We start from the raw sequence: 71,146 nt of genomic DNA, 5'->3' as shown, positions 1-71,146 counted from the left end.
TGGGTTCCATCTCTGGATGGGGTCTTCATCAATGATCTCCACGAGCCATCTGCCCGCATTCTGGAGGATCCAATCTAGACACACTCTGACACCAATCTGGCACTCGGGGGCTCCAACCTCTCGACGTGCCTCGACCCCAACCAAGTGCTCGGGGGCTCCAACCTTGGTGCCTCCATGACAACGTCGTTGTGGTGGCACTCGATCAGGCTGACTAGAGAGCACCACTACTCGCCTACCTCCTCGAGGAGGTTCTCCCATCAGAAAGGACTGAAGCATGATGAATCACTCGATGCATCAAGACATTCATCGCCATCAGTGACAAACTTTATAAGCGAAGTCCGTTGGGAGTACTCATGAAGTGCATCCCGATCGACCAAGGGAAATAGCTCCACTTCGAGGTCCATGCCAAAATCTGTGGTCATCACGTGGCCCCAAGGTCGCTGGTCAGGAAAGCTTTTCGCTAAGGTTTTTACTAGCCAACTGCGCTGTGAGATGCAGAGGAGGTTGTTCGTAGGTGTGAAGGATGCCAGTTCTATGCTCGGCAAACTCATCTACCGGCATAGGAGCTTCAGACCATCCCCATCACCGAGCCATTCGTGGTCTGGGGCCTCGACATAGTCGAACCCCCTCAAAAAGGCCCTGGGTGACTTCACTCACCTGCTCATAGCAGTGGATAAATTCACCAAGCGGATAGAGACGAAGCCCATCACCAATATCCACTCGAAAGAGGCGGTCAAGTTCTTCCTCGACATCATCTATTGATTTGATATTCCAAACTATATCATCACCGACCATGGAACAAACTTCACTGGGAAGAAATTTCTAGACTTCTGTGATAGATATGGTATCAGGATCGATTGGGCCTCGATTGGGCACCCACGTACCAACGGTCCAGTCGAGCAGGCCAATGCATGGTCCTCCAAGGACTCAAGCCCCGCATCTTCGACCGACTCAAGAAGTATGCCGGGTGATGGGTTGCAGAGGTTCCAGGGATCCTCTAGAGCCTAAGAATGATGCCAAACCGGTCGATAGGGTTCACCCCCTTCTTCCTCGCTTACGGAGCCGAAGTAGTGTTGCCCTCTGACCTCGATCATGGTGCCCCAAGAGTAAAGGCCTTTGACCAAGACCAAGTCGCGAAGTCTCAGTAGGATGCAATCGACCTACTCGAGGAGGCTCATGAGATGATCATCATCCACTTCGCTCGTTCCCAGCAAACTCTCCGTAGGTACCATGAAAGAAAAATAAGGGGCAGGATCCTCGAGGTCGGTGACCTTGTACTCCAAAGAACCTAGTCAACCAAAGAGAAACATAAACTCTCTCCACCATGGGAAGGACCCTACATGGTGACCGAGGTGATCTGGCCGAGCGCCTATCGGCTGAAGGACGACAAGGGCAATGTTCTCACCAACACATGGAACATCGAATAGTTACATCGTTTCATCTGTTAAAACTCGGTCTTATCGTTCTCTTTCCATTCAACGTTTGATCCTACAGCACCCTAGCCCAAGCACTCTTAGCCTAGGTCACTTGGGGGCTCCACGGGGATGCGATAGCACCCTCCTCTTTTACTATCATATAGTAATACTTTTCGCCCAAACGAAAGGGCGTCGCTCAAATGAAAGGGCATTCCGTTCCTTTGATTACCCTACATAACTTGCATTTTAACCTCCCAACCGATCACACCCCGCCATGACCTATGGTTACGAGAAGCTGAGGCTCACAGGCCATGCTTAGGTTCTTAAAGTTGTAGCCTATGGGTCAACGGGCAGGTACGAAAAAGAAAGGACAAAAAACAAAGCTATGCTAGGGTAAAAATAAGGGTAGATGGGACAAGCTTACCCTCATGAGTGATTTCATCACAAAATGAACTTAGAATATTCATGAATGTAAAGCTATTCACATGGGGGCTCCCCCATGAACTCGTCTCTTACATGAAGTGACTATTTCTACTCTAAACTCTATTATGGCCTCCCGGCGGCATCGGCTGACGGTACGGTTGACAAGGACGAAGGCAACTCACTTTCAGTTGGGACGATGTTCGGCTCTGTTGGGGTAGGACGACGCTTGCCTCTGACCTAGTCTCTACTCCCTCCATAGGCTGGACAACATCTTCTCAGCGCATGTCTTCAGACACGGATGAATGGCAAGCCACCATCACCCCCTATGAGGTGACCTGCTCAACAACCATCTGTGCATGTGGCACCAAACTCTCCCCCAGCGCATGGATTTCATTTGCGCTCCACCCATCGGCGTATCCTCTATAGATGGCCATGAAGTCTAGATCAGGGTGATGGGTCACCACTGAGGTCAGCACCCTCGTCATTATGTACAACATGCCATTGGAGATGAGCGCCCAAACTTCATTCGGGACCTCCGCTAGCTGGACGACGGACGTACTGGTGCTCGGTCCTGACCCAAACACCTCGGAGATGACCACCTGTGTGATGTTGTGAATCTAGTCGAGCTCCCCCTCTAGAGCGTGTTGCTCCTCAAGGGACTAGGCTAGCGCCTCCATGCCCTGACCGATCGTCACTTTGACCGTCTCTAGCTCTTCCTCCAGAGAGTCGATCTTTTCACCCAGTTCTAGAAAAAGACAACAAATTTAGAAGCAAATGAAAGGAAAAAACAAGGCATCAACCGAGGGCGGAACAGATACGTACCAAGGCGGGCGCTTTTGAGAATGGAGAGCCCTTCCTCTTGCTGGGTCACCCTCTCGAGCAGTCGAGCGTTTGACTCCTCTACCCTGAGCATCTACCCCCAGAGCACAACCACTTCTTGTTCGGCGTCCGACTAGGCCTTCCGCTTTGCCTCTAGAGCCTCCAAGGACTTTTGAAGCATTGTCTCAATCTCTGCCAAGTGGACCTTTGCCACATTAAGTTCCTGCTCGACAGCAGTCGCACGCTCGACCGCACGTAGCTCTACCGCCTTGCTCCCATCGCCTCAGCCATCTGGTCATGGGACTCATGGTGGGCGGACTCTAGCTGGTGCTTGAGATTGTCAACTCACCATGATGCCATTGCTTCCTGCTCCATCCGACTGTGCTCCTCCTGAAGAAATCAGGACTTACGGATGTACATCATCTCTAGATCCTATGAGATAAGAAGCATGCATGCTGAGACAACCATTAAAAAGCCAAGGAGTCAAGGATGACACCAAAAATGCAGAGAACTTACCTTTGTAACTCGTGGTAGGTCGACTATCATGGCCTGATAGATGAGCTCAACCCTCTCCAAGGCCTCCTTAAGCCTCGCCTTGGTAAGGGCAAGATCAGACTCCATCGATAGTCCTCTTTCCTCGAGCAGGTGCCAGAGCTTCACCTCCTCCTTGTCATGAAGGATGAATCGGGCATTTCTCGGCTCACCAGGGCAAGGCCACACCAGCTCATGGGTCACCCCCGACCCACTGGAAGATCCAGCCAACACAGTATCATGTGACGACCGGATCATCACTAGCTCTTAGGATAGCGGGATGGCTAGCGGCTCCACTCAGGTGTCTTCCTCACCGAAGAAGAGGATGTCCACTGCTAGGACTCCATGGCTCATCGGTAGATGCACTACCTCTAGCCTAGCCATGGTTCCTCCCGCCCCCTCTAGCTCTAACCAGGCGGGTGAACCATGTGCTCCTCCATCAAGCGAGGCAGGGAGCCTGGTTTCCCACCTCTCCTCCTCCACAACTATTAGGGGAGGGACCGCGAGAGTCACCTCTGACCTGACCTCCGCCATCACCACGGGGATCGCCGCCATCACAGCCACCGCCACTGCTGCCGTTCTCATGACCGGCTAGGAAGACGCAACCCCTAGTAGGGAAGGTCACGCTGCCACCAACCTACTTCCCCCACTGCTCGTTGCGACCCACTACATGTTGTGTCTCCACTCTTCTCGCATGGAAGGTGGGGAGATTCCCAGTCCTACCAACCACACTCAAAAACTCAACTATGAGAACAAAAAGGAGCATGAATGCATACCTAGATGAAAGAGGCAGAGCCCTGAAGCCCTGATCGGTTGACGATGAGCCAACCAGATGAGGATCACTCGCAGGTTGTGACCCATGCCCCCTCGCATCGGTCAAGCATGGGGCTGACCCGGCCGGTCCCCGATCGGCCCGCGAATAGCCACGACCGCCAGCTCGTGGCAAAACCACCAGAGCAACTGGCGAGGCAAAACCACCGGAGTCCTCAATCGGCCCACGAACGGCCACGCACCAACCCCGAAGATGCAGGGGAACGATCATGTCCCCCCGACCGATTGGCGTGCTCCACCACACTCAGGGCAGGGGGGCACGAAGCCGACGATGCCTTCGAAGGGTGCGGCGACCATGCCCGCTTTGCCTCTCATTTAAGGGCGGTGTCTTTGCTTGCAGCACGCTTCCTCAACTCAGGAACATCGCCGCACATCTCCACATCACGCCCACCACTGATGGATGTAGCTGTGGGCTCATGGTGCTCCACCGAGGTCACAACAGCGCCCCTAAATCCTTCATACTCCGAGGCACTTGTGTCGTCACCCATCTCTATGGGCTCATCCGACTCGAGCTCTGCCTCCATGTCACTCCAACTCTCCCCCCCCCCCCCCGGACCCACCGATTGATCTCCTTCTCCTTATCAAACCTTCTCCGATCCTTTTCGGCTTTCTTCTTCTTCTTGGCAAGCACCGCCTCCCTCTGGGTAGCTTGTTGAGCCATGCCTATCACCCCTCTCGGAAGATGCGGCCAGGATTTATAGCCCATGAGTCCCTTCAAAATGGGCAACTCGGAATCAATCAAAACAAGAAGGAAAAGGTCACAAAAAAGGGGGGCATACAAAATTAGACAGCTTCACGACATGAAGGGGACCAGGCATCCCTTTGAGGGAGTCTTTATCCCTCAACTACAGCACCCAATCAAGATGACTCCAGACTTCATCCTTTGGCAACTCCTCCGGTGACGCACGGTCAGGATCCATCAGGCCGGAGTATTCCCACATTGGCCATGTTCTTTCCGCCAATGGGGAAACCCAAAGGTGGAAGAAGGTATGGAAGACCCACAACCCATCAAGGCCATGCTGCATAAGCCTCTGAAGCTCAGTCTCGATAACCTCCAACTTGTTCTACCGACCGGCGGAACCCCACGACCAGCTTTCCCTCCTCTCCTACCTTTTTTCGGTGAACATCAGGAATGGCGCTTCCATCGGGTTCCTAATGTAGAACCACTCACCGTGCCACCCCCGGTTGGAGTCATAGGGGGAGTACGCAAGGGAGGGGACCGACGGCTTTGGCTTCTTCTGCAAGGCAAATCCCCTAACTGGCGTGATTCTGGGCGGCTTTCCCTCGGACAGAGCTCGCCCACTAAAGATCCACCAAAAGAGGTCCACGTGCGGCTCTATCCTAAGGAAGGCCTCATAGACGATGATGAAGCCGGCGATGTGCAGTACCCTAGTTGGGTTGAGGTGTTGTAGCTTCAGGCCCCACTCATTGAGGAGCCCGCACAGGAAACAATGCACGGGGTACCTAAGCCCGCGCTCATGGAAGGCGAGGAAGGAGACGACCTCGTCGGCCTAGGGTTGCAGAACAACTTCCCCTAGCGTAGGAGCCCTCCAATGCGCCACCTCCTTCGATGGGAGCAACCCCTTCTCGGCAAAGGCGGCCAGCACCTCCTCATCCACATTGGAAGGCCTCCAGTTCAACATCGCGCCTCAGATTTATGAATGAATCTATGAGTTCCCCTCTCCCTCGCTCTACCCACCTCTCTCCTAGAAATCGCCGCAGCACATGAACAAACTTGGCGAAAAGGAGGAAGGAGGAACGACAGCAATTGAAGGAAGGCAAAAGAATGGGAGGAAAATCCTCTCCCTTCCCCCTATTTAATGCGAAAAGGTGTGCGGCAGGACGTGGCCCTAGTTGATGGGATGCGCCCTACCCAACGAAACATCGCTCGGTTAGTGAGACGTGGCCTAGGTAGGGCCCACCACTAAAGCAACCCGAGCTCGGGAAATAAGGCGTGATGGCACGCAAACAATCCTCCGCCTTCCCAGGCAGGGTTTGAAAGGGCCCACCAACGGAATCTCCATCGAGGAGAGGCCAACGGGTCACCCGAGTCGATCGGATGGCTCGGGCAGCTGCCGAGAGATAGGTAAGGAGTAGCGGGATGCCTCATACGGGTTATGCCGACCCTATCATGAATGACGGACATGGATCCCATTCGGACATATCCGATAGGAGCTCCCCAGACCTGTCACTCAAGCCATCGAGGTAACCTTACCAAACCCCCTTTTTTGTTTTCTAGTGCATAATCATTCATTCATCCATTCTCATGCGTGCATTCATACATTCATCCATACATTCATCCCATACATCCAAGCATTACATATACAGTTGTTGTATCACAACGCTTCATGTTGCATCACGAAGCGGAAGTCGCCTCATTCAATATGAGTGACAACCGACCGAGGTTCGAAGGCCAACCCGCTAAGGGCTCGAGGCCGCCTCATGTCAAACAAAGCCAGAGGAGAAAACGCAGATGAGCCCTAGCGGCCCTTGCCTGATCCGCTCAGAAGCGGACAGGGTCATCTCGACCTTCTTGTTCAATCCTGACCTCGAGCCATGCCCACAGAATCTCTATCGAGGGGAGGCCAGTGGGACACCTGAGTTGGTCTTCGGAATAGCTCGGGCATCTATCGGGAGACGGGTTAAGGAGCAGTGGAATGCCACATGAGGGCTATGCCGACCCTGTTATGAACAACAGACCCGGATTCCACTTGGACATACCCGTTATTAAGCTCACCGAGCGTGTCACTCGAGCCATCGAGGCAAGCGACGTTAGGTCAACCCCTCCGGTTGCGGAAACTGCGAACGGGTGACTCACAAAATTAGACCGACCCCTTGGCCGTGCCCGACACTTAGGTTAGCGCTCCATCTCACCTGACCCCTCGGCCGCGCATGACACTTTGGGTTTGTGCTCCGTCTCGTTCGACGGCGACCCACGATCTTACACCCACCGGGTGCGCTTGTGAAACGAGTGTAAACAACCCCTTCACGACTTCACAGAAGTCCCAAAACGGCTTGGGGCTCCTGTTGGGTTTATAAACTCGGGGTCCCTAATGGACCCGCTTCCCTACAAAAGCTCAGTCTAGCAGACGGCGTAGCGACAACGTGCGCCTTCCGGGCCGGCCCAGATAAATAATGACAGGCCCGGAGAACGATCTGGTCCCCGACCGGAAGGCCTAGCCAAGGTGGGGACACAGTCGAACTCCATCCTCCTTTTCTGACCGAGGATACACCGGACCTCTGCTCATGGCTCTTCCCCGGCAGACACGGTCGGGGCCGACTAGGAACGACCGACCGGGGATGCCCGCTCGGTGAGGGCCTAGGGATCAGGTGGAGTAGATAAGGTAAGACGCTCAAGTCAAACCGCAATACCGAGGACCATACCCTTCCATACCCTACACACCCGCAGGACGGTGCCACCAGGCCATGCCAGACGGGTACTATGCAACCTTCTAGGCGTGTCAGAACATAAACAGTATTGTAGGCGCCGATGTTTGCCATACCAGGCGAACACGGTAGAGCCTGCCACATACATCTAGACATAAATAGTATTGTGGGCACCGACGACCGTCTCATACCCAACAGCGTGGGCAACAAGACTAGGTAGCACACGTATACATTCTCTCTCTTTCTCTGACTTGTAAGGCCATCCCCTTCAACTATAAAAGGGGATGAGCTCTCTCCTAAAAAGCTCTCTGACTCTCTAAAAAAAGAGAAGCTAGATGATTCGACTCAAGAATCTCAGAACTCGAATAGCTCAATAGCTCTAGAACTCTAAAGCTAGACAGAGCATATGCTCCAATACTTAGCGCACGTTAGAGTCCTCGTCACTCTCGGCCCTTCGGTTCAGAGTCCGACCGGGCCTTTAACACCCCCCTTATTATTCCTATTCGTTTGTAACCCCACAGCAAACTTCGAGCACCTGGGCTCAGGACTAAAGTTATCGACCGACTGAAACTAGACGTAGGGCACGTTGCCTGAACCAGTATAAATCCTGTGTCATTGAGTGCTAGGCCACATCCGATCACAACGCACGACAAAACTACAAATATTTACTTGTTGGTCACTTTTCGCACCGACAAATTATTATATATATCATATACATAAATATGATTCTATATTTTCAGCATGAATAATACAGCCAAAGTCACAACTCACAAACATGGATATGGGGAAGAAAATAACCATTACATATATTATCATATACAAAGATAGCAAATAGGGCATAGCTGAGACCAATTGCCTATCCAAGTAGAGGAATTGGTAAGATCAATTTTCATGTGGCTCCTGTAAATAAAGATGCTATAAATATGATGCAAGGCATTTCCTTCAAGCACATTTGTAGAAACATTTCCTTTTTTACCTTCGGTTCAAATCAATTGGAATTTGCCAGGATTATTACTGTAAAAACAACAAAAGAACACAAAATTAAGCATGGAATAGGGAGCAGAAGACAAACAATATGAGGATAAAATAATCTGCTAATACCATAAAATTAGATGTCAGATTAAAACTTTAAATGGAGATTCCCACACTAGCAAGAATGCATCAAACGCATGGTAAAATCTCTTCCCATGAATCTCATCACAAGTTCCTTTTACCCAAATCTAACTGAGAGTTAAACTGCTGCTAGTTTAAACAAAAATAAACCAAGAACACAGCAGCTAGTGTAGAGAATGTTTAAAAAACCTTAACAGCTCATAAGCATTAAACATATCACTATGGAGTAAACTAGTATTACCAAGCATGCTTCTGTAGCAACACAAAAACTAGGCACAAGCAAACTAAGCACATAAATTAAACTGAAGACACCACAAATCAGCTCAAAGCAGTAGCATGCAAATAATGATTAGCTTCACTATTGCATTCTAATATAGCCCATATATTGACAAGTCATCAGAAACCTTCAGTCCTTGAACTCCAAAGGCGAGGTCAAGTTATCATGCTGAGCTTATTCCTGCAATAACCTAGCTTACAATCGTTGGCAAAGTTTAGATGCAGCTGACTTCATAAGAAACAGAACATATAACTCAAAACATTTTACAAGGAGGGAGATAAACTCAGAACCCATAACTCAAAGAAACAGAACGAGCTGGGATCCTGGACATCAGGTTATAGGATTTCACACAACCCATATTAACTATTAAGTATTCGGAATTCCAGACACTGCAGAGGCAGGAGAAAACCTGAACTCGTTTAAGATAAACACATACCATACTACTAATCCAAAATCTCCTGGGGAAGTAGCAAGAAAGTTGGAAACTACTCACGCAATACATGTCTTTTCTACTACTGCTTCAGAGATACGAACGTTGAATACATATTTGGACTACAAATAATGTAAACTCGAAGTGAAATTTTACAGTGCTTAGGAAAAAACTAGAGCATCCATTTAGATAGATCAGATGGCTATAAAATAAGAAGAACCAATATAGAGGAACTTAAGTTGTGGGCCAGAACTTGAAATATGTCGGTCCGGAACAAAAAAAAATATATATATGGGTCAGGAATTATTTCTAAAATAAATTTGAAGGGTAGAATAGTACTTTTTGCCTCTTATCTCCCTGTGCTGACTTAGCGTGATGATGTTCACCAAGATGCGCATCCGGTCTAGTCTGCAGCAGATCAGATCGATCGAAGTGAGCTTCTTGCGATGCATTTATGGCGATGGCGTGGCGGCATGCATGCAAACGATATAGAGATGCTTACTTGGCAGTGAGGCGGGGATGAGGGTGGCCATCCAGAGCACCTTGGAGACGGAGGTCCTGGGGAGGAGGACGAGCGCGGTGCGGCTGACGGCGGCGGCGCCGGCGGCCATGTGGAGCGCCTCCTTGACCTTGGCGTCGATGTCGCGAAGGCAACGACCACGCAGGGGCTGTGCGTCCGGACGATGCCCCGCATGCTGCCGTAGACGGCCGTAGCACGGGCACCTCGGAGCGCGATGGCCTGGTGTCCAACGCCGATGCCGACGCCGAGTTGAGACGGTGGCGAGGCCCTCGCCGCGTCATTTCTTCCATGCGTAGGAAAAAGATGGGAGAAAGGCAGGTTGAGTATCCAATGGAATAACCATATTACCCTTAATTACTTTTAACTATCCTCAAGGTATTTTTTTCAGCCAAAAAAATATTCTACGGGAGGAATCGCGGGTTCCTCCTAAGCACCGTAACAAAGCTCAAACTCGAAATAGATGTATACGTTGCGCGTCAAGATCTTTCTATGGCTGTCATTCCGAGAAAGCAGTGGACTGCTGATCGTAGTGCACGCCATGGCCTCGACGCGAGAGAGCAATGCTATCTCTGCGATCAGGCATCTGAAACCATCGATCATATTGTAGCCTGCAGTCCATACACAAGGGAAGTTTGGCATCACATTTGCCAAGCCCTCGCTCGTTCAACACCTTCCATCCACTTCGCAAACAATTCGAGCTTTTTGGATAAGGTTACGATCGCTGTGGACCGGACAGAAGCAGAAAGGGATGACTCCCTCTTCGCGCTCGTCTCATGGACAATCTGGAAGGAACGGAACGCTCGATGCTTCCGAGATGCCTCCACCATAGTGAGCCAGTTGCTGCAGGTGATCAAGGCCGAAGCGGAAATTTGGATCCAGGCCGGGTTACGTGACCTGGAGTGCTTGGCGACGCAGGCGTAGAGCCACGGTTGATCGTCTTGGTTGTCCGATTCAAAATGTAGCCAATTCACGTCCAGTACCGGCTTAGCGCCGGAGGTTTCCTGTTTTGCAAAATTCTTTCTATTTAATACAATGATACACAATTCTCTTGCGTATTCGAGAAAAAAAATAGATGTATACATGTCTGTATAGACATGTGAATTTTTTATGCAATATAGAATCAACAAACATAGCATAAGTCTGTTAACTTTCTTTGGATCGACTAGAGTAGATCTAGGCGGATGAACTCATAGATCCATGAAACACATGCACATTTAGACCTATAACACTACACCGAGAGAGAGATAGGGGAGAGAGGGCTGGTGATGAACCTGAGCCTCCAGATGATGTCGCGGTTGTGCTAGCCATCGCTGGTTCGGTGATGGAGGCAGCACACGGGCAGCGACGGGTGGAGTAGAAGTTGCACGGACGTCGATGCAGTGCGGTCGGGCGTAGCAGTGACGACGGCGAGGATCAGCGGAGCTTCCCGTCGCTGGCTGCGCGCCCTCTCGAGATCGGTCTAGGGTTTGTCGGTGGGGTTTGCGGCTCACGGCGAACCTCGTGCTTTGAGCCGTCGGCCCCCACCTCTTTATATAGCGCAGTGCGACGGGGCCCACCAACCATGTAGGGTTGGGCGCCCCCGATCAGGGCGCGAGACCAAGGCCCAATAGGCCGTTGGGCTTATTAGTCAGGAGATCAATCTAACATTCTCCCCCTTGATCTCACTATTACTTTTATCTTTAAACTTTAAACTTCAATCATTTTATCCTTACTCATTTCTTCACAGATGATGCATAGAGCATGTCTCATCGTCACGGTCAATCGCCGATAGATTTAACAGCTACAATGCACGTTTCTGATCTGAAATAGTTACTTTAACTTTTGGGCCCTTTTTATAGTCCAGGAATCATAGGCTTTCCCTTAAACCCATGCCGGCTACATGTTCTCTGAACATGTTGGGTGGTAAGCCTTTTGTAAGCGGATCCGCGAGCATCTTTTCGGTACTTATATGCTCTAGACTTATCATTTGATCCCGGACTTTATCCTTCACAACATAATACTTTATGTCAATGTGTTTGGCAGCACCACTTGACCTATTGTTGTGAGCATACCGTACTGCTGGATTATTATCGCAGTATAACTTCAGTGGTCTATTGATGTCGTCAACCACCTTCAAACCGGGTATGAACTTCTTTAGCCAGTTCACCTGCCCCGTTGCCTCATAACACGCTACAAACTTGGCATACATTGTGGACGATGTAGTGACGGTTTGTTTTGAGCTTTTCCATGAAATAGCCCCCCCTGCGAGAGTAAACACATATCCAGACGTGGATTTTCTATTATCTCCCGCATAATCAGAATCTGAATATCCCACTATATGGAGTGAATCAGATCTTCTATACGTCATCATGAGGCCTTTCGTTCCTTGCAAATAACGCAAGACTTTCTTTACCAATTTCCAGTGTTCTATTCCAGGATTGCTCTGGAATCTGCCAAGTAACCCGGTAACAAATGCCAAGTCAGGGCGCGTACACACTTGAGCATATTGCAAGCTTCCGACAGCTGAAGCATATGGAACCACTTTCATTTGATCAATCTCATATTGGTTCCTGGGGCATTGAAAATCCCCATATCTGTCGCCCTTAACTATAGGAGCAGGTGAGGGACTACATTTGTGCATACTGAATTTCTTTAAGACTTTTTCTATGTATGCCTTTTGTGACAGTCCTAATACCCCTTTACTTCTATCTCGATGAATCTCGATCCCTAGAACGAACGAAGCTTCACCAAGATCTTTCATGTCAAATTTTGAGGACAAAAACTTCTTTGTTTCCAGTAGTAGACTGACATCACTACTAGCAAGTAAGATATCATCCACATACAGGACAAGGAAGATAAACTTCCCATTCTTAAACTTTACGTAGACACAATTGTCCTCAACATTATCTTTAAACCCAAAATTCTTTATTGTCTGATCAAACTTCAAGTACCACTGTCTTGAAGCTTGTTTTAATCCATAAATAGATTTCTTTAGGCGGCATCCCAAACGTTCTTTTCCTTCTATGACAAAACCTTTTGGTTGTGCCACGTAAACATTTTCCTCTAAGTCTCCGTTGAGAAATGCCGTCTTTACATCCATCTGATGTAATTCCAAATCGTAATGTGCCACTAATGCCATTATGATTTTGAAGGAATCCTTACATGAGACTGGAGAAAAGGTCTCATTGTAATCAATTCCTTCTCTTTGTGTAAAGCCTTTTGCCACAAGTCGGGCTTTATATCTCTCTATATTCCCTTGAGAGTCAAGTTTTGTTTTGTAGACCCATTTACAGCCTACTGTTTTGGCTCCTTTAGGAATTATCTCCAAATCCCAAACTTTATTTGCATTCATTGATCTCATCTCATCTTCCATGGCCTCAAGCCACTTTGATGAATGATCACTTTTCATGGCTTCTTCAAATGAGGTGAGATCATCCTCCATTTGAAATTCTTCAGTGTTGTACACTTCATAATCAGTAGGAATAGCTGATTTTCTAACTCTTTGAGACCTTCTAGGGGCCTCCTCAATTGGCACATTTTCTGTTTGAGGCTGTTGTTGCTCCCCCTCATGTGTGGCAATAGGTTCTATAGGATCCTGAGGCACAGGTTCCTCATCATCATTCATTGTTGCCACAGGTGGGATAACAACAGGTGCTGGCACCACAGTGTCTTGTACTGTTGGTGCAGCAACAGCAGGTAGTGAGAAAAATGGCTCATGAATGATCGGAGTGGGTGCATACACCCGCTTCTCTTCAAGGTCAATTTCTTGAGCTACCATGCTCCCCCTAATCATTTCATCCTCTAGGAAGACAGCGTGTCTCGTTTCCATAAACTTCGTATGTCTGTTAGGACAGTAGAAACGAAAACCTTTTGACTTTTCTAGGTAGCCAATGAAATGGCAACTCACTGTTTTGGGATCTAGCTTCCCAATGTTTGGGTTAAAAACTTTAGCCTCAGTAGGGCTCCCCCACACACGCAAGTGGTTAAGTGAGGGTACCCTTCCTGTCCACAACTCATACGGTGTTTTAAACACCGACTTACTTGGTACTCTATTGAGAATATGAATGGCAGTTTTTAACGCCTCCATCCACAGACTCGTGGGTAAAGTAGAGTAACTTATCATACTACGCACCATATCCATCAGGGTACGGTTATGCCTTTCAGCTACTCCATTCTGCTGAGGTTCGCCCGGTGTTGAATACGAGGCGACTATACCATTCTCCTGTAAGAACCTTGCAAAAGGTCCAGGAACTTGTCCATATGGAGTATGCCGACCGTAGTACTCTCCTCCACGGTCAGACCTGACTATCTTAATCTTTAAATCATGCTGATTTTCAACTTCTGCTTTAAATATTTTAAATTTATCCAACGCTTCTGTTCTTTCTTTAATTGGATAAATGTAGCCAAACCGAGAGTAATCGTCTGTGAATGTTATGAATGAATCATAACCATCCACGCTTTTCACAGGAAAAGGGCCACATATGTCTGTGTGAATAATCTGTAGAATTCCTGCGCTTCGTTTGGCCTCTTTCTTAATTTTCTTTACATACTTTCCTTTTATGCAATCTCTACATTGTTCTAACTCTGAGAGCTCTAATGGAGGAAGAATATCATTCTTAACTAGTCTTTCTATTCTCCCCCTCGAAATATGGCCTAAACGACAGTGCCATAATTTCGACAACGCATCTTGAGCTCTCTTTCGTTTTCTGTTTCCATTGTTCGATGAGGATACATTTTCATTCACATCACATACGGAATTAACATTTTCACGAAGTGATAACAAATAAAGCTCGTCTTGTCGGAAGGCAAGACCAATACATTTATTATTAAACAATATCTGACATTTGCCATTTCCAAAATGGCAATCATAACCATCATGGTCCAACTTTGATACACTAATCAAATTTCTTTGCAAAGAAGGTACATAAAGAACATCTCTAAGAATAATTATGAAGCCATCAGCAAGCTCTAACGGAAGATCACCAACGGCCTCAACATCTGCTTGTTCTCCATTTGCGACTTTAATGAAACTTTCGCTTCTTTGCAAAGTTCTCATCGAACAGAATCCCTGTAATGAATTAGCAACATGAATAGTTGCACCTGAATCAATCCACCAAGTAGATTTTGAAAACTTTATATACAAGGATTCATTTACGAACGTAATAATGTTCTCACCTTTATTCTTCATAATCATCTTTAAGAAATCAGGACAATTCTTTTTATAATGTCCTGTCTTCTTGCAGTGGAGACACTGGTCTTTAGCCACTGGGAATTGCTGGTTCTGAGACTGTTGCATGGGACCTTTTCCAGATGATTTGGAGGAAGAACTGTTATTATAGTTCTTTTTCTTATCTTTTAGGTAGTTGACAGAACCACCTTGTGAAACTTTTATTCTTTCCTCCTCCTGCACACACATGGCAATGAGCTTTTCTAAATCCTATTTTTCAGGCTGTATGTTGTAATTAACAACAAATGTGTCAAATTCTTTGGGCAAAGAAGCTAAAATCAAATGAATAAGGAACTCATCCTTGAGTGCCAAATCCATTGGTTTGAGCTTAGATGCCAGATTGCTCATTCTCAGTATGTGCTCCCTAATGCCACTGCCGCCACCAGAGTACCTTTCTGTAACCAGCTGCTTGATCAGCTGGGTTGCATGTCTTTGAAGAGCCAGTGAACTGACTCTTTATTCTGTCTAGGTACTCTATGACCGTGTCACAGTCTGGAATTGAGCCCACAATAGCAGGCTCAATTGTGTTCTTTATCACTGCCAGACACTTCTTGTTGGCAGTGACCCATTTCCTATGCTCAAGGTCATAGGACATCTTTACGGGAGCAAAATCCCGCTCTCTGTTCTGCCATGCAGTATCAGTCTCATCTGTTTCCCTCACCGGTGCCTCAGGTTCTTTAGGGCACGGTGTGGTGACAACCTAGTCCACCTCAGCGAGGATAAAGGCCAGGTCTATCTTTTTCTTCCATTCAATATAGTTATCACCTTTTAGAGTGGGGATTTCTTTGATACAACTCATCAAGTTGTATCCTCCTGAAAACATAATTCAAATAGGGTGAGAACAGAAATAACAACAATAATTGCACGCCTTAGTTTAACGTTGGTCAAAATTAAAACATACAATTATTTTCTACACTAATTCTACATCACCGTTGGGCAGAAATAGAATTAATGTATAACAAAAAACATTATAATATTGTCATTAATCAACGTTGGTCAGAATAACAACAACATTATAATCAATTTAAAATATATCCATTTTCAAAATTAAATTCTCCCGTTGGTTCGAATTTAATAATGAAAATTACATCTTTAAATACGCAGCGGAAACTTTAACATTTAATAATCTTTTTCCTATTTTCCAGAAGCAAATTTACTATTTACTGAACAAAAAATATCGTTGGATAAATTTTGTACAGAAAATTATCATAAAATAATCAATTCAAATTGATCAAACTGTTTTCTGGAAAATAAGAAAAAACAAAACTGTGACAATATCTGTTCATTTGACCATTTCGGCCCAGCCAGCACACGCGCGGCCCACGGCCTGCCCACGCGCGCGCGCGCGCCAGCGAAAACGGCCCAGCAGCCGCGGCCCATCCGCGCGCTCAGCGCACTCCCGCGCGGCGCTTTCTCCCCCGCGCCCAGGCCGCAACCTGGGCCTGGGCCGGGATTTCGTTTGCCCGCCTGGGCCTAAAGCTGGTCCAGCAAATCCTGTTCGCTGGATCGGATCGGACGGCTGTCCGGCCGTTTCGCCCGAACAAAACCCCCCGGCCAGCCCCTCTCCCTGAACCCTAGGTTCATTTCACTTCCTCTCCTTCTCTCTCACCCCGCAGCGCAGCTCTGAGAGACCCGCAGCAGCAGCCGTCCTCAGTGGCCGAGGGAGAAGAAGGGCGGCACCGTCCAGCGCCCTCTCGCCGGCGTGCGTGCTCGCCCAAGGCTGAGCATGCCGCCGTCGAGGGGCCGCAGGGTGGTGCCCTGTTGCCGTGACCGCTTAGCGAGGTGCAGTGCGGATCTCGGCCCTGTCCCGCGCGCCGTTCGGGAGCGACGCCGCGGTCTCCTATCCGCGCGGTGGCGATGCTGCCAGCGGTGGGTAGAAGCCCAGGTAGGCTTCCTTTTTAGGGTTAGGGTTTGGTTTTCCGATTTGAAATCGGTTCCTATCCTTTCCTTTTCCCCCGCGCGCCGGCGTGCTCGACGGCGAGGTGACCGAGCCACCCTCTTCCCCTTTCTTTGATTCATTTGTTTGGATTTTAGCCCGATTTCACGATTAGGGTTAGGGTTAGGGTTGAGACGGCCACTGTTTTCTTTTCCCCGAATCACCTTCGGGTTTTAGGGTTCGTTCTTTGCATGAAAACCGAGCCCTTCTTCTTTTCTCAGATCCGACGGATCGAGTTAGGGTTCAACCGAACGTCGGGTGACCCCTTTTCTGCTTAGATCCACACTGGATCTAATCAACTTTTCCTTTCTAATCGGTACCCGTTCTAGATCTACGTGCTAGTAGGCTCCGGTACCATTGTTAACTTTCTTTGGATCGACTAGAGTAGATCTAGGCGGATGAACTCATAGATCCATGAAACACATGCACATTTAGACCTATAACACTACACCGAGAGGGAGATAGGGGAGAGAGGGCTGGTGATGAACTTGAGCCTCCAGATGATGTCGCGGTTGTGCTAGCCATCGCTGGTTTGGTGATGGAGGCAGCACACGGGCAGCGACGGGTGGAGTAGAGGTTGCACGGACGTCGATGCAGTGCGGTCGGGCATAGCAGTGACGACGGCGAGGATCAGCGGAGCTTCCCGTCGCTGGCTGCGCGCCCTCTCGAGATCGGTCTAGGGTTTGTCGGTGGGGTTTGCGGCTCACGGCGAACCTCGTGCTTTGAGCCACCGGCCCCCACCTCTTTATATAGCGCAGTGCGACGGGGGCCCACCAACCATGTAGGGTTGGGCGCCCCTGATCAGGGCGCGAGACCAAGGCCCAATAGGCCGTTGGGCTTATTAGTCAGGAGATCAATCTAACAAAGTCTACCTTAGACGAGTGAAAGTAAATAGAAACTGATATTAAAACATGTCAATTACAGAACTATACCTTCAATGATTCAGTGCCTTTAAGATAGTTTAGTCTCCCATAAAACAATAGATGCTCCCTTCCTGTTAGTTTTTCTCCAAGTAAGCTACATCAAATTCAAAGTGCATGAAAACTGATCACACATAATGCAACAGTAATATGCAGAAATGGGTTTCAGATAGAAAATATCATTCTTTAGACCGTCTCCAACGGCTTACATGTATGGGTACCCAAACCCAAAATAGGTATTGGATTGTACTGTTTTGGTTTCCAACAGATTACCTATATGCGAGACGCATTTTGGGTTGCAGCAGACTCACAACCCAAATATGAGTATTCTCTCTCCTGAAGACTCATTTGCAGAAAGGGTTCTCCTTTGACTCCAATCGATCGCCATGCCGCCGGAGGAAACACCGGGCCTCGTGGCCGCGAGCGACAAAGCCGTCCACCATGTCCACCACTCGCCGCCGTTGTCGGTGACAATAGACCACCGCGGCCACAAGAGGAAGAGGAAGCATAGCGTGGCAAACGATGCCCTTCCTCAAGAACTCGTCGTGGCGCGGTCGACGATCGACGCCGACCGCGGCGCCACAGAGCCTGCCACGCCCATGGGTGGAGTGCACCACAGTCAGAGGCGCGCGCCCACCGCGGCGGAGAGGGTGGTTGCTGGTGGCTCGTCGAGCAGGGACGACAAGGCATTACCATCCGTGGCTCCACCACCAGCTTCGAGCAAGGCAATCCGCGTCAAGCACTCATCATCGTCGTTCGTCATCGGCAGCGGCGGCGGCAAACAACATCCGGCCGCTGGCAGCGGCAGCTCGCCGGGAGGCGCCAGCCACTCCTATTACGCCAACAGTCACGCAGCTGCCACGCTGAGTTCTTCTAAGAGGCTTATCATCCGAGTACCGTTTGCCGCCCCGCCGCCACCGCCACTGTACCTTCCGCCCAAGGCGGCGAGACGGCCGCCCTCGGCGTCCGCCGCCACTTCTGCCGTCGAGCCGCTGGAACCGGACGACGACGGCGAGCGCTTCCGCCGGGGCGTGGAGGTGTTCGCGGAGTGGGACGTTGCCACCCAACAGGCGGCGGTGAACCGCTTCGTGAGGCAGCAGTCGCCGCCGAAGGGAGACGGCTTCTCGTTCTGGCTCACCCCAGCCGAGGCAGATGATGACCTGGAGTACGTTCACAAGATGGTGGAAGTGTTAGGTATATAGGATCATTAGGAGCATAGATCTAGCCGGTAGTATGGTTCTATTCGGGATAAAAGACGCAGCGCATCTTAATACATGTAGAACTAGAGAGACAGAGAGGGAAGGGAGAAGAACGTGTCAAACCTAACACCGCAGAGGGAGATGGTCCAGAAGCCGCCATCTCGTTCGTCGGTGAAGTCTGCGCATGGGTAGCGACGTTCGGGGAAGAGGTCAATGAAGTCGTCAACGTCGGTGAAGCGGGGCGGCGTGGCTGGTGGCTTCCCGTCACTGGCTGCGCCCCTCTCTGATCGGGATTAGGGTTTAGGTTTCGGTAGGGAGCTCGGCTCACGGTCAACCTCGTACTCAGAGCCGTCGGTCCCCATATCTATATATAGCGCAGTGTGATAGGGGCCCTCCAGCCATAGTGGGCTGGGCGTCCCCGATCAAGGCGCGGATCAAAGATCTAACTGAGCCGTTGGGCCAAGTTTAGAATTAGAGATCAATCTCACGGAAAGAAGGCTGGAGGACGAGCAAGGCGGCTTCCGGATCCGGCAGCGGGAAACCTCGCCGGCACTGACACGTCACGAGTTCTTGCGTTAAATCTTCTTGTCCATGAGGGCACCTCCACTGTCTCAACGATCTTGCTCTGACAAATTGTCAGTTGTGAGACATGGGCCCTGTTTAGTTCTAAAAAATTTTCACCCCAAAATGTCGTATCGAATCTTGCGGCACATGTATGGAGTATTAAATGTAGACGAAAAAAACTAATTGCACAGTTGGGGGTGAGAAATCGTGAGATGAAACTTTCGAACCTAATTAGTCCATAATTAAACACTAATTGTTAAATACAAATGAAATGCTACCGTAGCTAAAAACAAAAAAAAATCGCCATCTAAACGCGCCCATGGTTCGCTAGCTGTAGTGTTCAGTTCGGTTGGTGGGCCTCTGTTTTAGATTAGAAAAATAAAGGCGTCAGCTTTCTCTTATTGCCGGAGCAAACTACCGGTCTCAGGTCTCCATGCGTGGATTCCACTTGCTTTTCCCATTTTTTATTCAGACTCTGTTTAGTTTCTAAAAATTTTCATCCTAAAGTGTCATATTAAATTTTACGGTACATGCATAGAGTATTAAATATAGACGAAAAAAACTAATTGCACAGTTTGATTGAAAATCGCGAGACGAATGTTTTAAGACTGATTAGTCCATAATTAGCCATAAGTGCTACAGTAATTACCATGCTCTAATGATGGATTAATTACGCTTAATAAATTCGTCTCGTTGTTTCCAGGCGAGCTATGTAATTAGTTTTTTTATTAGTATCCAAAAACCCCTTCCAACGTCTCTGAAACATCCGACATGACATCTAAAACTTTTTATTTCGCAAACTAAACACTATGGTTCGAACCATCCGTAGCATGCAAACCGAGCAAAGATTCTGTATGTCGAGTGCTCCGGTGTACGAATCGAACCATACTGCCTCCACGGTTCGGTTTTGACACACGCTGGAGCTGCTCCGAGTTTCTTCCATGTCGATTTCGATATATTTTGGCTCGACAGAACCGTGGAATAATTTTACACGTCTGTCATATTTTAGGTCCCGTCTGGATCCCAGACGGATTTTAGGAATCAGGATTTTCTACATGGATTTTACGATCCAGATTTTAGATAATAAAAAACTATGCTGTTTGGATCTCAAGATTTTAGTCAGGGATTATAGAAGTTAGAATGGGTATATTGTCCATAGTGCCCTGAATATTATCTTGCAAGAGCCATGGCTCCGTTCGTTTGTATGGAATTTGACCGAAACTGTTTCGACTGAATTGGTGTGATGTTCTAACTAGAAAAAAAAAACGAAAAAAGCCAACCAAGCGGAATATAGGGTAAGCCGAACACGGCCATCGTCACTTTGCTCGCGACTCGTGCGGTGGGTCGGAGGCGGTGGAGCAGCAACGGCCCGGCTCCGGCGGCTGGCCGGCAGCGGCGACGTTCAGTCGAAGTGCTCGCGTCGCGTGAGAGGAGCGGAGCAGCGGGCGTAGCTAGCGGCCCTGCCGCCGTTCACGCAAGAGGGGCGGAGCAGCAGCGGCCGGCGCGGGCGGCCGGTCACCGTTCAGTCCGGATGCTCGCGCGGGAGGAGCGAAACAGCGGCGGCGTGGGGGCCGTGCTGTAGCCGTGACGATGGCTGGATCCGCCTGGGCACTGGGTAGATAGGGCCTACGGGTGGTGGCGCCGCATACGCTGCAATCGCTCTGCCTCTTGGGACGGATCGAGGATTCGAGGTTGCGTTGCGTGATGACTGATGAGGAAGAGGTTATGGTGGGGGTAAGATCGTCTTTTCACGTCCTGGAAGGGAGAAGTATCCCGTGCAATCTACCTTCCGACCGAATATGAGATTGCTAGTATTTTGTGCTCGGGTATTTTTTATCCTGCTCATTATCCTACCCGTTTGGAAGCTCTACTGGATTTTTTTTTATCCGGATCGCAGAATCCTGGGGTATCCAGACGGGCCCTTAGTGTGTGTTTGTTTATTTTTTTTAAGATAAATGTAATTTTATTATTTTTATACTTAAAAATATGAATTGTCTTTTATGAGTTATCCTTTTAATTGTAGTTGTTGGTTAGAATTCATAAAATGGGCCTGCCCTGCGGTCCATTTTCCGCGCCCACACAAGGCTCACGTCGCTCTGGATGCCCAGCCAGTGCTAGGAGGAGGAGGAGATACTAAGGCGAGGCAGCAGAAGGCAAATTGTGAGCACTCAATTTACTTTTGAAACATCCAGATGTAACACTTGTAACATACATCTGAAGATAGATAAAACACGTGGAACATGCATCGAAAACACTTGCAAAAACACCTAAAAAACACTTGAAGCCATTGTAAAACATACGCAACATTCAGATAAAACATATGCAACATATGTGTGAAACATAAGTAACATCCAAATAAGCACACTTACAACATACGTCTAAAAAAACATATGAAACATTGGAACAGAAGCTTGCAACATACGTGTACAACCATTGCAACATATGTAACATCCCGATCTACCTTACAACATCCATATAAAACATTTACAGCATAGCTATAAAACATCGACACTTAAAACATAAGGCTTGCAACATATGTTTTTCACCATTCTTTCCTATGACACAGCGCAGAGCGAGGGAACGATCAAGAATGGTGGCGTGACCTGACAGCGGCCAGCTACGCCAGTGCTTGGCCTAGGCCCGGCCAGGGACGACCCCCTCTCCTGGCCCCCGCGCGGCGAAGGACATGGCGCGGCGGGACGGGCGGAAAGCCGCACGACGGACGAGCACTGGGCGTGGACATTTTTTTGTACGGACGGACGAATGGATGCCCGAGCCTTGAGCATTAGCGTAAAATTTATCCTTTTCCCATCAAAATACAACTTACATCTCGGCACAGGGAGTATTTAGGTTCAAAAAAAATAGAGGCAAACTCCTTTCGACCTGATAGATAGCACATGACGTACTCCATCCAGTAAAAACTACTTATCATATTTGACAAAATCTTGTCTTAAACGATGTGTTTTTATAACTAAAGGGAAGAGAAGAGTTATTGAGGCTACTAAACATCACAAACAGTTGATGAATCTGTTTTAGCAGAGCATAGAACCGTACGTCCACCTGTATTTGCGTGAAAACATACAAATGAATTGGCCATGGGCCATGGCAACGAGCTTTACAAAGAAAAAAACGAGAAAAAAATATGTATTCGCAAAAAAAGGATGTTTTAAGAGTCAGATCCACAAGCTGGCCTGCAATCACCTAGTTAATCCGTCATACATTTCTACTCCAAGATGACTTTATCGTGCACGAAGTCGCTTTCCATAGTCCACAGTAAACCACTGGTGCCACAGAACGAAAAAAAATGCAATTTCCAAACGTTTACGTCAGCCACAGCTAGCCTTGGGTGACGACAACGGCTACAAAGTAAACGCCTCGGGTCAAGAAGAAGCAAGAGAGCTCAGCGACATTTCCTCTGCAGCTCCACTTGCCCAGTGTCGACCGTGACATCAATGACCGTGACATGTCCGCAACCATGACAGGTGCAGTTATGTTCGATGATCTATTCCAGCAAGGAAGTCAGGCTTATCAATAGACTGTAGCGGTGGCCCAGATGAAGCGTCATGTTGTGAACCGAGAAAATACTGTCACTGTAGCAGCAAACCCTCGACCCAGATTTTCTTTTCGTGACTGCCTTGTCCTGAAAGACAACAGCTTGTCCTCATGCTCTATCTTGATCAAACTCCTTTGGCCCTATAGCCTCTCAGGACACAGTTTATGCCCCTGCCCCTGCTTTTCTTCTGCTCCACATCTCACCATGAAGTGTTGCAACACTTTTCCCACATCTTTCCTTGGCTTTGCCCTTGTTCTGCTCCTCTTTTTGGCCTCTCAGACAAGTTCTTGCAGTGAGCAAGAGAGCAACTCCCTCCTACAGTTCCTTGGTGGGCTTTCACTGGACAACAACCTCACTCTGTCATGGAAGAATGGCACAGACTGCTGCACATGGGAAGGGATCACCTGCAGTCCAGACAGGACGGTCACTGATGTCTTCTTGGCTTCTAGGAGCCTTCAGGGATCCATCTCACCTTTCCTTGGTAATCTCAGTAGCTTGTTGCGCCTCAACTTATCGTACAATTGGCTGTCCGGTAGCCTACCAGTGGAATTGGTGTTCTCCAGGAGCATCATCATCCTTGATGTCAGCTTCAATCAACTCAGCGGAAGCCTCCAGGAACTGCCATCGTCATCCCCTGTCCGGCCTATCCAGGTACTGAACATCTCAAGCAACTTATTTACAGGGCTGTTTCCATCCACCACTTGGGAGTCGATGAATAGTCTGGTTGCACTCAACGCCAGCAACAATAGTTTAATTGGGAAAATACCAGCAACATTATGTGTCAATGCTCCGTCCTTTGCAGTGCTTGAACTCAGCTACAACCAATTCAGTGGAAATATCCCTCCATGGCTTGGTAATTGCTCTGTGATGACATCTCTCAGTGCTGGGCACAACAACCTCAGAGGGACTCTTCCAAATGAGCTCTTCAGTATTACATCGTTGGAGCACCTATCTCTTCCTAATAATCAGTTGGAAGGATCACTCAGAGGCATCACCAGGCTCACAAATCTGATAACCATTGATCTTGGAGGGAATGAATTCAGTGGAAATATACCAGATTCTATTGGTGAACTTAAGAGGTTGGAGGGGATTCATTTGGACCACAACAGCATGTCTGGGAAGCTCCCTTCAACTTTAAGCAACTGCACAAAACTTGTAACCATAGACCTCAAGAATAACACGTTCAGTGGAGAGATCACCAGGGTCAATTTCTCCACACTGACCAATTTAAAAAATTTAGATCTTGCATGGAACAAGTTCACTGGAACAATTCCAGAAAGCATATACTCATGCAGTAATCTAATAGCATTGCGGCTATCTTGGAACAAGTTCCCCGGCCAATTGTCAGAAAGAATTGGCGAGTTGAAGTTTCTCTCATTCCTATCACTTGTTAGCATCTCCCTTACAAATATCAGCAGTGCATTTCAAATCCTTAGGAATTGCAGGAACCTGACCACTTTGCTAATTGGGTACAACTTCATGCATGAGACCATGCCAGAGGATGACAGAATTAGTGGTCTTGAGAATCTTCAGGTTCTTTCCATAGAAGGTTGTTCATTGTCAGGCAAAATACCTCCTTGGTTATCAAAACTCACAAATTTGGAGATGTTAATCTTATATAACAATAAGCTTACAGGGATAATACCTGACTGGATGAGTAACCTAAACTCCCTCTTCTATATAGACATATCAAACAACAGTCTTACAGGGGAAATTTCAACAGCTTTAACGGAGATACCTATGCTGCAAACAGACAAGGTTGCACCAAAGACGTTTGAGCTCCCAGTTTATGAGACCCAATCACTTCAATACCGCATGACCAGTGCTTTTCCTAAAGTACTGAATCTAGGAAACAATTATTTCACTGGTGTCATCCCCGAACAGATTGGTCAATTGAAAGCACTCCTTGTACTCAATTTGAGCTTCAACAAGTTATCTGGACAGATCCCACAGCCAATCTGCAAGCTCACAAACCTGCAAATACTTGATTTGTCAAGTAATAATCTCAAAGGCACGCTTCCAGATGCACTGAATGATCTGCACTTCCTTACCCAATTCAATATTTCCAATAATGACCTAGACGGATCTGTTCCAACTGTAGGCCAGCTTAGCACGTTTCCAAACTCTAGCTTTGATGGCAACCCAAAGTTGTGTGGTCCCATGCTTGTGCATCATTGCAGTTCAGCAAAAACACCATTGATCTATAAGAAACGACATAACAAAAAGGCCATGTTTGTGCTTGCATTTGCTGTAACTTTTGCAGCGATTGTTGTCCTATTCTTGCTGGTGTGTTTCCTTTTTTTCTTAAGGAGAAGTTTCATAACCAGAAACAAGAGCAATAACAAGGATGCTATGGAAGGAATGGCATCCAACTTCAATTCACAGCAATCCTTGGTGATGGTTCCACAAGGCAAGGGAGAAGAAGATAAGCTCACGTTCACTGATCTTGTGAAGGCTACAAATAACTTTGACAAGGAGAATATCATAGGTTGTGGAAGTTATGGTCTTGTTTACAAGGCACAGCTACCCAATGGCTCCAAGGCCGCCATCAAGAAGCTCAGTGATGAAATAGTCTTAATGGATAGAGAATTCAGTGCAGAAGTCAGCACACTCTCAATGGCGCAACATGACAATGTAGTGCCACTCTGGGGTTACTGCATCCAGGGAAACTCAAGGTTCCTCATATATTCCTACATGGAGAATGGCAGCCTGGATGATTGGCTTCACAACAGGGATGATGATGCAAGCTCATTCCTTGACTGGCCAAGGAGGCTAAAGATTGCACAAGGAGCAAGCCAGGGTCTGTCCTATATCCACAATGTCTGCAAGCCTCACATTGTTCACCGTGACATCAAGTCTAGCAACATCCTACTTGACAAAGAATTCAAAGCCTATGTTGCAGATTTTGGTCTATCCAGATTGATCCTTCCCAACAAAACTCATGTCACGACCGAGTTGGTTGGCACTCTCGGTTACATTCCCCCTGAGTATGTACAAGGATGGGTGGCCACTCTAAGAGGCGATATGTACAGTTTTGGGGTAGTCCTGCTTGAACTACTCACAGGTCAGCGGCCCATTCCAATCTCATTTGCATCGAAGGAACTCGTCCAGTGGGTATGGGATATGAGATCTGAAGGAAAGCAGATTGAGGTTCTGGATCCATCACTCCGGGGCACAGGGTATGAGGAGCAAATGCTGATGGTGCTTGAAGCTACCTGCCAGTGTGTCAATCGTAATCCATCCATGAGGCCAACAATAGAGGAAGTAGTCTCTTGCCTGGACAGCATAGTCGCCAACCTGAACATGCAAGATATTTCAGTAAACACAGAGTAATGTGCATGACAAGTGTACTTGAGTGCATAAGATGTGTAGGTTCACAAGAACTAGTTCTGTTGACTTATCACACTACCTTTTGTACAGCTTAATAGACTGACAGACTTTTGTAAATTCACCTCTCTGGCCCCCTCTCGTGAACAACCGTCCACCCTAAACCCTAAACCCTAAAACCTAAAACCTATATCTCTACTCGGAACATCTCTCTCAACGCATCGAAATCACCTAATGAAGTGGCGAATCGAGTAGAGAGTAGTCCCACCCAATAACATCGCCCCACACTACAACAAGCGAAGAGAAGGCAAGAACGGCGATCAACTGACCCTAGTAGGCGCGCAGCTGGCTCTCCGTGCGGCCGCGCGGACCTCCGGAGACGGCAGCGCCGCCGTTCGTCGCTGCGGCGCGGGGAAAGGAAGCGGAAACGCGAAACGTGGTGAAGGGAGAAAAGGCCATTTCTCATACGTATGGGCCGGCAAGCGGGCCCATGAAAGGAAGAACGACCTCTTTGGTGAGGTCGTGAGTGAAGGATAACATTTTGAATTTTCTTTCGCAAACTGCTACCGATCGCGCGCGGCGCCGATCGTGCGACTAGCGCGCAAGCAGGATCCAGGCCTGGCCCAGCTCGATAGGCACGTGCAGGAGAGGCAAGGCAAGCAGCCTGAAATCCCACGTCCCTCAAGACCACATGCGAACGAGCCGCAACCAGCACATGCTGATGTAAGATGTTAATGGGAGTTTTAAACTAAACCATCCAACTATTTAAAATAGAATAACGTTCTTACAAAATGTTATTTTTTAATTTCGTTTGCACCATTGCGTTTCTTATGATGAGATCTACAAAAGTAGACCCATGATGCATATATTTTGTAATAATTTTTATATAGTGGCAACTTATATATTATATAGTAGCTACTTAGAGCAAGGGCAATGATACCGCCCGCTCGCCGGCGAAATAGACTCCAGCGTGGCTTCCAATTAATGCGGCAGCGGCAGCCGTAGCTCTGCAGCAGCGCATGCAGCCAATGCGGAGCGAGCGCAGCAGCAGAGCATCGAATGGGAGCACGGGCGCGCGTATACCGCCCACTTCAAGCCGGCGTTTCGCGAGACGCCCGCTCCGCACTCTCTCTCTCCTTTACTCTCTCCGCCAGCGGGGATTCAGCCGGCTTGCAGCCAGCCATAACACTTGCTCTTATGTATTAAGTGGTAACAATTTATATTGATATTTGGAAAAAGTCTACATAACCCCCAAAACTATCCAGTGTCGACTACTTCATCCCCAAACTATAAAACTAGATATTCTGCCCCCTAAACTTTTCAAAACCGGTCAAATAACTCCCCAAACGGTTTTCGATGGTGGTTTTGCCACCGTGGCTGCTGACATGGACGATGACATGGCGATGGCCCACATGTCAGCCACCCCTCTCTCTTCTCTCCTCTCCTCTGTCCTATGTGCCCACGGCATGTTCGAACTTGGCCAACGGCCGCCGAGGCTTCTTGGCGCTGCGCCCCTCTCCCCTTTGCCTCGCGCCTTCGTCACCGCGACATCGCGCACCTCGTGCCCACGCCGCGCTCACCCAGCGCGCGAACACCGCCGCGCCGGCGTCTCCTCTACTTTCGGCCAACGGCGCCGCCGCCTCAAATTTGCATGCGTTCCGGCAAGGCCGGCAGCGAACACGAAGCTGTAGCGCACGCACGGGCTCCAAGGATCGACGGTGAACCGATTTGGGGGCTCAAACAGGGGCGGCGATGACCGGGTGGGAGTGCTCACCGTGGGAGAACGCTCCAGCACTCGACGGCCGAGGATGAGGCGTCGGAGAGGTTGACGGGGCGGAGGAGGTGCTTGTGGCCCAAGGAATCGGCCCGGGACAGCTCAGAGGCAGCGGATTTGGGGCGGCGGCGTTGTCGGCCGGAAGCAGAGGAGACGTCGGCTCATCGCTTTACCGTCCGTCGCCTCCGCCAGACTTCTACATCAATCTGCTAGGGCGAGCAAGCCGATCCTCTGGTCCGTGCCCTGGCAGGCGGCGGGTCGTCCCAGCCGCCGGCGCCGCCCGCCTAGGGTCGTCGATGCCCTGCTACAACGATGGGGGTGTATCTACGCGCGTGAAAGCTCTAGTTTGGTTTTGGTGAATTGATGAAACACTAAGTGCTAATCTAGTTTATCAAAAGTGATCATGAGATAGGTAGCACTATTCCAAGTGGTGGAGCAATGGTGAAGTTCATGATGATGGTGTGGTGACCATGGTGATCAAGTGCTTGGCTTGGAAAAGAAGAAAGAGAAAAACAAAAAGCTCAAGGCAAAGGTATAACTTGATAGGAGCTTTTTAGTTTGGTGATCGAGACACTTAGTGAGTGTGATCACATTTAGGATTGATAGGCGTACTATTAAGAGGGGTGTCGGGTATCGATATTAGGGATACCCAAAGCAAGGAAGTTAGCGTCCATGCCGACTTCCCTGGATGGGGCAAGACGTATTAAAAAGTCTCGCCCGACCCTAAGGCCGTGGGCTCCGCCTTGCCCGACCCCAAGGCCGTGGGCTCCGTCTCACCTGACCTAGAGACCGCGGGCTCCATCTCACCCGACCCCTTGGGTTCGTGCTCCGTCTCGTCCGACCCCTTGGGTACGGGCTCCGTCTCACCCGACCCCAAGGACGTGGGTTCTGTCTCGTCCGACGGAGACCCATACCGTCGCCAACCACTCTAGGTCCAAGCGTATGGGCCTGTGTAAAAACTCTGACACCAGGGAAGAGACTGGCACGCCTCGATGTAACCCGTGGCCATGATAGGCCATAACTGAGGATTCACATCAAGAACAACATCGGGCGTGCCAGTGTTGTTCTGCCTAACCCTCATACGAAAGCTGATAGGCGCGTCAGTTCACCACGATGTCCGCTAGGACGGAATGGAACACCATGACCGGCAGATGATGCCTGCGCATGGCACCAGTGATGAATAGGGCCACGACGTGCAGCCATCCCTGTTGACATCTACAGGATCAGCGGGACCTGCATGAAGGACAAGAAGGATTCGGTGATCCTAGAAGCCTTCTTCTCTCTCTCGTTCTTCTCCTTTTTCTCCGCTGTAACCCGCGCTTTCCATTCGCCTATAAAAGGGGAAGCAGGGCGCCCTATGAAAGGGGAATCTAGATCGACACGAGACCGAACCATGAGATAAAAACGCAAGAGCATGACATGAGCATACGGCTGAGCAGCGATTGCGCTCTCAGCACCCATTCACTCCTTCCATCAGAGACTTGTGATCCTTTCTCTCTCTCGCCTGTTTGTAACCCCTACTACAAACCAAGTGTCAATAACACGAGCAGCAGCAAACTAGACGTAGAGACATTCTACCTAAACTAGTATAAACCCTTGTGTCCTCCGAGCACACTATCCAAGCTAGACGCGCAAATACAAATTTACTCGTCGGTGGTCTGAAAACACCGATAGTTGGCGCGCCAGGTAGGGGCTTTTTGCGCATCTCGATGTCCACATCAGGCCTCATATGGCTAGTCACGGCGTCAGCTAGGTCCTAGGCACGCACGTGTGCTTCGGGAACCTGGACTTCATCGTCACGACGGAGGGAAAGTTGGTGCAGGCTCCCATCGCCGTCCAACCTTTCCACTCCGTCGGCCTCGACATGATCGCTAAGGTGCTTGAAGAGCTGCAGCTGCACGCACTGAAGGCTCGCGCCCCTAGGAGCGACCAGCTCCTCAGCTTTGATTATGGGAGGCTAGAGCGCCAGCTCGGCGCCTTCCTGGGATCCTGACCATCCTGGGAGGACATGTGCTGCCTCACCTTCTCATTCGCCAACGTCATGATGCAACTTGCCGGAGGAGAGCCGCTCTCCCTAGAATACCTCATCCGAAGCACCCCGACAGCGCTCCTGTTCAGTCTGTGCAACGTCATAGAGACTGTTGGCCACCTTGTGGCGCAACGCACGCCCTCATCCCCCACGAATAACGAGTTCATGGGGATGGCCAAATATGTCATGGAATCTTTCCACGACCTCCATGTGGGAGAATCGGAGTCACCCTCTAACTCTGACTCCAGCAGCGGGAGCCATCACCCCCCTTGTGTGTATGTTTCATGGCATGTACCCCCGAGGGATACATTGAAAGCATCCATGAGGGAGGGGCTACCCCAGCAGACGACCTCAAAGACGAGGTTAAGGGGGACGTAGGGGCCTCACCTTGCCTACGGGTGGAGCAGCTGAGGGCGCGGCACCAAGAGCTCAAAGAAGCATGACTCTAGCTCAAGTAGGAACGCACGAAGCTCAAGCGAGAAATTGAGCACCATAGAGACGGTGGGCATGCACACGCCGTGGCCCGCAACATGAACCAGAGGATCATCGAGGACGACGAAGCCCTCCCACACTTCACCCAGGAAAGCCAGAACGTCGCTGCAATAGTGGCCTTACTCTGAGGACTTCCAGAGCCCACGACACCCGAGGATCATTGGGCCTATCGTGAGATTCATAGGCTACTCGAGCGTGCGGCGGCGCAGCAGGCTGATAGCTCGTTGTCCCGACGACGCGAGCTCGACGCCAGCCAGTGCACGCCCTTAGAGCGACCCGACAAGGACATGTCAGTCCACCAGGTGCGGTAAGGTGGTAGGCCACATGTCGTGGTCCTGGTGCATGAATGTCTTGGCCTCTATCGTGACGCACGCGACACCCTCGATGCTCGCAGGCGTGCCCGCGGTGAAGCGAGGGAGAAGGCTAGCCATGGCTACCACCCTCATCATGGCGGATGCTACAACAGCGGCGAGGACCGAAGCCCGAGCCCCAACTTACTAGGACCTCAGGCCTTTGGCCGACACATCCTCAACGTCGTTTTCCACCATGGTACCGACCGCCGACCAATATCTCGAAAATACTCTAGGGAAACAAACCCTGGACTGTGGCTCAAGGATTATCAGCTTGCTTGCCAAGCCAGTGGAGTGGATAGTGATGATTTTATTACCCACAACCTTCCATTGTTCCTGGCTGATTCGGCACGAATGTGGTTGGAACACCTTCCGCCCAACCGAATCCAAAGTTGGGCGGACCTAAAAGAGATCTTCGTGGGAAACTTCTAGGGCACATACGCACGTCATGGGAACCCATGGGATCTCAAAAACTGCTGACAAAAGACCAGGGAAACTCTTCGTGGGTACATTCGGTGCTTCTCTCGGCAGTACAACGAGCTGCCCAATGTCGCCAACGCCGGTGTCATAGGAGCTTTCCTATTTGGGACCACCTATGAGTCCCTGGTTCACAAGCTGGGATGTAAGGACCCGCAAATCACTAAGGAGCTCCTCGACATCGCCACCAGCCATGCCTCAGGCAAGGAGGCGGTCAGGGTGATTTTCGACCGCCTCAAAGGCCAGGAAAAAGCAGGACAAGGATGCCGACGAAGGCGCCTCTAACCGTCCTAATAAAAAGAAGAACAAGCAGCGGCGTGAGAGCTCGCTCATGGCCATCGCCAACCACAAGGGGGTCGGAAGCCCGCCGAGGGTACCCCGGACCACTTTGAGCAGCTGCTCGAAGGGTCATGCCCGAACCATGCTTTCCTTATCAAGCACCTATACAAGGACTATGTCCTCATGAAGTGGTTCTTGTTCGGAGGCTCCAACAAGGGGGAGCATAGGAAGGAGCCCAAGCCGACCGTAGATGATGCTGAGGGGAAGGACGGTGGCTTTTCGATGCTGGATGGCTGTCTCATGATCTTCGGAGGGTCGGCGGCCTACGACTCCAAGCACCGCCAGAAGCTTGTGCGCTGCGAGGTCTATACGACTGAGCCGACCACGCCTACCTTCCTCCGATGGTCGAAGTCCACCATAACCTTTGATCGGACCGACCACCCAGAAAGCGTCTCACAGCCAAGAAGATATCCGCTCGTGGTTGACCCGATCATCGGCACGAAGCGGCTCACCAAGGTGCTGATGGATGGAGGCAGCGGCCTCAACATCATGTACGCTGAAATGCTCGATGCCATGGACATCGACTGAGCACACATCCGGCCGACTAGGGTGCCTTTCCACGGCGTCGTGCCAAGAAAGCAAGTCGTGCCACTTGGGTAGATCAATCTACCCATCACCTTCAGGGATCCAACCAATTATAGGAGGGAGACCCTTACCTTCGAGGTGGCTGGGTTCCACGGAACCTACCACGCCATCCTAGGACATCCATGCTATGCGAAGTTCATGGCTGTCCCCAACTACACCTATCTGAAGTTGAAGATGCCAGGTCCACGCGGGTCATCACCATCGGCACCTCCTTCCAACGCGCCTATGAGTGTGAGGTCGAGTGCTACGAACACGCCGTGGCAATTGTCGCCTCCAAAGAGCTTGCGGCCATCAAGGAGGAGGTCATCGAAGAAGCGCCCGACCCCAAGCGGTCGGCCAGGTCTTCCGAGCCTATAGAGGGCTCCAAGGAGGTCCTCATAGACCCTAGTGGCTCTGAGGGCAAAGGGGTGCGCATCGGCACCACGCTTTCCTCCGAATAGGAAAGTGTGCTCGCTGACTTCCTCTACGCCAACAGAGACATCTTTGCGTGGAGATCCTCGGACATGCTAGGTATTCTGAGAGAAGTCATCGAGCATGCCTTGAAGATCAGGCTAGGCTCCAAGCTGGTGAAGCCGCGCCTGCGTAGCTTCGACGAGGAAAAACGCAGGGCCAATCGGCGAGGAGATTATGAAGCTTTTGGCGGCCGGGTTCATCAAGGAGGTACACCACCCCGAGTGGTTAGCCATTCCTGTTCTTATACAAAAAAAGAGTGGGAAATGGAGAATGTGTGTTGTCTACATGGGTCTCAACAAAGCGTGTCCAAAGGATCCATTTCCTTTGCCATGCATAGACCAAGTAGTCGACTCGACCTCAGGGTGCAAAACCCTTTGCTTCCTTGATGCGTACTCTGGGTACCATCAAATCATGATAAAAGAGTCCTACCAGCTTGTGACATCTTTCATCACCCCCATTCGGATCGTTCTACTATGTCACAATGTTGTTCGGCCTAAAGAACGCAGGGGCTATGTACCAACATTGCATGCTCAACTGTTTTAGGGATCTCATTGGGTAGACTGTTGAGGCCTACGTGGATGACATTGTGGTCAAATCCAAACGGGTAGACTAGGTCATAGCCAACCTAGAGCAGACCTTCATGAAACTCCGAGCAAATGGCATCAAGCTCAACCCCAAGAAGTGCGTTTTCGAGGTCCCAAGGGGTATGCTGCTGGGTTTTATTGTCTCCAAGCATGGCATCGAAGCTAACCCAAATAAAATCTTGGCCATCACGAGGATGGGCCCAATTTATAACATAAAGGGGGTACAACAAGTTACCAGGTGCCTCACCGTGCTCAACTGTTTTATCTCATGCCTCGACGAACGAGGTCTCCCCTCTACCAGCTTCTGAAGAAGACCGACCACTTTGAATGGACGCCTGAGGCCTAGGAGGCACTTGACAAGGTCAAGCAGCTCCTAACGAAGGCCCCAATCCTGGCCCCCCCAAATGATAGGGAACCACTTCTACTCTACATTGCGGCCACCACACAAGTGGTCAGCGCCGCCCTGGTGGTGGAGCGAGAAGAAGAAGGACACGCCCTCAAACTATAGCATCCCATATACTTCATTAGTGAGGTCTTGTCCGATTCCAAGACCTGCTACCCCCAAATCTAGAATCTCCTGTACGCTGTCCTTATCGCCAAGAGGAAGTTGCGTCACTACTTTGAGTCGCATCCGGTGACGGTCGTGATGTCCTTCCCTCTCGGTGAGGTCATCCAAAACTGGGATGCCATGGGAAGAATCACGAAGTGGGTACTCGAGCTTATGGGTCAAGGCATTTCATATGCCCCCTCGGACAGCCATCAAGTCCCAAGTGCTGGCTGATTTCATTGCAGAGTGGACCGAGATCCAAATGCCGCCAGCAGCCATCGACCAAGAGTACTGGATGATGTACTTCGATGGATCGCTGATGGAGAAAGGCACCGGCGTGGGGCTAGTCTTTGTTTCGCCCCTCGGGGTATGCATGAGGTACATGGTTCGCATCAATTTCCCCTCCTCCAACAATGTGGTTGAGTTACCTCATCAACGGCCTATGCATCACCATCAAGTTGGGTATCCGACGGCTTGATGTCCGGGGCAACTCCTAGCTGGTCATCAACCAAGTCATGAAGGAATCAAGCAGCCATAATGCCAAGATGACTGCATATTGCCGAGCAGTCCACCAGTTGGGGGACAAGTTCAATGGTCTCGAGCTCAATCACATCCCAAGGCATCTCAACGAGGTGGCCGACGCACTGGCGAAAACAGTGTCCGGCCGAGAGCCGGTGCCGATGGTCGTCTTTGCCAGCAATCAGTACAAGCCCTCAGTCCGCTACGAGGAGCCGAAATAGACCAGTGACAGGCTGCCTACCCTAGGCCCAAGGGCTAACCAGCCAGCGGCTCCATCTGACCCCAAAGTCATGGAGCTCGATGATGATCCAGAGATAGAGCCCAACCCTCTAGCCGACTGGAGGATGCCTTACCTTGACTACCTCCTCTGTGAGGCACTGTTGATGGACAAAACAGAGGCTCGGTGGCTCGCACATCGCGCCAAGTCCTTTGTCCTTATTGAGGGCGAGCTCTATAGGCAAAGCCACACTAGGATCCTACAACGCTGCATCCCCATCGAACAAGGGAAGAGGTTGCTGAGTGATATCCATGGTAGGGTCTATGGGCACCTTGCCGCTGCTAGGACCCTGGTCAGAAACGCGTTTCGATAAGGCTTCTACTGCCCGACCGCAGTAGCCGACGTTGAACCGATTGTGCGCATCGGTGAAGGGTGTTAATACTACGCTCGGCAGACCCACCTGCTGGCCTAAGCACACCAAACAATCCCCATCACATGGCCATTCGTGGTCTAGGGGCTCGATCTAGTCGGACCCTCAAGAGGGCACCCAGGGGCTATACGCACTTGCTTGTCGCCATAGATAAGTTTACAAAGTGGATAGAGGCTCGACCGATCTCCGTGATCAAGTCCGAGCAAGCCATGCTGTTCTTCCTTGACATCGTCCATCGCTTTGGAGTCCCAAACTCCATTATCACGGACAACGGCACGCAGTTCACTAAGAAGAAGTTCCTCTGATTCTACGATGAATACCATATCCGCATCGATTGGGTCGCTGTGGTGCACCCCCCACATGAATGGACAGGTCGAGTACGCGAATGGCATGGTCCTACAAGGCCTCAAGCCTAGGATCTTCAACCGGTTGAACAAGTTTGGCAGATGATGGGTCACGGAGCTTCCTGCGGTGCTCTGGAGCCTGAGGACGACCCCAAGCTGGGCCACTAGCTACATGCCATTCTTCATGGTCTATGGTTCTAAGGCTATCCTCCCGACCGATCTCGACTATGGAGCACCGAGGACCTATGAAGAAGATAAGACTTAGAGGCGCGGAAAGAGAACATGGGTCAGAAGCACGGTCATATCATACCTAGCCAATCGGTGCGACAATGTCGCGCGTCGAGCCCAGCATGGTGGTCAGGGCGCGAACTGCATCCCTAAGCTCCGTGCGGATGCTCCCCCATTCCCTCTCCTCTACCGCTTCATCAAGGGCAGCCACCTAGACCAGAGACCAGGATGTCCCCGTGTCGACCTCAAGTGGCGCTGACCTGTCTGGCAGCGGCAGCTCCTCCAGAGCGGCTCCTCTAGCGATAGAGGGGGCAGGTGACGCAGACACGGAGGCCTACTCTATTGCCACATCCACAAAGGATGCCTTGGGTGCGCCCCCTTTCGTCTGCCCCACCGTAGACATGGCCACCTACACGGATGGCGGCTTTAGCCGTGCCTCCTTTGCCTGTTCTCCCATGGACACAACCATCGGCTGTGCCTCCCCGGTCGACGCCGTGGCCACCCTGACACCACTCACGCCATCCACCAATGCGGCTCCTGGCATGTTTGCCGAGGAGGATCTTTTTTAGAGCAAGCCATAGGAGAGTCCCACATCCTCCGACGCTACAAGGGACATGGCGGTCACTTCATGGCAAAAATTTGTTAGGACAAAAGGATGACAAAAACTCTTGACTCACCTTGATGCCATCATACGAGGATGTTTTGGGGTCGGCTTGCCCGACCCCTGCTACGCCTCGTCGGCACATTGCCACTTCGAGCCCTCCCTCAGCTTGGAGGGCTCAGACAAATCAAAACGGCCTCCTCCCACCGACTCTGGAGGCACCGCCGAGGGCTCAGACGGAGTAGGGCAACCTGTTTCCGCTGGCTCTAGGGTAGCCATCGAAGGTCCAGACCCGGCGGGGTGGTTCATTTCCACCGGCTCCCGGGGCACATCAAATAATGATTAAATTGATAGAACGGAATAAAGAAACAACTTGGGTTTGTATAACTAAAACATTTGTTGGAAATAACGTCTTATTCAACAACATGGATATGTAGACCAGCGTTAGAGCTATCTCGTTAGCTTGTGAGGCGTGATCAAGTTTCTAAGTATTTCGGCTGTCGTTGATTATTTACATCTATGCATTTGTATCAATGCATATCATATAGGTACGATGATGGGTCAACTGATCAATTGAATGATGATTGGGAATCCGAAGATGGTGTAATGGTATTCTCTCTAGGAGATGATGCAATAGGCTTTCTATTCAGATGATGTGGATGATCTGAAGATGCGGATACTAACTTTTTAATATATCTTACCCAGGCAAGCCCCGGTGCATAACCCCTACTTTTCAGCAGTTTAAATTATATTTCTGCATTAAGTTTTAAGGAGTTCAATGAAACTCTCTTGCATATATATCTTTATCCTATGAGTCTTACTAGTATGACAGGATCGTGTAGAATGCTATGCTACAGGACTTCGATAGAAGTCGAGTGATTGCCTGTCACTCGTGAGAGATAGGAAATATTTTATTTGACTATTATCACTTGGAAAATATAAATGGTGGAAAGGAAAATGGTGACCGGGTAGAGATATGGTTTGGGTATTGGTGGGTGTAAGAGGTTGTGTCGCCGTGGATGCGGAGCATGACTTGGTTACACTGCTTTCCCTGTCTGGTCGGTTAAGGACCGATCATTGCATAAGGCTCTAGGTAGGTCATAGACTTATTATCTCGAGCACATACTTGTATATGGGCGCTTGAAAGACTTGTTGCCCTCTTGTCATGGATCCGGCTCTTTCTGGACCGACTGTTAGGGTTTTATTTTGGTGGAGGAGGTCCTTGCACCGCACTGAGTCCGGGACTCGGGGGTAGGGGCTTGGAGTCCCAGTTTGGATGGGGACCTAGACACCCAGGACAGGAGAGTGATAGGTTGGTCCTGCTTGTGCCTGGGGTACAAGCGGGGCTTGTGTTTTCGGGGTACCCAGCTGGGGGCATTGATTCGCGAATCGTCAAGAAATCCAGTACGGCTTGTCTATGGTTTAGCATCGTAGTAAGAACTGAAAGATAAAAGATGGAAGATGGAAAAAGGAAATTTGATTGCTTACCACCTGCTTGAAAGTAGCACAGGTGCTTACATAGAATGGTTAGTTAATGAACCAATGCGGCTATTAATAAAAATCGCATATAAGGACGCACGCTTAGTAATGCTTTCTGCAAATGCAATAAACCCACAAGCCAAATAGCCTTGCATATCCTTGGAGTCTTTTCTTTTCTCCTGTCGAGTAAGTCTTGCTGAGTATAATTGAGTACTCAGGGTTTTATTCCCCCTGTTGCAGGTGACAGGTGGATGCGAGAACTGACTCTTGTGTGTGGATTCCTCCTGGTGGGCTCAGATAGGGTTTCCTTTACGCTGCGATCGTAGTTTTTACTTACAACTCTCACCAAATGTTTTTATAAATGAAAGCTTACAATATGTTGTCATAGTTCAATTATGAATGTTTCATCATGCTATGAATAGATGTTTATTTCCGCTATAATTTTGATCACGTGTTTTATATTCCGCTGTCAATTTTAAATTGTTCATAACTCTAATAACATGATTACATTCCGCTATTACAATAATAAATATTATACTCTGATGTTGTATTAAAAGTGATGTAAGAAATGGTTAAATGATGTAAGCTTTATTCTCTCATTTGTGATCCTGATGGCAAAAATGTGGATTTTCGAGTTCTCCCCTGGGGTGTGCCCGACGGAACTGCGTAATTTGGTGTTCTCCCTTGAGTGCTTAGTGTCTAATGGAAGACAAGCGCTCCTGTGAGGTATTAGATTAGGCTGTTCTACCATAGGTGGTATTAGAGCGCAAATGAGGAAATAAGGCTTCGAAAACCTTTTCTAAACTAAAATTTGACAACCTATTTTTGTAAAAAGTTAGGACGTTTGCATGCGCAGTTATATAAGTAGCCCTATTACTATGGTTATATATCCAGGATAGATGGCACTCTGTTGACTTAGGTAGGCTTAATCAATTTCCTGTAGGTACACTGACTCGAGCATAGTTCGATAGTATCGACTAGTTACAGGGAGAGAACGATATGCCAAAAATCTGAGAACGGTTGTCTTATATGTTGGCAACAGTGGAAGGACATATAGGATGTGCATTCATGCATATCTGTTTGTGTATTGTAGAGCTCGTATTGCTTGCAGATACGCTTACATAGGTGTCACATGTGTCATATTCATGCACAAACGACTCATCCCTGTTCAGAGTTAGGTCTACATGGTGGCTTTGTGTTTTGTGTTCGCCCGAGGTTCACGCCTATCGTGACCCACATTTCTTCCCATACCCCTTTTATGTGCTCTTGTCGGACCCTTGCCCTATAGTCGTACTAGTCAGTGATGGCATCGCACGTCGCTCGCCTCGAACGCACGGAAATTTGGTTGATTTGTTGTAGTGATCCCACGCGGGAACCCTGGTGAACCGCGCCAGGGCCACTGAGCGCTCTGCCTTTATAAGTAGAGCCTGGCTTAGCCATTGGTACCACCACTCGGCGCACTTTAGCTAGCTTAGCTTTTCCTTGAGCCAGCTTTTCGCTCAGCCTTCCTCACCACCATCGCTAGAAATGGCAGGCGCCTGGGTTAGTAGTTACTACCTGAACGTTGAGGGGTTTCCCAAAATCCTGCATGCCACCCTGCAAAAGCTCAGAGTCAAAGATCGTCCCGAGTATGAGGGCTATGAGTATGAGGAGCAGGGCACCGAGCGGTGTGAGGTTACCGTCTACATCAGGAAGAGTGAGGAGTTCCCCAACCTTACTGAAGCCTAGAGTATGATCGCAACTGGGTTTAGCTTCACTGACACCTACCAGGTTGTGGCCCGCAAAGCCTTGTGGTACCTCTGCCAGATCTATGAGGAGCCCATTGCCTGTACCCCCATGTGGTTCTTTCTGTAACACCTCAGTGTTATGGTTGCACTAAAACACTTGCATCACATGAGCATGTGCATCATCATCTCATTCATAAGCATCATTCATTCATGCATAAGCATTTCTATATGAAACATCGCTATGAAACATATGAAACATGCTATTGTTCTTTTAAGTTTCATTGTATGTATGCTTCATGATCATGGGTGATTGAGTGCAAGTGATGAATGTGGGTAACTAAAATACCTTAGTTATACTTAGAATGTCATTAGGAACAATGTTCATGTTGGTCATTTTGCCTAATTAAGTTTCCAAGTGGTAGTTTGACTTGTGTTGACCCTAGAGCTCTTATGTTTGACTATTTAAAAAGTACAACTTAGAGTGTTTGCATGTCTAAGCACCCTAAAGTAAAGTTGTAGCAAATTATCTAAGGAACAAAAGTTATTTTATGACCATCTCATGAAAATATGCAGAACATGCTCAAAAAGGGCCCACAAGTTAGTTTTGGGATCTTTTTAGAAACTATGCAAAATTCTAAGTCCTGGAACTGATTTTCAGTTTCATGTATCATTGTTTGGAGCTTTGTATCTCCCTAACCAGGCCGAACCATCTCAAGTTCCAATTGGAAAAGTTGTAGTCCTCACTTCAATCTCCAACTTTGTCAACTTCACCTAGAGCTAGATCATCACGGTTTAGGAGTTAATGATCGACGAAAACTCGTTGTCAGGCTCCATCGGTTTCACTGAATCGAGTCTACAGTGCACCGGTAGTTGTACTATTTGATTCTGGTGCTTCGCATTCATTTATGAGTCTAGCTTTTGCATCAAAATACAATCAGAAGGTAATTACAGTATCCTCGGGTAGTTATTGCATTAGTGCAGCTGGAAGTAATATTTCGACTAATCAAATAGTGCTGGGTGTGAGTATCGAAATTGAGGGACGAGTGTTTACAGCCGATATGGTAGTTTTGCCGGGATTAGGGATAGATGTAATCTTGGGAATGAAGTGGATGAGCGGTCATGGAGTGCTCATTGATACTTCCACTAGGGTCGTTATGTTAAGGGATCCTATCAGTAAGGAGGCTTTTCTAGTGCCACTTCCCAGAGAGCTATAACTCCACAACACTGCTAATGTTATCCAGACCCCAAGGATTGAGGACGTTCCAGTAGTGTGTGAATTTCCAGATGTATTTCCTAATGATTTACCTGGTTTACCGCCTGATCGAGATATCGAGTTCAAGATCGAGTTAGTGCTGGGTACTACACCTATTTCTAGGAGGCCTTATAGGATGCCGCCTAATGAGTTAGCAGAGCTTAAAGTCCAGTTACAAGATCTGTTAGAGAAAGGTCTTATCCGACCTAGTGCTTCTTCCTAGAGTTGTTCTGCTATATTTGTGAAGAAGAAGGACAAGTCATTGCGCATGTGTGTGGATTATCGTCCACTCAATGCTGTCACAATCAAGAACAAGTACCCACTGCCCCGTATTGATATTTGTTTAATCAATTGTCTAAGGCAAAGGTATTTTCCAAAATTAATTTGAGATCTGGTTATCATCAGATAAAGATTAGACCGTAGGATGTGCCTAAGACCGCTTTCTCCACCAGATATGGGTTGTATGAGTATCTTGTTATGTCTTTCGGCCTGACCAATGCTCCTGCATACTTCGTATATCTGATGAATTCAATATTCATGGAGGAACTAGACAAATTTGTAGTTGTCTTCATTGATGACATCTTGATCTTTTCCGCAAATGCTGAAGAACATGCCGAGCATCTGAGAGTTGTTTTATCTAGGCTACGAGAACATAAGCTTTATGCCAAGTTCAGTAAATGTGAGTTTTGGCTTAAGAAAGTACCTTTCTTGGGTCATGTGTTATCCAATGAAGGGATTTCGGTTGATCCGTCTAAGGTGCAAGAAGTCATGGATTGGAAAGCACCAACTTCAGTGCATGAGGTTAGAAGTTTCCTTGGTTTGGCTGGATATTATCGTCGATTCATGTCGGATTTCTCTAAGGTAGCCAAGCCCATGACCAGGTTGCTTCAAAAAGATGTGAAGTTTGTTTGGACTTCGGAGTGTGAGACTGCTTTTTGCACTTTAAGGACCTTGTTGACATCAGCTCATGTTTTGGCACAACCTGATATCGAGAAACCTTTTGATGTGTTTTGTGATGCATCAGGTACTGGTTTAGGATATGTCCTTATGCAGGAAGGCTGAGTTATCGCCTATGCCTCACGTCAGCTAAGGAAGCATGAAGCCAATTATCCAACTCATGATCTTGAGTTAGCTGTTGTTGTTCATGCTTTAAAGATTTGGAGGCATTACCTGCTCGGTAACATGTGTCATATTTATACCAATCATAAAAGTCTCAAGTATATCTTCACTCAACCAGAATTGAACATGAGACAGAGAAGATGGCTAGAGTTGATTAAAGATTATAACTTAGAAGTTCATTATCATCCGGGTAAAGCAAATGTTGTTGCCGATGCTTTGAGTAGAAAATCTCATTGCAATTCTCTCTTGGAAGCAGATTATCATTTGGTACATCTGTTACATCCTACTGTGTTGCACAGTATTACCCTTAGTTGCTCTCTGGAAAGTAAAATCATCGAGCTTCAGAAAACCGATGTGGGTGTGTTCCATATCAAAAGGAAGATGAAGGAACAAGAGACAAAACACTTTCGTGTTGATGAGAAGGGTGTTCTATGGTTTAAGGATATACTTGTTGTACTAAAGGACAAAGAGCTTAGAAACCAAATCTTAGAAGAAGCTCACTCATCCAAGTTATCTATCCACCCGGGAAGTAGCAAAATATATCAAGATTTGAAATCTCGATTTTGGTGGACCAAGATGAAGAAAGAAATCGCAGCCTATGTTGCAAGGTGCGATAATTGTTGTAGAGTCAAAGCAATTCACATGAAGTCTGCTGGACTTCTACAACCATTGTCTATACTAGGATGGAAATAGGAAGAGATTAGTATGGATTTCATTGTTGGGCTTCCCCCTACCCAAAAGAATTTTAATTCCATATGGGTAATAGTGGATCGCTTAACAAAGTCTGCTCATTTCATACCAGTCAGAATTGACTATCGCCCAAGTGACTATGCTGAGTTATATTTTAACCAGATAGTACGTCTCCATGGTGTTCCTAGAACCATTGTATCTGATAGAGGACCTCAGTTCACCGCTCGTTTTTGGGAACATTTGCACAAGATGTTAGGCACCAACTTAGTGAGAAGTTCTGCTTATCATCCACAAACCTCCGGACAGACGGAGCGAGTGAATCAAATATTGGAAGACATGTTAAGGGCTTGTGTCATATCATCCAAAGGTTCATGGGATAAGTGGTTACCCTTGGCTGAATTTTCCTATAATAATAGTTATCAAGAAAGCATCAAGATGGCCCCGTTTGAAGCATTGTATGGCCGTAAGTGTAGAACTCCTTTGAACTGGGTTGAACCTAGAGAAAGGAGATACTACGGCATTGATTTCATCGAAGAGGCTGAACAACAAGTTTGTACTATCCAAAAACATATGAAAGCCACTCAAGCTAGGCAGAAAAGCTATGCGGATAAAAGAAGAAAGTCCATTGAGTTTGAAGTAGGTGATCATGTTTATCTGAAGGTATCACTGATGAAAGGTGTGCAGCGATTCGGAGTAAAAAGGAAGCTTGCACCTAGGTATGTAGGCCCATATCCGATCATAGAAAAGAGTGGGAATGTAGCTTACAAGATAGAGTTACCTTACGAGATGAGAGCTATCTTTATGTTTTTCATGTATCTCAATTGAAGAAATGTCTTCGTGTTCCCGAAGAAAGAGTTTCACTTAGAAATATCAAGTTGAAATCAGACCTATCCTATGAAGAAAGGCCAGTGCAGGTTATTGATACCAGAGAGAGAGTAACCCAGAACCATGTGGTCAAGTTTTACAAGGTTATGTGGAGTAACCAAGGTAGTGAGAGCGATGCAACGTGGGAGCGAGAAGATTATTTAAAGGATGTATACCCAACCTTTTATTCAAAATGGTACGCTTTTCAAATCTCAGGGCGAGATTTTTATAAGGGGGAGGGTTGTAACACCTTAGTGTTATGGTTGCACTAAAACACTTGCATCACATGAGCATGTGCATCATCATCTCATTCATAAGCATCATTCATTCATGCATAAGCATTTCTATATGAAACATCGCTATGAAATATGTGAAACATGCTATTGTTCTTTTAAGTTTCATTGTATGTATGCTTCATGATCATGGGTGATTGAGTGCAAGTGAAGAATGTGGGTAACTAAAATACCTTAGTTATACTTAGAATGTCATTAGGAACAATGTTCATGTTGGTCATTTTGCCTAATTAAGTTTCCAAGTGGTAGTTTGACTTGTGTTGACCCTAGAGCTCTTATGTTTGACTGTTTAAAAAGTACAACTTAGATTGTTTGTATGTTTGAGCACCCTAAAGTAAAGTTGTAGCAAATTATCTAAGGAACAAAAGTTATTTTATGACCATCTCATGAAAATGTGCAGAACATGCTCAAAAAGGGCCCACAAGTCAGTTTTGGGATCTTTTTAGAAACTCTGAAAAATTCTAAGTCCTGGAACTGATTTTCAGATTCATGTATCATTGTTTGGAGCTTTGTATCTCCCTAACCAGGCTAAACCAGCTCAAGTTCCAATTGGAAAAGTTGTAGTCCTCACTTCAATCTCCAACTTTGTCAACTTCACCTAGAGCTAGATCATCACGGTTTAGGAGTTAATGATCGACGAAAACTCACTGTCAGGCTCCATCGGTTTCACTGAATCGAGTCTACAGTGCACTGGCAGTTTCAGAACATCCGTGCCGCGTGTACGCCGTGCGTTGCCGGCGTCCTGAGTAGCTAGGCCACGTTGGGCCTTGGCATGGCACTTCATCCCGCAGCGCTCGCCCGTGGCTCCTCCTTGCTCGCACTTCACTCTGGCGTTCTCCTTTGCCTTCGCCTTCGCAGCAGCAAAGCCGTCGCCGTTGCCATTGCCGCGCCAAGTCCGTGCACCCTCGCCATCGTGTCATTGCTCGCTCTAGCTAGCCCGCGACAGCACCGTAGTCCCCTTTAGCGCGTCCACCTCACCGTTGAGCCGGTGAGTCATGGTTGAGGTCACATTTCTTCTTCCCCGTGGCGAAGCACCATTGCTTCCGTCGAGCTCCCGCGTGCTCACCACCGCGTCTCGTCTCGCTCCATCTCACCCACAGCTTCCCCACCATCTCCTCTACCTCATCCACCCTATAGTAGAGCCTATCGAGCTGAGTAGATGGCACATTCGCTGAATCCGCCGCCGCCGTGACTCGACCTCATCGGAGATCGAGCTCACCGTGGTCGGAGCACTGGAGGCTCCCCATTTCCCCTTTCTCTTCTTGGATAGCTTCACTGTGAACCCGTGTAGCTCATATTGAGCTTGGGTGGAGCAATGGGGGCTTGCCATCGCCGGAGTTCCGCCAAGGCCTCACCGCCATCCGCCGTGCACGTCGTCGCTGTAGGTAGACGCCGGTAGAGACCGAACCCTAGGCACCCACGGGTGCGGCTCGTCGTGGTGAGCACGACGGTGGCCCTGGTTTCACCGGAGACATCACCGCTGGCGAGCTACGCCGTTTCCGCGCCATCGCAGCGTGGTTCCCCTGTTTTAGTGCCGCTGGCATGCGGGGTCCACTGACGTGTGGGTCCCGAGCGTCAGTGACTTGGCTTCTGAAATCTAGTGCATTTGTTCAATTTTGAATCCAGTTTTGTAAATTTGATAACTGAAGTTTGGTAGATCCAAATTATGTGGTTAAAATTTTGTTAGGATCATGGTGAAGTGTAGTATTTATGAAAAATATAACATTAACACTTGTAGTGGAAGTTTTGGATGAATTAATTTGAAACTTGAAATGTGTTTTTAAATGCATGCAAATTTGTTTAAATTATATCTTGAGTTCCTGTGCTCCAAAAATTATGAAATTTTGTGGGTGAGCTCTTCTTGATTAGTAGAAGCTCTAGTAAAAATTTGAGAGTCAGTGCATGTATGGTTTTTGATTTATAGATTTTCCTTTTATCATCGGATGATCCTTGTGTCAATTTTAGTAATTTATTTATGAATCCAATGACCATAAAATTTGTTTTAGGGTGTCTTAGTACCTTATGGATGCTAGAAAAAATATAAAATCTATTGCTTGACACTTTTCACTATGGTTTCCTATTTATGCCATTTTAAAGCCTTTATGCCTTGTTATTTTGGTGTAGGATGTGATACTTGTTCAAATGATGTGAAATTTATGTAGTAGTCCATTGGAGACATGTATAAGCTACCGTAATTGTTGTGGAATTTTCGATACACTTTGGACATATGTTTATTATTTAACCTAAGTCTCTAAATAAATTATTAAAGGCATGAAAATAATTTATTTAGGAATGGACACTATGTTTTCTGGTGTTCTTTCAACATGTATGATGAGTTAGTAAAGTTGGTTTTACCCGTTTGTATGTTTACAACGTAAGTTAATAATTATTTGTTGTGTTGTGTCTTCTGCACAGTTCTGGGAACTTTATAAAGTTCACCATGATAAATTGGGTTGCTGGGAAAGTGGTCAATAACAAAGTTGTAGGAAACTTGTTTATCTAGCTTGTGTTAAAATTTCAAGACATTTGGCCTAGTAGTTTGAGAGTTATGTCAGTTGGAAGACAGCACTCCCAACTGCCTGCTCTCTGAAATCCGTGGACAGTTTTGCAAGATCAGTCTGGGTGACCTAGTTTGAGTTTGAATTAGACTTTGGTGATTAAATGAAAGTTGTAGACAATTTTATAAGCTTTCCATAAAGTCTTAAATCATAGTATTGGGACCTGTAGAACTCCAGTTATGGATCAAACTTGTAGCTGCTATTTGCAGCCTAAAAACTGTTGAGTACAGTGAATGACTTATTTGCTTTATATGAGTTGATGTGATGATTTAGATGCTAGGCTAATTAAGATAAATTATTAGTTGCAGGTGCTAGAACTCTTACTGAAGATGAACAACTTTATCTTATGTTATTAGAACTTGGTGAGTGTGCCGTTCTTATTTTCTAAAAGAGATATGCACCTACTCGGTAAAATCGATGTTAATCTTGTATCATTATGTTTTTCATGCGTCCATTCATACATGGCTGTACATTTCATCATCACCTTCCATCTCTTGTGCATGCATGATTCTTATACTATGCATATGCATGCAATAGGTGTTCCAGAGGGAGTCACGCTTCTGGAATTCGAGAAAGTACTTCCGGAGGAGCAGCAGCAAGCTCAGGAGCAGGAGGTGCAGACACCCGAAGAAGGAGCCGACGAAGAAGTTCTTGAGTGTCCCGATCACCAACCTTCGTCTTTTCTGAAAGGCAAGCCTCGGAGCATTCTAAGTCTCCTATGTTTTGAAAATGGTTACTTTGAGTATCTTTATTTGTTGATGCATTAAGTGATAGGAATTGAATGCAAACACTTGTTGCATATATATCTATTCCTTGGCCAGTATACGTATCCTGAATCCTATTTAGGTCCAGGAGCGAATCAAAGCTTAGCCATGCTTAGACCAGTAAAAGTCAGGTGATTTCCTATCACCTGCAAGTTAGAATGATGTCCGGTCACGGTTGGCTATATTTGCTATCGTGGAAGATAACCATGTGTTAATAATGAATTGTGACCGGGCGGGATGTCGATAGAGAAGCAACAAGGCAAGGAGGTCTTGGGTGTGGATCTATCCCCGTCTGTGTCGGTTAAGGACCGATTCGCTGTACATCCTCATGTCATGTTGAACGCATGCCTATCACTTAGTTGGTCGGATAACTTGTTCCGACCGCGAAGCCGAGTAGCTCAACTCTGGCCGGAAGACCGAGAAGTGAAAGTGCACACCCTGGCGGTAGTAAGGACGTGCGGGGAGCTATTGGCGTAAGTCCGAGGTGAGATTGACCACCTGGCAGAGTGGACTCCCTGAGGGTGCGGCGCTGCTCGGAGCCGTGATTCCTGAGATGTACCAAAGGTGACCTATGGCTGCCTTCACGCGGTATGCCTGGGTTTGTGTTAGGAATACCCCTCCAGCTAGATAGGAATCGATTCGAATCGCCGTCTCTCCTGGATAGTGAGAACTTGACTGAGCAGCGGCAACGTAGATGCACTTAATGGAACTTGATGGTTAAATCGATGATGATGATGATACAACATTATACCAGATATGGTTACTAATGTTTGGAGTTAATCAATTGCTTGCTCTAGTATAGGTGCTAATCTAGTTGATATGTTAATTTGGATAATTTGCTGCTTACTAATAATGTAAATTATGTTCTCATATCACTAAAGCTTTTATGCAAAATGGTTGTCAAGCAAGATCCACCGATAAAGCTTTGCATACTCCTTGGTGTCATTTATTTCTGGTTTACGACGGGTAAGTCTAGCTGAGTACATTCTCACACTCAGGGTTTATTTCCCCCTTGTTGCAGATGATGTGCTCTATAACGGCTACTGCAAGTATTGTCTTCACCCTGCGGGGGATGAAGACTAGATCATGGGCATGATCATCTACGTTATCTTATCTTACTGCTTTTGCTGGATATGACTATGGAGCTAGCTTGTATTTGAACTAAGTGTGTGTGATGGTCTCAAACTACTTTGCTTCCGCTATTTGTGAACTCGTTTTGTAATAACTATGTGTACTCTGGTGTATGAATTACTTGTGAACTACTTATGAAATGGATGTAACATGTGGCTTGTTATGTTGAATTACTGTGATCTTGGTTGTATGCAAGTTGGTTTGAAATCCTTCGTGGTTTCAGTTGACTACCGGGTTTATATGGGTTCAAGTATGACGGGTTGATCACTTTGGTGATTGCTTTCGTACTTGTGCTCTTATAAATTGGTCGGTTCTGTTACACTTTCCACCTTTGGATAAGAATCGACGAGCATGGAAGGCTCTCATGGAGGCCTTGCAAGGGCGAGATGCGCAAGAGGACAGTCCTACCGTGGTGCACTTGACCACGTACCTGCTTGCTCTGAATGAGTAGTATGACTGGCAAGCCTTGGAACTGAGAAGCTGCCTCCATTGAGCCGAGGAAGCCGAGATCTTCAACCGGATGCTCCAGGTGCAGCTCAATGAAGCGCATGCTAGTGCTGCAGTTGCTGAGAGCCGAGAGACTGCCATGTCGGAAGCTCTGAAGGAGGCTGAAGATCGGCATGTCCATCAGCTATAGCTTGCCAAAGCCAATTTAAGCTTCTGTTTTGTGTGGTGAACTACTGCCGAGTGACGACGCCGCTGCTGCAGGAGCTTGGCGGGATTGCCACCCTGATATTCTACGGCACTGAGGAAGCAAAGGAAGGGAAGAATGCGTACATGGAGAGACGATGCTCGGATTTCTCCAAATTCCCACGGAAACCTTGAGTTTCAGTTTGATTCTGTAATGACCCATTCAATTGCTTTACTGAATGTTTTTCCCCAACTTGGAAATCAGAAAAGGTGTGGTCCCAAAAATAATAATGCCAGCAGGTTGGTAGTGTGTATATCATTATCGTTTACTACATGTGAGGCGATGGATGATGGGACCATTTTTTTTTTGTCAATCTATTTGCATATATGCGAAAATATAATTTGTATGAATATTCAAATTGATGGAAAATAAAGCTAGATGCATTTGATTCGTCTTTCTTTGGCTTTGTCCGGTTCTTGGTTTCGTGGAACTCTTCTAAAGTAAATTCTAATTGGTTTAATGCTTGTGCTCAGATTGCTGTTTGGGTTTGCGCTTTGTGTTCCAGACTTATGTTGCTTTTTGCTAGCATTTCTTTAATCAACCCTAGGATTATAATTTTTTTGCTAGCACAACAAACAGAATCCATGCACACCGACAACTTTTTTGCCTAGCAATCTGCAACCTCCGAAATTTGGGATGCGAAAAATATCCATCACAGATAAATTGGTAACAATTTCAAAAGCAGAGGTTTTAACATAATTTTAAGGTTTAGCAGCTCCTGAGGATGTTGGATTTTATTTACAGTGTACAGCATGTGTTTTACTCGTCCTCACTATTAAGGATTTAATTTACACCTAAAAGGTTACATGCTCACTAAACAATAAGTACAAAAGGAATTGTACTTTTGTGTGTGTAGAAATCACACACAAAAGATGTTTTCCAAAAAAAATATTATCCTTGACAATATTTTATATTTAGGTGCAAAATGGAGGGAGACAAAACCCTTTCAGACCAGGTACAGCATGCATTAAGAAGAAGAATATAAGAGATTGACATGAGTAGGAGTAGTAAACACCACCAACCGCTATGTGCAGACTTCTCACCCCATTCAAGCAGAGAAACCAAAGTGAAGATTTGCAATGAAAACGTATCATATAGGTATGCAGAAAGTTACAGATCAATTGCAGATCAGTTATGCAGAGAAACCAAAGTAAAGACTGCTCACCACCTTTATTTGTGCAGAAGTGCCAAAGGGCGTCTAGCTCAAACGGTTAGGTGACCCAGTGGCACTCCTCAGGTTCTGGGTTCGACTCCCCGTGGGAGCGGATTTTAGGCTGAGGTTAAAAAAATCCCCTCGCCCGTCCCCATGTGCCAAAGCGCAGTGGAAGGCTCCGACCCAGTTCTCACAGGGTTACGGCACCTCCTGCGTCAGGATGGGAGCGGGGGTTCGGGGGTTTTCTCGATCTGTGTGAGAAGATCCTTCTTCTTAACGGAAAACCCGGGGGCCGTCATAACCCCCCGCAAGTCGAGTTTTTATTTGTGCAGAAGTTACAGACCAATTGAATACAGAGCTTAAAAGAAAAAGAGAAAAAAGGTATGCAGAAAAAAAAAAAGAAACAACAAAAGGATGTTTATCTTCAGTATGAAAGGCAAGTGAATACGAAAAAAAACAATACAACCCCAAATTCTCACCAACTCTGCAGAGAGGATCCGATTTTGCAAACACGGCAATTCCAAGCTATCTCTGAGCTTGGTTGAATGATATACTTTCCTTCTTCAAAATTTACATCATATACAACCACCAATCCCATGTCCCGGTATGCAAAGAATGGTATTATGGCCCAAATATACCAACTGAGTTTTTATTATCTATTTTGAACACGGCTCAGGAAGTTTGTAAGATTGTTTTGCCTCTAGCTTCTGAGAGCCACTGCTGTCAGGCAAGAAGAGGTACCGAAACTTCGAGTCAAATGCGAGAACAGTGAAACCTCGAAATCCAAGAAGCCGCTGCTTCCTCTGTGAAGAAGAATCTCGGATGACTGCAGCTTGATCAGGAGCAAGGTGATGGCAGATCCAGTCTGCAAGCAGAGAGTCTTCAACAGCTCCCTTGGCATAGCTCTGCACTAACTTTGGAATAAGCAGTTTCCCTTTGTCATTTGTACCAACAGTCGCTTGAATATAGTCTCTCAAAGATTCCTGGAGCTCCTGCCTGACATTTGCGGCGGAGAAAATACGTACCTGTACCACAACAGGGTGACCCAGCAACGTGGATATAGATAACTTAGTTTTAGCAATCTTATAACCATCCAGCTCAAGTAACGATAAATTGGACAAAGAAATCTGAAGGATGCCAGGTCTTGGTTAGGACAAGGATAGCACACTGAAGGACAAGCATGGCTCTAGTTTGTCCAACAACTTATTAAGTGACGAATTTGCTGAAGCACATGCACATCTTAACAGGAGTAAGATTAGCAGGCATACTTACAGCAGGAGAAGAGAACATTCCACAGCTAAGTCCAAACAACAAAAGGGGTTCAAATTCATCGATTGAGTACTTCTTGTGATCCTCAGTAATCTTGAACTTATTCAGAGCCAACATCAAAGACTGAAAGAAAGCAAAAGCAAAATAAGAGACAAGACAATAAAACCCAGAAGGCGAAGACTAGGATGGAGAAACAAGTTATACAAGTTGGGGCCGATGCACTGGAGTCTTCATCTTTAGAATCACAAACTCTATTTCCGCTGCACTGAAGGACTGGCCACCAACTGTGTAACAAGCCTGCACATTTCACACGATTAACAGTCCGATGTATGATCTTAGACTAACAGCAGAAGATATACTGCTCAAACCTTTTGCATTAGAGAAAAAAGCTTGATGTCATTTCGAGGTACTCCATATGCCAAATACGCCTAATAGATTCCGATAAAAAAATGCCACGGTAAGCAATTGGTGAGTGCATGACACTTAATGTTGAGGACAGATGCAATGAATTGAAACGAGTTACTATTTCCAATTATAAACAGAAATTTAATTCCTGTCCTTGTCTGCAAAGCCAGCATCTTAAGTAACCAGGTCATACTTACATGCATTATCAAAGCATTGTATAAGTTAATCCAAAAGGCTAGCCGCTGATCACGATTCATACAGCTAGGATTAACCTTTGACAACTGTTCCACTAGAAATCTGCAAAATATTGAGCAAAAAAAATCCGTGCTTAAATATCAGTATATCACCTGCATTCAAAATAACAAACTAACACAGTACACATGGTCTAGAATGTAGGGCAGCAGCATTCGCACCATGCAAATTTAAAAAAAGCGAAGAATATGTTTGTTGTGAGATGTAGGGGATTCACTAATTCATAAGTTCTTGTTTGAATACGGAGGATTTGGATCAAAATCTTTCAATTCCAAGAGTGGCCTCCTCATCCAAACACCGACTAAGATACGCTAACTTTCATTGGCAGTTTTTAAGATCCAGGGTCAGAAATGTAACATAAACCACAAGAAGTGTGTCAAAATGGAGACGGAAAAGACTGTTCCACAATTCATTCACATACTAGCAAATTTCATGCTGACAGGAGTTCTTTAACGGCTCAACATGAGAGAAAAATAGACGCAAATCAATTTTGAAACTAATTCCTTTACTGCAAGCGGACAAGAATAGAGCATCCTTTTGTTCCCCAATCCAAATCCCTAGACTGGTTCAATTGTCTGCGTATTCTTTTAGAGCATTAACAAGGTTAAACAAAATTTAAAAGTCTACATCGTATGCTAACAATTATGTATATATGCACTCCTCCTATATTAATAGAAATGGTGCACAGTCTCGTGCCCGTTCGTTCAGAAAAAAATTATGTATATATGCACTAACATTTCTACAGTTTGTAAACATGTGATATATCTAGGAGGACTCATAGGTTTAGCCAAGGTTGCAGCAGCAAACCTGAACTTCTTTAGAGCTTCAGATGCATATTCGAGTTGATCCTTTCCAACAGACATCCAAGATACTTCAGCTGCTGAACGATAGTTTCCTATATCTCTTCGGGTTTCCTTTCCATTAACTTTATATGGATCAAAGTTCCTGACTTCCTTCATTGTCTCGTCGTTGTGGTTAGAATCAACTGAAGGACTCTGCAGCATTGAAGGCATTATGGATGAATCTGAGAAAGATGCTAATGTGGAGCCTGATAGACGCTCCGCTGAGGAAGATGAACAATCAGAAGATGCCTTCGGCGATATCTTCAAGGATTCAGATAAGCGTAGGAAAATGTTTCTCATGCAGTGAACCATCTCCTCGGAGAGCTCATTTGGGTCGCTCCAAAGATTCCCTCCTTTCATGCTAGTTATCTTTAGAATGGACTGTTCAAAGGATAAGGCGTCAGGCTGCTCATCTTCATTGCCTTCATTTTCCATGGAGCATGATTCTTGCATCTGCTGAAAGATAAACAAATTATTGATACTCTAATATGTTCCAAAGTTGGTTCTTAAAACTATAGAGGTAAGGTAGGCATGAAAGGGACCTCTTCATCCCGGTGCTTTTCAAGAAGTCTATTCAAAGAAGAATCTCGGTGCTTTTCTAGCAGCCTGTTTAAAGAAACCATCTGTTGACCTTCAGGATCTTCTCCCATATCCTGGTCATCTTCAAGCTCAGGGAATAAGTCCTGTCTCGTTGACCTCATTGATTCAGACCCCCCAAACTTCAAATCTCTCAACGATGATATGTGCTAAGATTGGTAATCAAGAAGCTATCAGTGATTCCCATAGCAGAAAGAAGCTAACAAAAAATTTACTCAGATGATACTTACTTCTTCCCAAGTACACGTGCAAGTTGACAATGATTGGTGCTCATCTGAGGATGTAGACGGCAAGCATCCCTGATTATTTTCAGCAAGTAACCTTTCATTCCTTTCGTGACAAAGCTGGTAGTACAGATCATTTAGCTCCTTTTCAAGCTTTGAAACGGTAGTCTCCAAGGAGGCGATGTTAATCAGTAGCTCCTGTGCCTGCAGAACGAAAGGTTCAACGAGCGTGGTCACTGAATGCATTAACTGGCTAGGAGATGACATCGAATAAGCACAAGGAAACATGTGAAATTAATCGCTAGAGTTATGCAAGCCCACACCTTGTGTGGAAGATTCATAGAAGACTTCAATAGAGGCGCAGTATTTTGTGTAACAGCATCCGCCAAAGCCACATGCAGATCGACCTCTTCTTCAAGCTGCCTCTGCAATTTCTTGACCTGCACGATTTTCACAGGGTTGGTAAACCACATCAGGTGACACCATTACAGCATAGCGAGAAACAAATCACAGGGCTCAAGAGGATCACCCACCTCCTGCTCGAGCTGCGACCTGTACTGCCGCATCCTGTGGCTATCTTCCCACTTCCCACCACCATTGCTCTTACCTATCCCATCCTACAAACGAGTAAACCGAAAAAAACAATCACTGCCACATTAATTCGCTGGGAAGAAACCAAATCGAAGAACCAATAAGCAACAAGATTGTTGGTTGACTTAACAGACTGCTAATCAATGGGAAGTAGGGACAAGGGAGGTAAGGGACAGTTCATCCAGCATCCAGGTCCCCCCCATGAAGTGCGCAGGGGAACACACAGTACGGCCGAAGCCGACAGTGCCCTCCGCACCACGGCACGCACTCGCGAGAGGACAACAACTTTGCTACGCTTGCCGTTAAAATCTCGCTTTTGCCCACCGAAAAAAAATAACACCCTGTTCGCTTATGCTGAAATTTGGCTTACGATGCTTATGCTGAAATGTTGTGTCCTATGACTGAAAAATTGTGAATTTTGTGCGGGAAAACACTTTCAACTTTTTTTCTCAGCAATGCCGTACCGAATCCAGACAAAAATTGTGAATTTTGTGCAGGGTGAACGCCGCGCCAATTGGAGGAAGAAGCAAGTCAACCGAGAGCTTACCCCGGAGCAACTGGCCTCCGGCGCCGGCGCCAGAGCGTCGCCGTCCCCGGTCGCCAGATGTGCCGAGCGCTGCAGCGAGCGCGCTAAGCCGGCCGATCTCCGCCCGCCGCCGCCGGCAGCCACCTTCTGGATCAAGCCGCCCCTGGAACTGGAACACGCAGAAGCATGACATTCGCACAGTCCAAGAAAGATTCAGCAGGACGAACAAGACAACAAACGCATCAGACCAAGGGGAGTCTCACTCACACCGGGGCAGCCGACACATCGTCGTCGTCGCCCGCGGCGGCGGCGGCGGCGGGCGAGATGGCGTCCTCGGCGCGCGCGCACGTCATGGAGGCCAAGGCGGCGCCGGGAGCCGGTCAGGCGAGGCCCTCTCGGTGGAAGCGGAGGCAATGCGCCTCCCCGGCCCCTCGATCGGCAGCTGAAGAAATAGCAGGGCGGGACAGAATTGACGGCTCAACGGGTCAGGGAGGTGACCATGCCTGCTCCCTGCCGCGGCGTTGAATTTGGAAAGGGAAACGATGGAGATGACAAGGGCGTGTGGGCGCGCGACGGCTTTATGCTCATGGCGTGCGTGCGGGTGGGGGAGCAGTCGCTGCCACCGCGAGGCGATGGAGGAAGAGGGGAAGGGAGGTTGGAGGAGGAAGAGTAGTGGGGGGCGAGTAGGATGGTGAGTGACTGGATCCTGCTGGTGACGGGCTGACGGCTGCTCCATCCTAAACTGACAAGGACAGCAACGAAACTGACAAATGGGCCCTCCATCCTAAAATACAAAAAAAAAATGTATCTTCCAAAGTCAAACTATGTTAAGTTTAAATAAATTATAAAATATAACGAAAATATTTACAACATCAAATTAACATCATTATTAGGTACGTTAAGTGTAGTTTTATAATTTATCTCTTTGATGTGATAGATGTTGCTTTGTTGCTACTTTTCTCTATAATTTAATTAAATTTTGGATAGTTTAATTTAGAACAAACTTAGATCGTCTATATTTCATAGCGAAAGGAGTACCATAAAAGAATAGCACGACTAACTCGATATAATGGATACATAATGATTCTTATACCAGGTAAGAAGGTAGCGTTTGTTGCTTCTATCACACTGCATGTCTCTTTGATTCCTCAATATATAAAAATTTTTACATAAATTAGCAATACATTATCATGCTACTCCCTCATCCCAAAAAAAAATTCTAGATTTTGGACAAGTCAAACATTCTTAAGTTTGACCAAACTTATAAAAAAAATAGTATCAACATTTATATATATAAATAGATTTACTATGAAAAAATATATTTCATAATTAATCCAATAATACTTATTTTTTATATTTGTCTTGTTGTGTAGATTTCGTCAATTCTGAAATTGCTTGATTACCTGGGAGTATTAATTACGGTATAGAAAAATGTTTTTTTATGCCATACAACTTTCTCTATTAGTTTTAGTACGCTTTATGAAAAGTATTAGTTAAAGTGTAATTTTGAGTACCACGTTGATGTCTCTAACCACCTACCTTTGCAAAAAGATGGAATATGAGCTTATAGAATATAGATGATGAGATACACAAATCGGTCTATAGCAGAAATGATAGGACTTATACAATATCGTGAAAGGCACCTATAAACAACAATGATCTACGGTAGCTGATAATCATTGTTTGTGATCTGATTGAGAGTTAGGTATATACCTAGATCGATTCAGCCTCAAACATGGTAAATGGCTGTTTTAGAGCATCTCCTCTACCTATCACACTACATATCCCCAATCTGTACCGTGGAGGGCAGACTGCCTATCCCACCCAACAGATTTGTTGGCTATCCAAACTCCCCTCTCCACTACTCATTCGTGTTGGGTCAAGCAGACTATCCAAATCTTCTCTCCCACCCACGCGCCTCTTTCTCTCTCTCTCTTGCACACGCGCCCTCGTCGGTCTTTTTCCACGCCAGCGCTGTCCATCGGAAGGTCCCAGGAGCGGCGCCCCTCACCGGTGCGGGCCTCCTAGCGCGGCGGGTGCTCCCCCAGAGCAGCGCCCCCTTACTGGCGTGGGTCTCCCCGGAGCGACGCCTCTCACTGGCGTGGGTCTTCGATCTCGGCGCGGCTGGCGCTTCCCGGAGCGGCGCCCCTCACCGGCGCGGCGCCCCTCATCGGTGGCTTGTTTCCCGCCGTCGTCGCCCCTCACCGTTGGCCCGTTTCCTGCCGCCGGCACTCTGTTTCCCGCGCGCCATCGGTTGCCTGCAGCCTTTCCCTGCGCACGTCGATGTGTTGTGGCCCTCCTGACGGTGGCCGACCCTTCCCCTTCTCTGCCTCTGACGACGATGGGCGAGTTTTCCATGGCGGCAAGGGCACGAAGAGGATGACATGTTGGTCCCACATGTCATCCTCTGCTGGGATGGATTTGGGTAGCCTGTGCTTAGGTAGTGTTGCTGGAGACAACAATAAAATATGGGTAGTATTAGAATGGGTAGCTACCCAAACAGACAAGTAGGTAGTCTCATTTGGGTAGCATTGCTGGAGATGCTCTTAGGTGAGATGCATGTCCTAGACATCTTTTTATCAACAAAATAGCCTATGTTTTGAGTAGCACTCCTCATGTTTCTAAGGACGTATTTGGCCTACGCCGCAACCGCACACGCCACGACTACGGCTGCGCCGCCAATGCGGCGGACGGATCGTCCGCCACACAAATGGCGAGGTTGGGCGCCGAATTTGAACTGGCCGGTGCGGGAGCCGCCAAACCTCTAGCGAAGTGCGGCGTCGGTGTTTGGCACTTGCGGCATGCCGCACTTTGGTCGCGACGACCTATGACGGGCGTTGGGCACCATCCAAACACGCCATAAGTTCGATTCCGTAGGAGCTAAATTTCAGGTTAGAGTTAAAAAAAATCTTTTTTATGAGGTTCATCTCAAGTATGGTCTTTGGTTGTTTTCGCATGAGTTACGGTATGAATAAAACAGTGGTTCGAGGGTTTTCTTTATTTGCATAAAAAAAATTCTTCTTCGTAATGCAATATCCGGAGGTGAGTCTTTTTTTTTTGTCACCGTCATAGTCCATATACCTACCAACTTATGAACTCACTACTGTATATATTTGCAAAATATTCACAAAAACACCTGACCTCCCAAGTGCTTATATATATGTCACGCGTTTGCACACTGCCACTGCCAGCACGCTGGACAAAAGGAGGAACGTGGATCAAAAAATTCAAAGCAGATGAAAACGAATGGATCGAAAAGAAAAAAAAACGACTCGTGAAGCTCCTCGTCGAGCACTGGAGTCGTGGAGCGGGAGCTTTCCGGCCGAGCTGACAGCTGAGCGGAGCTCGCGAGCCTGGCTTCAAGTTCGATTGCTCGAACGAACGTCGGTGGAGAACGACAAATTTCCCGGCGCTCAAACGAGATCGGCTCGACGCTCGAGCTGGAACCTAGAAGGCTGGGCTCGCTTGACCTCGGCTCGTTGACAGGGCTCACCGAGTATCCCGATGGATGGTGTAGCAGAACCGTATAATCTAATAATTTTTAGGAGTACTTGTCTTTCATTAGACACTAAGTACTAAAGGGAGAACGCTAAATTACGCAGTTCTGTCGAGCACACCCCAAAGGAGGACAAAAAAATCCATATTTTTCCATCAAGATCACAAATGAGGGAATAAAGCTTACAACATTTAATCATTTCTTACATCACTTTTTATGCAACATCAAAGTATAATATTTATTATTTAAAACAACAAAATATAATCATGTTATCAGAGTTTCAGCAGAAATAAAATCATTTAATGACAAGTTAAACGTTAATATGACGATCCGTTATATACATCATAACAGGTTATAAGTTTTTCATTGTAAAACATTTTGGGTGAACGTTTCAATAAACTCTATATCTGCAACGTTAAGGAAATTCTCGTTGAGCCCACCAGGAGGTTTTCACACATAAGTGTTAGCTCCACATGTTTTTGTCACCTACAATAGGGTAGAACAAATTCTGAGTACTCAATTGTACTCCGCAAGACTTACCCGTCAGGAGGAAAGAAAAGACTCCTGCAAGGCTATCTGGCTTGTGAGTTTATTGCATCTGCAGGAGCATTACTAAACATGCGTCTTTATATTCTATTTTATTAGCAATCAGCATTAATTCATTAACTAACCATTCTATATAAGCACATGTGCTACTTTCAAGCAGGTGGTAAGCAATCAGAATCATTTAATCGTCTTTCATCTTCTAATTTTTACTACGGTGCTAGACCATAGACAAGTCATACCGGATTACCGGTGATTCACGAATCAATGTGCCCAGCTGGGTACCCTGAAACTCACGCCCCCCTTATACCCCAAGCACAAGCAGGACCAACCCACCACCACTTTCCTATCAAGGGGTCCAGGTCCCGTCCAAACTTGGACTCCAAACCCCCACATCTGAGTCTCGGACTTAGTGTGGTGTTTAGACCTCCATCATCTCCGCCTTCAATCAGTCGGTCCGGAAAGAGTTGGAACCCATGACAAGAGAGCAGCGAGCTTTTCCTGTTTCCATAAACAAATATGTGCTCAGGATAATAAGTCTGTGACCTGCCTAGAACCCAATGCAACGGCCGGTCCTTAACCGACATAGGCGGAACAAGTGCAATTCGAGCCTCGCTCGAATGCCAAACCAAATCCAGATCCAAAGTACCATTCCGCCCGGTCTCCAATTATCATTCATATATATTTTCCAGATGATAATAATATAATAGCAATAATAATATCTTTCATATCTCTCTCGAATGACAGCAATCACTCGATTTTTACCGGAGTCCTGTAGCATAGCAATCTACGCGATCCTGTCATACTAGTAAGACTCACAGGATAAGGGTATATATATGCAAGTGGTTTTCGTTCAACTCCTTAAAACTTAATGTACAAGCATAAAATTAAGTGCAGAATAGTAGGGGTTATGCACCGGAGCTTGCCTGAGTAAGATATAACCGAAAGTTAGCAATTCCATCTTCGTGACATGATCCTCCGGACCATCCTTTCGATACTCCAGATGACTCCTAGATCCCTCATTGTTCCTATTAGGGTATGCGTGGATAAAATATAGAGACGTAATTAACCAACTGCACCCATGACTCGTAAAGTACGATTTACGCCTCTCAAGCTAACGAGCTAGTTCTAACGATGACCGTACTTAGGCTATGTATCCACGTTGTCGAACAAGATGTTATTTCCCAATGAGTGTTTTAGTTATACAACCCAAGTTATCTCTTTATTCCATTCTATCGATTTAATATTTATTCAAAATAGGGCACCATTATCTATCTAGCAAAATAATTATTCTGGTGCTATAAAAATTACAGTGAGCACCTACTATTGCTAGGAATCTTCTGTAAAAATTTCAGAGCCAACACTATCACCAATTTCTCACAACAATTCCTACGAGTTTATATTTTTATAATATTAAGTATCTCAATTTAATTATATAACTCCTAAGAATACGATAAAACTATATGGACAAAATATACTAGCAGATAGATCGTGATTTTAGGAGTCTAACAAAATTAGTTTCATAGTTTTTGGCTAACTGCAAAATTTTATATTGAATTTACAAATTTACCTTATAAGCTAAATTAGAAAATGCTCTAGAAATCGAAAAGGGACGGCGGTAACCGATTTGGCCTAGCAGCCCAGCGCGGGGGCAGCCACACGCGCGTCGCGAGGGCCCAGCGCAGCCCAAGACCGGAAGGCCCGCGCGCGCTCGTATTTTGCAAAAGAACCTCCGGACTAATCGGTTATTACATGGCACCTCGGATCACTATTGCACGAGAGACGTACTTTACATTAAGGACCTTGAAACATGTTGTCTCGCAACGGGGCGGTCCTCGGCGTACCCGTGCGCGACGGTACGGCACACCGGCGGTACCGGCGGTTACGCCGGGGCAAGCTAGACCCACTGCGACAGGAATAACGGGCCGACCACCATCTACGGCCAAATCCGCAAGCATGAGTGGCGGTTAGGGACTTAGCGGCGTACTGTCGGGAGCGGCAGCGGCGAGCGGCTAACCGCGGCGGCGGCGCGCCTGTTTCGACGAACCTACGCGCTCTCAGAAGGATAGAGGTGGCGGTGGAGCATCCGCAGCTCACCTAGGTGCACACTCCAACGACGGTTGAAGTAGGGGGCGCTGGGGCAGGCTGTCCACGTGCGCCCGCACCCACGCGGCGGTGCCCTGAGAGCGGCACCGACGCGCCACAGCGCCAACGATGGGAAACCAAACCAACCTGTCATGAGCACCAGCTAGAGGGTATCAACACGAGTATAGAAATGCCATCAATTGGGCTCTTTCCCCACGGATAAGGACTTACCCCCGATCCACGGGCTGCGGCGGCGCCCATGGCCGACGGTGGGCAAAACGCTAAATTGGCGGTCGATAACGCCTGGGCGGGCATGGGGAAGATGGGGTGCCTAATTGACCTCCGATGCCTCTTACTGGTGCGAGGAATCGGACTATGGGGACCTGAGCTAGGTGAACCACTGGACGGCGACACGGTGCTCTAGCCAAAGTCGTGCCGTGGAGAGGTACGCGAGTGAGCTCGAGTGGGTTAAAACGGTGGCTTCGACCGATAGCTGTAGTAAGAGCACGTGCACATGGGGGACGCGATCAGGCGGCCTGTCGCGACACGCTTGAATGAAGCGGCAACAACCGAGCGGCTCACCGGCGTTAGCTAGTGGAACAGGGCGAGGCAGGGAAAACGTCCATCGTCGCTGCGTCCGACCCTCGACTCGTCACATCAGCAATCCTCCGGCTTGAGGACCAGGTGAGGTAGGTAGAACGAGGGGCGGGGCGAGCACCACGTTTGTCGCGCGACACAGTCGCATCCACTGCGCGGCCAGCGGCTAGCCGTGCGAGCGCGGTGCGCGTGCAGCGGCGGGACCAGCCGTAGCCAGCTGGGACCGGCCAATGCTAGGCCGTAGGCGCTGCGCGGCATTACCCGAGCGCGCAAGCTGGCCAGCGACAGTAGCCCAGCCACGGCCTGAGCCCGACGCCAGTAGTGCCCGCGCGCGCGGTGATCGCGAACACCGTCCGAACGACTGCCCTAGGTGACGTGCACGCGTTTTAAAGCGTAGCAAAAGTTACTAACGAGCATAGTTGAGGTCCAACTAACTCTCCTATCGTGAAGTCCACATTGCCAACGTCCTAGCAACACCATCGTCATGACTAGAGAGCAATCAGGGAAGGAGATAGATGGATGCCAATATGAGCTCATTGCGCCGAACGTTCGTTCGCGAACATAGCGCCAAAACCTGACTGCAACGCGTTCTAGTGATGTTAGGGCAATTTTAGAGTGGACCACGTGACATTCAACACAATGCTTGTGTACTCACCACGGTGCAACCAACTGTGCGGAAACATAAAGTTAGTGTTTAAGCATTTTTGTTAGAAATTAAATGCCAAAATAGCATTGTCTACCGCCCTTCGTAGTTAGAAACGTTAAGGTTTTTAGTTAAGACTAAGTAACAATTAACTCTTTTATCGCAATTTTTAATAGCACTAAACCTTGCTAACCTCAACCAACAATTACTCCATGCCATAGTTCATACATTATACTAACCCGTGGGAGCAAAATATTTAAGCACCATTTAACTAATTCGCTCCATATAATTCACCAAAAATAGTACTTTAAACATAAATTCAAGCGTTTGCCGATTTAACGAAAAGAGCTTATCTTACGTCGTTAGATTTTAGAGCTCCCACAACACTAGTTAACAACATCTATTTTTCAAAAGTTAATGTTGCATTTCCATCTACTAAACTTGTACTTCAATTTTTATTTAAATACTAAATACAAGTTATGTTTTATTCTTGTTTATAAAAATTGCTTTTCGTGCCAAACCATTAAAACTACTTTTCCTATTTTTTTTGTTAAGTTTTCATTAGCATATTAAAATAAACTAACTTACTATATTTATAGATGTAGCTTTCAGGCCATAATCTCACTGCTTAACGAACCCGTAACACCCTATGTGTTACAGATGGATAACCTTCCTTAGCTGCTCGTTGGTCGTTGCTCTCCCACTGGCCACTGCTCTCGTCTCGTTCTCGTCTCGCCTGCTGGAATCCGCGGAGGCTGCTCCCTCCCAACCGCAGCTGCTGCAAGTGCGAGGTGACCTTCTTCCTCACTCCTCAGCACCCGTGTTCATCTTCTGCGTCCTTGCGCGCGCGCGCTCCATCCTCAGAATCTCAGGTGAGGTCTCGCGGCGACTCTCACTCACGCGCTTCCCATCTTCTCCGGTTTCAGTTCGCCCAGGCCGCCAGCGCCCAGCGACGAGCTGATTCTACTGCACGCGGCCACGCGTCATGCCTACGATGGCGGCGCCGGCGGTGTCTGCTCCAAGCTCGCTCCGCGTTTCGCGCCAGGGGATGATCGGGGGAGGTCCGCATTGTGCAGCTTTTCTTTTTTGGAAAAAAAAAATGCTCTCTGTTTAATGTCAGGGAACTGTCTTTCAGTCTTTGCTGCTTAGAACTGAAAGTGTGTCCTTTTTTTACTTCTCAGAGATCTCACGCAACAGCTCATGTTGTTCGATGTAGGACAAGGCTGGGGAGAACGGTGCCGCTACGGTTCACGGCATCAGAGGGCTATCCGCGGCGCCACTGTTTCTGCCAGAGCTTCCATGGTAAGACACGCGGTGCTTGGGTGCGGTTGTGAGCTGTGTGTGACATGCGTGCGTGCTCCTCTGTTTTCCTGCGCTTTGCCTTGCAATTTTACTTGGTCAGGTGGTGTGCAGGTTAGTTTAGTTGCTAGTAGTAAACATGAGGAATCATTATCTAAAAACAAGTAGTAAACATAAGGAATACCTTATGTGAACACCATGTTTTCGATATAAGCAGAGTTAAACTTCTTCAAGAAAAAAAGGAGTATCTTATGTGTTGCTAATTGCAGCCTTCAATTGGCTGAAAAAATAGGACAGTATGCCAGGCAGACACCTCTTTCTTTTTCTTTTTTTCTTTTGCGAGGAGACATCACCTCAGATTTCATTCAGATCGTGACATATATATCTCAAATTTGAAATGTTAAAGCTGCTGAAGCTTGTAGTTCGTACAGTAAGTTACAAGTAACGGCATATAAATGTGATTGCAACTTACGACTGACAGCATAGAGTTTAATAGTTTATTGAGGCCAATATGCACATGCACATCACTCAAAATTTGAAGACCTTCAAATCAAAATGTGACGACAGTAAATTGGATTAATCACCCCTGGGGGAGCTAGGGATCTGGGGATTTAGCCACACAGGGAGAGAATGACCTTGGTAAACGCTGAAGAAATGAGCTTGCGCAGGTTCAGTTTGGACATAGATTGAATTTGAAGGCATGAAATTCGTTTACCTCTAAAGAAAACTGAATCTGAATTCAAGCTAGTTTGGCTACAAAACATAGTTCTGACAGCCTCTGAATTCTGATGATCAAATTTGAAGTGTTAAAGCTGGAGAGGCTTGTAGTTTGTAGGTTACAAATAACTTGAACTAGTCCTACGGTTTGTTCATTTTTTAAGCTGTATAATAATCAGGGAATCTGAAACCAACTAACAAAGGACTGCTTGTTTAAATCTCTCTGCAGAACATAACATGCTGTGCAAACCAGACACAAACAGCGCAACGCAAATCGTATTCAGGGCCAACCTCTCCACCATCAGGTTCAGTTAAAGGTAATGGAAGCAGCCACCTGCACAACCTTGTTGAATGTGTTCACCCAATTGCCCTAGCATCCTTGCAGAACTGAACTCCAGAGTACAGCAAAGTTAGGCCTGCATTGGCTCACTAGTCATAACTTCTCATTTCTTTCCCTGATGATCTCTCATTGCAGAGAAGGTGAAGCCGAGGCTTGATGATGGAGGCGTCGGGTTTCCGCCATTCCGGTTTGGTGGAGGCGGCGGCGGCGGTGGCGGCGGTGGCAGCAGCTCTTCTGGTGGGTTCATCCTCTTTGTGATCGTCTTGCTCCTGGATTACCTGAAGGAGTTTGAGAGGAACCTGCAGAATGGGCCACGGAGGGGTAGTGATTATGACGATGGGTTTGCACCACAGTAGATTTCTCTCTCAATGGTTTGGAAAAGAACATAGAAGAGCATGTTTACAGAGACTTTCACTTCGGTGCTTGTTGGTGTAATCTTTCTGCTAGGTAATGCATCGAAAGACTGGGAATTTTTCTTGAGGAATGGTAATGAGAAGTAGCAAATTTTAGCCATTTGACTGAATGTGTAATGTTGAGATCGAACAACAAGAGCCATTGACACCTGAAACTTCAAAGGAACTCTTTAGGCTGGTTCCTAGGAAAAAACAATTTTCATGTAGTTTGGGGTGTTTGGTTCCACGGACTAAATTTTTGTCCATGTCACATCGGACGTTCGGATGCTAATTAGGAGGACTAAACATGAGTTAATTATAAAACTAATTACACAGATGGAGACTAATTTATGAGACGAATTTATTAAGCCTAAGTAACCCATCATTAGCACATATTTACCGTAGCACCACATTGTCAAATCATGGACTAATTAGGCTTAAAAATTCGTCTCGCAAATTAGTCGCAATCTGTGTAATTAGTTATTTTTTAGTCTATATTTAATACTCTATGTATGTATCCAAACATTCGATAGGACAGAGACTAAAATTCAGGGTCCGTTTGGTTCGCAGCCGGTGCATACCACGCCAGAGCTGCCGGCGGCGCCAATTTCGTTCGCCGCACTTGCGGCATGTTTTGGCAGAAAAAATGCACTGGCACGCGATGGCGAGACCGCGGAATGCCGTAAGTGCCGCAGCAAACCAAACGCACGCCAAACTTGCAGCACGGAAGGTGCGGCACGGTGCGGCAAAGTTTGGGTGCTAACCAAACGGACCCTCAGTCTAAGGAACCAAACAGGTTAGCTGCGCCTGCGCTCCCAGCTCGAGTATACATTTCATTGAAAAAAAAGGAATGTGCATTGGGCGGAGTGTGAGGGCAGGGCACGCACCCACTCTCATGACAAATCTGCGCTCCCAGTTCGAGTATACATTTCATTGAAAAAAAAGGAATGTGCATTGGGCGGAGTGTGAGGGCAGGGCACGCACCCACTCTCATGACAAATGAAATTTGGGTTGATGATGGAGTAATTTCTGGCTATTAATGGCCTGATATGATAAGATGTTAGTATGATCTAGATAAAGAGCCGGAGCAGAGTTGGATACAGACAACGATGGCTAAAGATCGAACTACCAACTATGTGATATGTTTTGTTTGTTATACAAAGCTACATGTTCCTATTTTATCTCATGGCGAATGAAATGTGTTTATGACAGAAAAATTTCTATCTTCAATGGCCAATCAACGGATATGATATTAGTAGGACCTAGGGGACGAGCAAGAGAGATTATGAAATGTCTATGCTTAAAGTTCGAAGTCTGTATCACAGTGCTTGCCAAAAGGTGTGAAACTATGTAATCTATAACATTTCAATAAAGGTATTCAGGTGGGGATCTCCCGCCGCCGGTGACCTTAAAAAAAAGTTCGAAGACTCAGATGAAAGATTATGAACTCTATTTCTGCAAAATAAATTTTATGAACTTTTTTTGACAAAAAAAAATTATGTACTTTTATAGAGAAGGTAGAGGACTAGAGATTCCTTATGAAAGTGCACTTAAGTCCGAATTTAGTTCTATTGCATATTGCTAAGTGTGCACAGGGCACATATGGAATACCATACATGTTTGCCATCCAATTACAACTTCAATTCATAATGTGTTACTCAATAAACCATATCATAAATGTACATGATAGTCAATACCTGCTCTACACTTATCAAACATGGTAGCCATTTAGTTGTGTTTTCGTTCAATTCACCAAAAAAAACATTAAAAAATAGCTAGATGCACTTTCAATTTACATATAAAGTTATTTTTTATTGTTGTGAGGTACAAAGTATTTTTCATATAAGTCATTTTTTAATTTCACGTGCGCGTCAAATGAAATAGGCATTGTGGGTATATAATTTTCTGGGTATTAATGTCCGTTAACCTAATAAACCCCCGGGCACATAGGGAGGCATGATGTTGATTTAATCAAGTCAACCACAGTTAAAGTTGATTTTTCCCTTTTTTACGAATTCTACCGTACATGCACATACGCTAGCTGTCGGGGTTATAATACCCCGGGTATCTCAAGACATCGATTAGTCAGCCGCTCAGGTGACCCACGACACACCAGCTAGTACAGGCCCAAGCGTCCGTGGCCCAACTAAGCTATGTAGGCCTGGGCCACGACCTCTTCTCTCTCCCTTCACCACACGTTGTCTAGCTCTGCATGACCTCTCCTCTGTCCCGACCCCTGAGAGGAACGTAGAAGGGTCGAGCTCCACCAAACACGACTGTCCTGACAGGGACAGGCACGCCTGCTAAGTCCGCCAAGACCGAAGGGATAGTCGTCTCGAAGTAGATGTCATCCCTGCTCCACACCGTAGACAAAACACCGACACTAGCAAACACACACCTTTATTCACCTTATATGAACACAAACGTAAAACTATCTCTATGAGCATTCTCGAAAGATTAAGTTGCTAGGTCTTGGAGTTGACGAATTTTTAGATCAAATGTTATGTTTTTATAACGTAGATACACCCTTTTTCATGTAATATACCGCATTCTAGCCTTCAAAATGTGCATGGAAACATAATGGATTATAGGTGAAAAACAATTTTGCATTAAATAATTTCTATTTATTAATTAATCACTATTAATCATGTTGATGATAACATCTGATTAAGAAATAAAGTGAATAGTCCTGCATCTTTTATGTTCTCTATTAATATGTCATAAATTTTTTAGAATGCACTATATTATAGATAGAAGAGATGGATAATTTCTTTTTCCACAATCTCACGAGGACAACTAAGTACTTATTAGACTACCCTGGGTGTCAATGGCCTACGATAATGTATTCATTATCAAATCTTCTCTTTATTGAAAATAATCAATATGGACAGAGTTATATTGCGCGACCTGTTGCGCGCTCTGCGAGAGCGCAAAGCACGTGACGTTAAGGCCTTCATATCAAATCTTGTTTTTATTGAAAATAATCAATATGGGCAGAGTTATTGTGCGACTTGTTGCGCGCTATAGGAGCGCGCAAAGCACGTGACGTTAAGGTCTTCATATCAAATCTTCTTTTTTATTGAAAATAATCAATATAGGCAGAGTCATTGCACGCCCCGTTGTGCGCTAGGAGCACGCGAAGCGCGTGACCCGGCTCCGCACGTCTTCTTCCTTGAGACGTGACTCCGTCCACCGTCCGGCATGCCCTGCCTCTCCCACTCCCGTCTCCTTCCCCGCTGCCCTCGACCGCGGTTGCCTCGTCGCCGGCCACGCCGCCCACCTCCCGCCTGGTTCCCCTGGAGCCCGCCCTCCCCTAACCTCTGCCGCGACCTTCCACCGCCGCGTCCTCGCCCCGCCCCCGTCCCCACCACCTGCGGCCACCGACGAGCTGCTTCGCTACCCGCCCCGACCCATTGACCCGTCCACCCTAATCACAACACCTCGTCGCCGAGCACCGTCGTGACATCCCCACTGTCAGTCCCGTCCATCCAGTTGTCCCCCGTTGCCTCTCTCGCTATCCTTCAACCCGCCATCTCCGGTCGCGTCGCGACCTCACTTTAGGTACTAAATTTCCCCACGTCAATCAGCCTGTTCGTTTGGCTGTGGCTTATCATAAACGATCGTAAATTTCTAGCCAAAATAATATTTTTCTCTCACACAAATCAGTCAAACAATTCTTCACGAACTATGAACGATATGAACCGCCAACCGATCCAAGTGAATATTGGCGGATTGGAGTCCGCACACAGCCAGTCCGCTGGAACACACAGCATAGAAAAGTGTCATTTCGCGGCATCAATGCTCGCCCCCACTCTCCAGTCAGCTGGTCACGGTTCCCGACGGCGGAGGGGGCGAATCAGCCGCCGTTACCCACGTCGCGCCTTTCCACCCCACCCGTCTGCCAGGTAGGTCCAGCCAACAGGTCTTCCCACCAGTCAGTGGAACGCGCAGCATTCGCCGCGCCAGTCACGCAGCTGGGCTCACCAGTCACCACCCGTCACCTGCTCACCGCGCCTCTCCTCTTGTGCCCGAGCACTGGTGCGCCTCGGCCTCGGCCTCGGCTGACCCGTCGTCCCTTCCAAGTTCCACCTCCTCCGCTTCCCTCCCTCCCCTGTCCCCTCTCCCCCTTCTCACACGCGCACAGTGACTGTCTCCTCCTCGCGTTCTCCGAGGCGGAGCAAAAACCCTCCCTCCCCCACCGCGCGCTAGGGTTTTAGCGCGACCGCGACGGGAGCGTCACGGCGGCCTAGGAGACGGGCGGTGGACGCCGCCGAGGCGGGGGTCTTCGCCGGCGCGTACTGGTAAGTGGCGGGTTTGATTGGGCCCATGGAAAGGGCTGCGGCCGTGTCTGTGCAATGCGGGTGGGGCTCCGGCTTGCGGCGATCGGGGATTGACGCGAGCCGTCCCTGGGAATGGGGGTTCTGGTTGCGCCGCGGCGATGTGGCTTTTGCCCCCTTTGTCGAGGGTTTTGATGGGTTTTTTCTCGGGGGGAAATGATTATTGAGGGCGGTGCAGCGCATGTTTGTGGTGCTGGGAGATTGATCGCGTTGATTTGGAGGCGTTTCGCCTGAGTTTAGTTTGTCATGTGTCCTTTGTTTGATTATTTCTCGATTTATTTGACCGCAGCTGTGAAAACAATCGGCCCTTTCTACTACAACCGCATAATCCTGCACCGCGAGCAGCTCTCTGCCGGCAAGCGCCACGCTTGCTCCGCCTGATCTCCCGCTCGCGTCGGGTCCAGGGAGGAGGCGGGGAGATGGCGGGATCCGCGTGACGAGGCTCCGCTTGATTTCCGGCTCGGGTTGGCTCAGGAGCGGGGAGCAGGAGTTCTGTGCATCCGGCGAGGTCAGCTGTGCTGATAACCTCCTGCATTTCCACTTGTCCTGGCACAAGCGATTTGTGTGTTTAGTAGTCGTCTTGTTGTTTTAATGACAGTAAAGTGCCACTCTTTGTGAAGTTTCGTTGTTGAATTAATGTGTCCTATCAAAATGTCCTCAGGCTCTGGGGATTTTGTTAAGCAGTATTTGTTCTTAGAGCAATTGCCGTCGCCATAGGCTAGAACATCTGTGCATGTAGATTGTCAGCTATGAGTAAAACTAGCAAAATAACTGAATAGGGTAAAAGAAACCATACTGACGTGACCCTGTTTCCTAGTGGGGTTTCCTACTGTACGATCCTTAGCATCTCAACCATCTTTTTCAACAGGTCGCTAGAGTAGTTAAACACTGGGTTTTGCTGGATTTGCCTTGGCATTGGTTTATCTTGCCAGTCGATGACCATTTCTGTGTATACATGTGCATGCTCAGTCCGTGGTCGCTGGCCTATTTGTTTTCTCCATGACTGTGATTTGTGATTTCTCGTAGTACACTGTTATTGTGGCTTTTTAGGTAAGTGTACTTACTGTTTGTGGATAGAGTACGGAGTAGTAAAGGCAGAGATAGACTGGACTCACCCTCTGAAGAGGCTCTTAGTTTTTATGTTTATTTCTGCTTAAACCAAATGAATCTGCCATACTCTGTTATATACAGTCAGCTGTTACAACATTGATTAACAAATTGCTATTCTTCTCAACTTAAGCAATGAGCTCAAACAAACTTGAACAAACTCTCAACTAGGACAAGGTTAGCCACTGGTGGGCGCCTGCTATTGCTTCTTGCGACGTGAGTAGATCTTGCTGATGATGTTGTCCACGACATATAAATTGTCCATGCCAGTTGTAATTGCATAGCATGAGCTCCAAAGGACCTGGCAAATCACTTTGTAGCAATGACTACATTAACTTGAAAAGATGTGATGTGATTGATGCTTGACTTCCATGTCAAGTCCTTTGAAATCAAATTTAGTGTCTTGTTACATGCCATCCTGTTCAGCTAACACCAATTTCAGTACTCTTACATCTCATGTGAATGTGACATGCATTATTTTTTCCTTTACGTTTTAACCTTGTACACTTGTCCTCTAAAATAGCCAGCTGGTTGTTTGGCTGTCTTTCTTTTCACCCTATCTCGTGAAGTTGCCTCGTTCTCTTACGCAACTGAGTAACCTTAAGCACTGTTTTCTTGTAAAAGATAGCTTTGGTATTACATGGAAGCCTGTGACTGAAAGTCTAGCATACTCATTTGGTTTTGGCATCTCACAGGACATTCCTGATAGCAGCCTTGATAAGCAGGTCGTAGATGTCATTTAA

The 71,146-nt window shown here is 47.2% G+C and overlaps 4 protein-coding genes and 1 long non-coding RNA gene across 8 annotated transcripts in view; 3 read left to right on the top strand and 2 right to left on the bottom strand.

Moving 5' to 3' along the window:
* Positions 1–8,144: 8,144 nt before the first annotated feature.
* LOC136475714 (uncharacterized) lies at positions 8,145–10,035 on the bottom strand. Its single transcript, XR_010763272.1, has 3 exons — positions 9,729–10,035; positions 9,566–9,634; positions 8,145–8,420 (listed from the first exon to the last, which is right to left on the bottom strand). It is a non-coding gene; the product is annotated as an uncharacterized lncRNA (long non-coding RNA).
* Positions 10,036–22,708: 12,673 nt separating this feature from the next.
* On the top strand, positions 22,709–26,571 carry LOC136475701 (tyrosine-sulfated glycopeptide receptor 1-like). Its single transcript, XM_066473293.1, has one exon. It carries the CDS (start codon positions 23,125–23,127, stop codon positions 26,455–26,457), a length of 3,333 nt encoding a protein of 1,110 aa, XP_066329390.1. The 5' UTR covers positions 22,709–23,124; the 3' UTR covers positions 26,458–26,571.
* Positions 26,572–50,429: 23,858 nt separating this feature from the next.
* Positions 50,430–55,517, bottom strand: LOC136475706 (uncharacterized). Of its 2 annotated transcripts, XM_066473299.1 has the most exons (13): positions 55,115–55,517; positions 54,869–55,016; positions 54,264–54,347; positions 54,054–54,170; positions 53,737–53,934; positions 53,452–53,655; positions 53,159–53,362; positions 52,875–53,062; positions 52,013–52,112; positions 51,779–51,838; positions 51,615–51,707; positions 51,414–51,533; positions 50,430–51,166 (listed from the first exon to the last, which is right to left on the bottom strand). In XM_066473299.1, exons 1-13 carry the CDS (start codon positions 55,198–55,200, stop codon positions 50,798–50,800), a joined length of 1,971 nt encoding a protein of 656 aa, XP_066329396.1. In that variant the 5' UTR covers positions 55,201–55,517; the 3' UTR covers positions 50,430–50,797. The 2 variants fall into 2 exon arrangements, with proteins under 2 accessions (XP_066329396.1, XP_066329395.1); XM_066473298.1 differs by having other exon boundaries at positions 52,875–53,362.
* Positions 55,518–62,870: 7,353 nt separating this feature from the next.
* LOC136475710 (protein YELLOW LEAF 1, choloroplastic-like) lies at positions 62,871–65,140 on the top strand. The gene is made up of 5 exons (XM_066473308.1): positions 62,871–63,002; positions 63,138–63,272; positions 63,428–63,513; positions 64,457–64,544; positions 64,703–65,140. Exons 2-5 carry the CDS (start codon positions 63,197–63,199, stop codon positions 64,921–64,923), a joined length of 471 nt encoding a protein of 156 aa, XP_066329405.1. The 5' UTR covers positions 62,871–63,002; positions 63,138–63,196; the 3' UTR covers positions 64,924–65,140.
* Positions 65,141–68,997: 3,857 nt separating this feature from the next.
* The window catches only part of LOC136475700 (DNA-directed RNA polymerase V subunit 1-like), a 14,149-nt gene continuing 12,000 nt past the window's right edge, over positions 68,998–71,146 (top strand). Inside the window, exons 1-2 of one of the 3 annotated variants that reach the window (XM_066473290.1) lie at positions 68,998–69,260; positions 69,586–69,804. The gene's annotated coding sequence lies outside the window, so the exon portion shown is untranslated. Of the gene's footprint in view, positions 69,261–69,585; positions 69,805–70,538; positions 70,620–71,146 lie in introns of those variants that run through there. The other 2 variants (XM_066473291.1, XM_066473292.1) reach the window with 2 other exon arrangements.

Source organism: Miscanthus floridulus, chromosome 8, assembly GCF_019320115.1.
Source record: "Miscanthus floridulus cultivar M001 chromosome 8, ASM1932011v1, whole genome shotgun sequence".
Classification (NCBI taxonomy): domain Eukaryota; kingdom Viridiplantae; phylum Streptophyta; class Magnoliopsida; order Poales; family Poaceae; genus Miscanthus; species Miscanthus floridulus.
Note: the sequence above shows the minus strand (reverse complement) of the source record. Positions and strands in the feature narration are given on the sequence as shown.

What these genes read in the sequence shown, in the direction of transcription:
- LOC136475706 (XM_066473298.1), bottom strand. Translation starts at nt 55,200, where the DNA reads ATGACGTGCGCGCGCGCCGAGGACGCCATCTCGCCCGCCGCCGCCGCC. An exon ending in ACAATGCTTTGATAATGCAT is followed by an intron (nt 51,839 to 52,012) that starts GTAAGTATGACC and finishes GGAATCTATTAG; the next exon opens with GCGTATTTGGCATATGGAGT. An exon ending in CAGTGCATCGGCCCCAACTT is followed by an intron (nt 51,534 to 51,614) that starts GTATAACTTGTT and finishes GCTTTCTTTCAG; the next exon opens with TCTTTGATGTTGGCTCTGAA.
- LOC136475701 (XM_066473293.1), top strand. Translation starts at nt 23,125, where the DNA reads ATGAAGCGTCATGTTGTGAACCGAGAAAATACTGTCACTGTAGCAGCA.
- LOC136475710 (XM_066473308.1), top strand. Translation starts at nt 63,197, where the DNA reads ATGCCTACGATGGCGGCGCCGGCGGTGTCTGCTCCAAGCTCGCTCCGC. An exon ending in CCAGGGGATGATCGGGGGAG is followed by an intron (nt 63,273 to 63,427) that starts GTCCGCATTGTG and finishes TGTTCGATGTAG; the next exon opens with GACAAGGCTGGGGAGAACGG. An exon ending in ACCATCAGGTTCAGTTAAAG is followed by an intron (nt 64,545 to 64,702) that starts GTAATGGAAGCA and finishes CTCTCATTGCAG; the next exon opens with AGAAGGTGAAGCCGAGGCTT.